The following is a 70,897-nucleotide window of genomic DNA, read 5'->3' on the forward strand; positions in this document are numbered from 1 at the left end:
AAGTAGTGTCAGTGAAATAATGATAATTAAAAATCTAGTGGCACCTTAAAAACATATTCATGTTTTTTATTGTGCACAGTGTATTATTATGCATCCTCAATGGGTAGAGGGAAAGAGGCTCCTATATAAAACATCAGCTATATGGCTTTGAAAATTGCAAGACTTGGACCATAAATCATGAATGTCTGTCACCACTTGTCATAGCACATGTGCATAAATTCTTTTAAATTTCATTAGTGCAGTTTTCTTTCAAGAATTGATCTTATTCTAATCTAACACTAGCACAAGCCACTTGAGAAATTCCAGGGACATAGAAGAGAGGAAACAAATATTACGAGAAGCAGGAGCATCTAAGTCCATTGTCAAAACCAGTAAGGGCTAATAGTAATTGATCCTCACGTAGCAGCAACACTCAAGAAATCCATCCATTGATAAACACTTTGTTGAGAAAGTCACGCTGTGGCTCCAGCAGTGGGTTTTCGTTTCCATTTGCGAAAATGAGCCAGCAATTTATTTCTAATCCAAAAAATGGTGGCAATGGGCTAAACACAATAGTGTCTGCAGTGCTCTCTCAATATGATTTATGGGACAGAATCTCTGTGTATTTCTTTGGCGATAATAAGAAAATACAGCAATAAATCTGGAAATGTCAGGCAATTTTGTTATCACCTTGTTGGAATATCTGAATACATTATCTGAGGAGAAGAGGAGAGAAGAGAGGGAAGGAAAGACAAGGAAAGGAAAGGAGGAAGCATGTTAGACAGAAATCCAACCATCTATTCAGTGGGATGGATGGATGGATGGATGGATGGATGGATGGATGGATGGATGGATGGATGGCAAAATAAGAGTATTGTTTTTCTTGATCTTGATTACCTTTAGATTATTTTATAGACTAAATGAATAATAATTTAATTGAAGAAATAATCAATCTTTAGATTGATAATGAAAAATAACTGCTAATTGCAGCCCAAGATAAATATCTTCTTGTTACTGACGCAAAAGATTTGGTTCACAATAACAGAATCTGTTCTATTGTACTGTATACCATCATATAATTATGTATAATTATTGTGCAATTATATAATTAGGGTTCCTGCTGGAGTGACACGGGATAGAGGCAGAGGGATTCTTGAAGAGGTGCGAGTTTTTATGAGCCTGCCTTCCTATACAGCAGCAATCAGTAATCACTTAGAGTAAATAAAACCCACATGCACAGTCTTGTTCCTGGACATGCTTGTCATTACCGCAAAGGTCATTGAAGCCGCCATCTCCCACACCTCCCCTCTGTCACTCGCTCACTCACACGTACACACACACTTACTTGTACACACAAGGAGGAAAGAGCACACTAGGAAGGAGGTTGGTATGGAGATCACTAGCTCATTTGTCTCTTTATCAGACTGTGTCTCCCTCTCTCCAGAGGAGGTGTCTGTTTGAAGAATGTGCCACGGTTGGGAGGATGAATTTGCATGATGAACTTGGAATTTATTTATTTATTTTCCATCAGGCAGCACCCCACCATTATCCTTGCTCCTAAAACTGATTTCCATTATACTCAGGGCAGCTACAGATTCTTTGTCAGTTAAAGGGAACGTTGCAGATAATGATTGTGCCCCTTAAGCTGTCACACATGGAAAAGCAAAGATTTGTTACACTTCTGCCGACTATTCAAACATAAATTCTCAGTGTAGCTTTGTAAACCATCATAGCTTTAGAGGCAGTACGCATTAGGTTAGCTATCCACTGGCAATATCCATAAAATGTGGAAGAACATCTGAAGAATGTAATATGATGTAGGGGCAGTAAGTGAGTGAGGATACAATCTGATTAGATCGCACTTTGTTCCACTTTGTCGTGGGATAAACGCGTCAAATACTGGCGTCTAAGCTTAACATCTCCTACTTGCTTCATTAAAAATTGATACTGTAGATGGAAGAACATTACTCATAGAGAAATTGTTTTCATGTTCATCTCTGAAGGCCCCTTCAGACCTTGCATGATTGCTATGGAGTTATGAGATCAACAAGGAATTACTTTGTCATAGCAACTGCAACTATAAATTTAGTCTTAAAAAATAATGACAGCAACATTTTGAGGCAATGTCAAAATCAAAGTTGAAACATAAAACACGACATTCGCACACTTAGTTTACAGCAGGGGGAGAATCTGGAATCTTAATCTTAATAATCTACTACTAGGGACATTAAAAGGCCAAAATCGCAGGACCAAAAGAATCCTGTAAAGAACCTCCAAAGATTTTTTCAGTTCTCCTGCAAAAAGGACAAAGTGAAAAATGATGCAGCAGGCTAGTCCATTTCACCAGTAGTTTGTATGGCCATCACATGTTTATATGCATGCTTGACATTGTCGCGATATGTTCCTATTGAGAGGGCAGATGGTGTCCTGGGGATCTCCTCCCAGGTCTGGATCAGGGCATCACTGGACAGTCTGACGTGCAATGTGGGGTCATCAGATGAATCGAAACATAATGTCCCAGAGGTCTTCTGTTGGATTTAGTGCAGGAGAGCATGTGGAACAGTCGATGCTTTCAGTTTCTTCAGACTTCAGGAACTTCCTGCGTACTTTTGCCACATGAGGCATTGTTATGCACCAGGAGGAACCTATAACCCACTACAGGGTCTGCAGAACCCAAGGCAGTCAGGGTGCTGTTGCATAGCCTATAGAGGTCTGTGCGTCCCTCCAGGGATATGCCTTCCCAGACCATCACTGACCCAAACCGGTCATGCTGAATGATGGTACAGGCAACATAATGATCTCTACAGCTTCTCCAGACACGTTCACGTCTGTCACATGTTCAGGGTGAACCTCGTCTCTTTGTAAAAAGCACAGGACACCAGGGGTGAAGAAGCCAATTCTGGTATTCTTTGGCAAATGCCAATCAGGCAAGAAGCAAAAGTCCCATTAGAAGACACCAGGCCCTCAAGCCACCCACATGAAGTGTGTTTCTGATTATTTGGTCAGAGACATTCACAGCAGTGGCCTGCCGGAGGTCATTTTGTATGACTCTGGCAGTGCTCATCCTGTTCCTCCTTGCACAAAAAGTGTAGTTCTTCTGATGGGTTACTGTTACATTTTTAGGTTTATTTTTTATTTAATCCTTACATACTTTTCAGGTCAAATTGTATTATTATTTATTTTAAGTGTAATAACCTTCCAAAAAAAACTAAACTAAACAAAACTTCAAATATTTTAAACTTCTAAAATGAATTAACATACAGTTGTACATGTGCTTGAATTATTTTTTTTTGACTTATTGATGTGCCTTAAACCAAGGCAAATGGTGATTTGGGGGAATTTTGAAACTGTGACACTACCATGCCTGTGTGTATTTTTTAATGAGATAGTAGACAGAGTTCTCACTGCATTTGCCCAGGTTTGTGCAGAGACAGGCACCTGCTGCTCCTTAAGGGACCATGAGGGAACCTCAGAACTGTGAAATAGTAAGGGCCCTTCACATACAGTGTAACAAGGGCATCACTGCACTTTGAAACCCATTATTTCCTGTGGCTTGCGTCAGATATAAAAAGTTTGTCACTGCACAAACACATGCACACCATGATATACGTTTTTTGCAACCAACAGACATGAACTGGACTGGGACTGGACAGATAAAGTACACATAAAGACCACAAGCGGGTGACATAATACCTGAACATGAGATAGGACCGAGAGAACACTAGCACAATGCAAAATTTGGTCAGCTGCGCAGCCTAGCAGCGTAGAACATACCAAATTCTATGTGAATGGTGCCATCAGACTGATCGTACATGGAGTACAAAAGGAGCAGAGGTCATGCAGAGGTGAGAGGTGATCTTGAAATACACAAGTTTTCCACCATATATTATTTAGTCACCTGCAATATGGCTATATAATACAAAATTTAACCACATTTTTTCTAAGATAAGCTGGGGGATGGGATTATACTAGTAAACAAAATAAATACTCCCCTTTGTCTCTGTAAAATGACTTAATAGTTAATCATCCATTCATTGATTGCACATAGGCCATTTATACATTTTTAATCTGCATTTCAAAATTTCATATAGACTTTTATTATAAGGGAATTCTTGTCCCAGATCCAAAATTTTCCCAGACTTTACTGTGAAGGCATGAAATATGAGCAGAATGTAAGGTTGAAGATAAATGAAAAACATTTAATGTCTCCTGAAAAGTTTCAGCTTGTATCTGTCTTGTATATTAGTAGCATGATCCTGCAACGTTAGCAGTGTATCCATTACATGAATCAACATGACATTTGTTCAAGTGTTCTGGTGGGATGAGCCAGAGATGCTGATTGTTTGGGCACTTAATAACGAGCCAATGAGCCATAAATGAAGCAGTAGTGTTGCAAGTGCATAGTGCAAGGATAAGCTGTGAGGAATAAACGTTATTTAAACCTTATGTTGGTGTCATGAAACGCTGTGCGGCAGGCGGGAGTTGGACCCAAAATGCAGGCACTCAGGCACGAGGTTTAAACACAAAGAACTCAGCTTTATTCACTGGCAGGAGAAAGCCGTACAAAGCAAACTAAACCCACAGAGAGACACAGGGAGGTCCACACAGCATGAGGGGCGACGCAACACTGACTCAGAGAAACACAGGGTTTAAATACACTGGGAAGTAACGAGGGGAATGAGACACAGAAGGAGGGCACAGCTGGGAGAAATCAGGACTGACGAGACAAGCAAAGCAGGACGCATTCACATAAGACACGGACCATCAAAGTAAAACAGGAAGTATCACACAGAGACGCAACTTGACACAGTGGAGACAGCAACTAAGAAACACAGAGACATAAACCATAAGGCAGAGGACTCTAAGAACCGAGAGACACAGAGGGGAACTCAAACATGCAGACACAGACTACACAGAACAGAGGGGACACAGAGAAACATGAAGGGATCGAAACTAGAAACCATAGAATAACTCACACAAGTACAATAATACAAACATCACAAGGAACTAAAAGCGCTGGGTCAGGAGACCCAGGACCGTGACAGTACCCCGGCCCCGTAAGGGCTGGCTCCAGACAGCCCAAAACCAGAAAAACAAAACCAAACAGAAAACAACCCAGGGCGGGCGGCGGGGGTCCAGGACAGAGGGCTCGCAACAGAAAACAAAAGCAGAGCACAGCAAACACCGGAGCCCAAGAAAACAGCCCAAACACAGGGCAGTTCAGGGGGCCGACCATGCGGACGGCAACGGCGGCGGGGAAACAGTTCAGGAGGCCGACCGTACAGGAAAGGCAACGGCGGCGGCGAAGGAGACGACGGAGCAGTTCAGGGGGCTGGCCGCGCGGAAGGCAGCGGAAGGCAGGGGGCGGGAGGAGCCGCGGGCAGTCAGGGAGGCAGGCGGCGGCAGAAGCAGTCGGAGCGCAGCGGAAGGCAGGGCGGCGAAGGAGACGACGGAGCAGTTCAGGGGGCCGGCCGCATGGAAAGCGGCGGCGGCTCTTAAGCGTCAAGGCGTACTGGCCGAGTCTCGGTGGGCACAGGACCAGTCGAGGCCGGACCAGACGAGGCTGGCGACGCCGAAGCGGAGGCCGGACCGGAGGCCGGACCAGACGAGGCTGGCGACGCCGAAGCGGAGGCCGGACCAGACGAGGCTGGCGACGCCGAAGCGGAGGCCGGACCAGACGAGGCTGGCGACGCCGAAGCTGATGACGCTGGACCAGGCGACGCCGAAGCTGATGACGCTGGACCAGGCGACGCTGAAGCTGATGACGCTGGACCAGGCGACGCTGAAGCTGATGACGCTGGACCAGGCGACGCTGAAGCTGATGACGCTGAAGCTGGACCAGGCGACGGTGTGGGTGGAGACACGGAGGCTGCAGCTGGCGGCGTCGTGGATGACGCTGGTGGAGCAGCAGGAGGCTGAACAGGCCCCTTGGACCCTCCAGCGGAGACGAGGAGGTGCTGGCTGGGCTCACTGGAACCCCCAGCGGACGAGGTAGATGGCGGCGCGGGAGCCGCGGAGTGCTGGATGAGCTCATCCGAGCTTCCAGCAGGAGCTGATGTAGAGCCAGAGAGAATTGGGACCCCGGGCTCAACGTTAAGCTGGCTAGAAAACTGCACTGCTACGGGGAACTGGGCCAAAGGTTCAGGTGCGAGCTGAGCTGCTGGACACACGGGGACCTGAGCTGCTAATGGTGGTGAAGTAGATGACTGCACGGGAGACTGAACCGAGAGCGTCTGCACTGGCACAGGGGACTGAACTGATGTCTGTAGTAACGGTGGTGGTGAGAGTGGAGTAGGTGGTGGAGTTGATGACTTCACAGGGGAATGAACTAGAGGTAGTAGTGACGGTTGTGGTGCTGGTGGTTGAGTGGATGACTGTGCTAAGGGAGGCTGCACTGGGGACACTGGAGACTGCACTGGGGACACTGGAGACTGCACTGGGGACACTGGAGACTGCACTGGGGACACTGGAGACTGCACTGGGGACACTGGAGACTGCAGGAGACTGCACTAGAGACTGCAGTGACTGTTGTGGTGAGAGTGGAGTTGGTGGTTAAGTAGACGACTGAGCTAAGGTCAACTGAGGAGGTAACTGAGTGGCAGACTGAACTGAGGGAGACTGAAGTGATGGTAGGGGTGAAAACGGAGCTTGTGGTGGAGTTAACGACTGTGCTAGCGGGGACACAGGAGACTCAGCTAGAGCTTCTGGCTGGGCAGCTGAGTGAAAACAAACGGCTCCGGAATAAATAGTCCCAAATCCAGGAAACTCTTGACTATTGTCTCTTTCTTTTACCACAGCTGGTAACTCAGAGGACTCGGGGTCCGGCTGTGGCGATGGATGTCGGCGGCGTGAACGCGGCTTCTTTTTTGATGATGGCTCCGACGGGCCAAGCAGCTCCACGTCCGGCCCTTCAGGCAGGTGGGCAGTAGCAGCTGGGGGATGAAGGTGGAGCTCATTTCGGATTAAATCCTGTTCGAGTGGGTGGAGCGCACTGAGTAGCCAAGGAAGACCAGAGATTAAACGCTGTAGTCTGGTTTCCACAGCACGGCGAAATTCCCTCCCCCTCATGATGCAGGAGTCTTTCCACGGAGTAAATTATGTCCAGACGCAGCTCTTCTGGTGGGTTGGGTGCTGCTGGGTCCATGTCTGGTCGAGTCGTACTGTCATGAAACGCTGTGCAGCAGGCAGGAGTTGGACCAAAAAACACAAAGAACTCAGCTTTATTCACTGGCAGGAGAAAGTCGTAAAAAGCCAACTAAACCCACAGGGAGATCCACACAGCATGAGGGGTGACGCAACACTGACTCAGAGAAACACAGGGTTTAAATACACTGGGAAGTAACGAGGGGAATGAGACACAGAAGGAGGGCACAGCTGGGAGAAATCAGGACTGACGAGACAAGCAAAGCAGGACGCATTCACATAAGACACGGACCATCAAAGTAAAACAGGAAGTATAACACAGAGACACAAACTTTACACAGTGGAGACAGCAACTAAGAAACACAGAGACATAAACCATAAAGCAGAGGACTAAGAACCGAGAGACACAGAGGGGAACTCAAACATGCAGACACAGACTACACAGAACAGAAGGGAGACAGAGAAACATGAAGGGCAAGGGATCGAAACTAGAAACCATAGAATAACTCACACAAGTACAATAATACAAACACCACAAGGAACTAAAAACGCTGGGTCAGGAGACCCAGGACCGTGACAGTTGGAGCAAATTCACAAAAATGTGCAGTCCAAGTGAGCATTAGATAGGGTCTCAAAACTGTAAGCTTAGATAATTTTCCAGATGTTATTAAGATGTCCCCAAGTGGAAAAAGTTGTATCAAGATGGACTTTGATAGTGCAGACTTGCTCCTTAAAGATAAATGAATGTGATAAATAAACAGTAGTTTGCTCACTCTTACATTTTAAATAGAAACTTTGCTCTATGTGGATGTGAGCTGCTGGAGAGTGACATGATATGACACAATGGGGCACACTAGCTTGAGGATTATGAGCTGAAGTCATTTGGTTTCCTTGACAACAATGTAGAATTTTAGCAAATGTGGTGACAGTGTTGGCACCAGAATTTCCTCAACTGGAGTGAGTCAAACTTTTATTTTTTTTTTCGCTTTTTCTTTTGTTTTGCTTTCCTTTAAAGTATGACAAATTTGATTTTTGCATTCTAGAACACCAGTTTATTCAGCTCATTGACTTGTTTACTTCTGCAAACTTTTAATCCTCAAACTAAGGGTGAAGTTGCATGTGCCGCATATGAGAAAACGTGACAGACACACCATTACACCCAAGCACAGTGTCAACATCAACTTTCATCTATTCATCTGAGGACTGACTGTGTTGTTCCTGTAAGCAGCAATAAGCAATTATAAAAAGAATTTCTCAAGGTTGTGAGTCTGTCAAAAAGCAGGTATGCACAAATAAAAAGGAAACTACAGCCTGATCGCATCATTAATGATTAATCCTTTCACATGTGCAATCCATCTGCATGTTTACATTTGCATGTGTATGCATGTCTTTCCTCATCCAAGCAATGTTGGCGTCTCATGAGACCTAATTTATAAAGCATTGGTTTGCAAAAAAATAAATAAATAAAATTCAAAATCCAGATGGCTATTTCTATGCATAAGTTATGGCTTGTAGAATTTACGGGACTTGACATTGTAATGTGTCTTATTCACAAAGTGGAAGTTGATTTGAGAACATGAACACATTTGTGTGTGAACCACATTAGGGCAGGAATATGTATGAGATCAATGTTATTTTCGGTTTGTAGTAAAGTAAAAGGCAGCATAATGTAAATGAGAAAGTACAGCGCTTAAAACCAATACATGAAATACAAACATGAAATTGATTTGGTCTTCCATTAATTACACTATTCTAACATGCATTTTATTGCATGCATTGATTGCATATAACATGCACTGATTTACAGTATCTCTGTGTGGAATAACATCAGTGCTCAATGATTGCTTCTTAGAACAACATTTGGAAAAAATACAGTAAAAAACATTGACACATATGTTAACATAATTCTAATAATTATAATTGACATATACAGTATACCTTTACATATAAATATTACTTACATTCACGAGACACTTTATTAGGTACAGTGTATCTCGCTAGTACGTGCAAGCTTCAGAACTTGCCAGAGAACAGATTCAACAAGGTGCTGGAAACATTCCTTTGAGATTTTGGTCCATATTGACATAATATCATACGGTTGCTGCAGTTTTGTTGGCTGCATATCCATGCAAATCTCCCATTCCATCACATCCCAAAGGTGCTCTGCTGGATCTGTTGACTGTGGAGGCTATTTGAGTGCAGTGAGCTCATTGTAATATTCAGGAAACCAGTAACATTAGTAACGTCTTTCATTCTGCTTGAATCATCCATCAGAAGATGTGTACATTGTGGTCATAAAGATATGAAAATGGTCTGCACCAACACTCAGGAAGGCTGTGGAGTTTAAATTAATTGTACCCAAAGTGTGCCAATAAAATATCCCCCTGACAATTACACCAGCAGCAGCAGCCTCAGCCCCTGATGTAAAGCAGGATAAATCCATGCTTTCCTGTTGTTTACACCAAATTCTCACCCTAGTATTTACTCTCAATTTCTCACTTCTGCCTTCAAAAATTAAAAGTCTTCATACCAGGCAGTCTTCTGGTGTTGTGTTTTTTAGTGAGCCGTTTACTAATTGTAGCCTCAGTCTGGTCTTCCGGTGCTGCACGACACCAGAAACTCTGAAAGACTGACTGACTGAGGTTTGACTGTTCGTGCATTCAGAGATACTATTCTGCATACCTTGGTTGGAATAAGTGGTTATTTAAGTTACTGCTTCTTAGCAGCTTGGAGCAGTCTGGCCAGTCTCCTTTGACCTCTGCCATCAACAAGAGAACTGCTGTTCACTGGATACTTTATCTTTTTCGGGCCATTCTCTGTAAAGCCTAGACATTGCTGTGTGGGAAAATCCCAGTAGATCAGCAGTTTCTGAAATGTCACTTAAATCACCTTTCTTTCCAAATTTTAATGCTCAGTTTGAATTTTAGGAGCTCTGAGGTGCTGTCATGTGTTTGGCTAATTAGATATTTGTAGAATTAAGCTATAATTGTGCTATTCAATAGGTGTACTTACCTAAGTGGCTGCTGAGTGACAGTTAGAGTTCTCACCAAAGTATTAGCGTCATTTCTGCATTGAAGCATCATCACTAAAACCAGAGCAGCAAATATATAATCAAGGTTATGATGTTCACGTGTTTTGTTTGTGTGCGCAGTATAAGAACTAGAAAGACTCCGTCACTTTACTGAAAATTGGTTGCCTGGCAAGAGGTCTTCTTTACCTCAATCACATATGTGGATTATAACTATTCAAGGCCATGGTCTACTCGAATATGTGGACTTGAATGTAAAAGAATATGCTGGTGAAAAGTTTTTGATTTCTTTTTACTTCACCTACTTTATAGCTAATTCCCATTTTATAAGTAAGGTTTATCTTTGTTATAGCACAACTGCTATGAAAGCCTTATAGTGCCCAATTAGAGTTTGTATAATGGCTCTGGAGTTTTATGTTGTGATAGTCTTTCTAATGTCCCTGCAATTTAAAATAAACACAACAACCCAAAGTAAGCAAAAGAAGGTCCTATTTAGATTGCACAAAATGTGACTTCAACTAAAAAGCCAGTACAATAGCTTATGTAAATTATGTACTTTATGCAAATTTGACTTATTGCTGTTCGTGTTCATGGCTGTGGTTTACTACATGGGACCAGAGTAGAAGATAATCTGTCTATTTTTGGAAGTGAGACATGTGCAGAATATCAATTACATCTTATTTATTATTTCTTTGATGCTTCTCACAATTTAATTTACTGTAACAAGTGTGATAAATGCTTATTCTCAGAAATCTATCATTTTATTAATTGTTCAGCTCCTTAGCCATATGCAGGGGGGGAAAAATCCATATATGCTGTAACTAAAGTCTATTGTTGTCTACAGTCTATTGTTACTGCGACTGTTTCCCTTTGTGCGCCATAGCTGTCGCTTTTTTCCCGTTGAACACCTTGTTATCTTGATTGTGTGAACCTGGCCTTAGCTGAAGTCAGCTAAAACAATAATTGGACACAGAGGAAAGTTCCCATTTCTTCCGCCCATGCATTGCACACCTTTCTATTATTTATGTTCCCTTATGTGAGGAATTCCCTTTGATAGAACCAATCAATGAGCACTTTGAACACTTTCTACACTCAGATTGATGGAAAAGACAGTATTGAAAGAGCAAAAGAATAGGCAATCCTAAATTCTGTTTGTGTGAAGGTACCCGCACAAACTAAGGGGATGAAGTCTCCCTGCACTGTGAGACATAGATCTGCTGACTTTGATCCACGCTGACGTTCTTGCAGCCTGCATGTTCTCACTGTGAGGTAATGTTAAAAGATTTCACTTACAGCAGGAGTATCCAGCAGTGTTTCGCTGTAATGCTCAACTATATCTGGATCCACACAAACTATGCATTTTTAAATGGCTTTTTTCCTTTTGTCCCATTTATACATACGGCAGTAACGATCTATAAAAGAAAAATAAAAGTACGACAACAGCCTGTTTCTATGATGATTCAGAAATCCTTGCTTGTTTTGATTAAATCTTGGGTCTGAAAAGCTTTAGTTACTTGAAAGTAATGCTCAGCTCTCAATATTCTGTTATTTGGACTATAGTAACCGAGGATTCAGACTCTCTATAGCCAGTTGTGTGAGTACAGATATCAAAAATTCTCTTTTAATGTCATTTGCAAATAAAACATTCTGTTCGGTTAGTTTTGATTCCCAAGCCTCTGTGTTTCTTTCTTTAAAATATGCTTGAACTGATACAGCCTACCCTTATTGATCATCTCACTAAAGCATTCCCTCTTGTAGCACAGCAAGGACTAGATCTCATGCTTTAAGAAAAGGAATTTAGTTTTAGGCTTATTTTATGTTCCTGGGGCTGAGAAAAGTACTTTCACTGATTGATTCAAAGAGATTTCAGGGTGAAGGCTGCCCATTAACTAAACAAGTAATGGTTTAATGGTACCTGCATTCATCCCCAACATCCCCAGCCTTTACTTAACAATGGCTTTGATAGGAGCCTGTCTTCTTCATTCCACCTGTAATCCAATTACTCTAAGAGGTTTACCTCTAAATACTGCTGCAATGAAACTGAACGTACTCATGGAAATTTCACCTGGAAATTTTTGTCAGTGCGCAAGTTGTTGTCTGAAAGAATTTCATTGAACATGTATGGTGTGTTGGCCCTCCTTGGCTTTTCTGCACAGCCAGAACCTTTAACTTTTCTGCTCACACTGTACGGGTCAATTACCTGGAAACCATGTGGAGCTCAAACTAAAACACCAAGCCCATGGGCACTTTGACAATTCCAATAAGGTTATTCAAACAAGACAGCTGTGTCCAATGTTGACAGAAGCAGAGAAAGGCATTACTTTGTGCTGTTCTAAAGCTGAAATTGCACTGCTGGCTTTAATTGTTCATTTGAATAAATTTCAATTATTTGTGCGTTTGTTGCAGCCTTTAACTGATTTACAAAAAAATCATTTAATCTAATATACAGTGCAGAGTCTTTTGTTACTGACAGTGTACCGCCTTTGAGTGACTTTACTCTTAAAATAAAGATTGCAGATAATTAGGCAGTTTTGAATTTTATGAGGTTTTGAAAATCCTGCTGCAATGAGCCAATAACTGCAAAGCTAATGCATATAGATTGTTACATGCCTATAAAAAAAAATTGCAGAAAAGGCTTTTCTTTATCCCTTTATTTGAATGTGAAACTGAAAGTGTGTTCAAAATGTTCATTATTTCTCACAGCAAAGGAAACTTTTTGCATACACACCATTAAGTATCTTTCCATGAATCACCATGTTACTGTGGCAGTAGGAGCTTGAGTGCCTGACTCATCCTGGTAGCAATGTTTCTGGAAGAACATGCCTCTGTCAAGATCTATCAAGACAAATTTTTCCCGGGCCACGGGCAGACTAAGTGGCCTTCAAAAGACACATTTGAGAAAATGAACAAGGAACCAATTTAGTAAGGAGAAGATAGGAATGCCAGAGCCCAGCCCTGGAGCCAGGTCTGTAGGTGCCACATGTATCTGCCTTTCTGTAGGCCCACCATTGCAGATGAAGTCATAGGGGTCTGGCGCATTGTGTATGATGTGGCAGTGGAAGGCAGAGGCTTTGGCAGTCTGACCCTCAGCAGCTGGCTTGTGAACACATTGGTAACCCTCACAAAAGAGCTGGAGGCAGCAATTGGAGAGAGGGAGGTATGGGCAGCTCTTTTTAGTTTGTTGCCTGCGGCCCAAATAATTGGTAGAAAATGGATGGACTGACGGACAGATGGATGGATGGATGGATGGATGGATGGATGGAAATAATGAAGAAAGGTAGAGGATATCAATTCGTATTCATTGCATCCCCAAATTTTAGCACGGACCTCTGTATGTGAATTGCTATATTTAGCAAAAGGAATAATGAAAAAGCTACTTAGAAAGATGCATGTTTTAAAAAACTGGTGCAATTTTTCACAATAGCACATGTATTTGAACCCCCTGTCCTAGTTTTGCATTGCAGATTTGAACTGTGGACTTTGTGTCTAACACTTTGTATTTCTGAATCACTTAACCTCCCCCCCCCCAAATAAAAATAAAAATAAAAATAAAAATCTCTGAAAAATACAAGCACTGGACAAAAAGGGAGAAACAGCCTTCTTCAAGTGGCCTCCTACCAGCAAACACTGGTCTTAAGTGATGAAACACTTTTCTCTGAAAAAGTAATAGCTCTACAAACCTAATATTGTGCCTTTGCTTTGCATGCTTGTTATAGGTTTCAGACTGCTAAGATACGCATCTGGTTTTTGTCAACCTTTACAACAGTGAAACCTGTTTAGTTAGAGGCATTGTATCTTTATATTATACCCTCTGAATTCTCATTATATTACACAACTGTGATCACGTAGGCCTTCCATTTTTTTTCCTTCCTGTTATGAGAAGTTCTGATACTAGGTGCAGATACTGTATTACAAGATTATGCAGAAACATAGTCCCAAGTGTTATCTCTCCTACTCAGTGTTGTAAAAGTGTTATAAATGTTGTTTTGCCCACATCTCTTAGCACCACATTCTCTTCCCTATGTTTAGAAGCAGATCCAGGAGGACTTCAGGTGGCTTTGCTGTTGTAATCCTCATATTAGTGACACTTCATTTGAGCCCTTCTGACTAATCTCAGGTAGCGGTTACACTTAATGATTCTCCGGTGCCCTCATTCTGCTTAAGTAAATGGGAAAAGGGGAATGAGACAGACAAAGAGGCAGAGACATAGAGAGAGAAAAAAGAAGAGAGACGGTGGTGAGAGTGCTGAAGTCACTTAGCAGGGAAACAGTGCCATCTGTTGATACTCATGGAAACAAAAAAAAGATGCAATGCACCAAAGAAACAAATTAAAGGACAACTTTTATGCATGCACCTGAAACACACTTATCAATTTTTACACAATCACAAAAGAAGCTCATTTATTTTCAGGCCTCTTCTCTGAAAACAAATGCAAGAGAAATGCACAGAAATCACATTCATCAGCTATAATGAAGCAAAGGAAAAGAGCTGCATATGGCAGAATGAAAATGAGTCACCAGTGAATTCTTTTTTAATTGATCAGTCTCTTAGCAAAGCAAAGGGAGAGGGGGAAAGAAAACAAACACTCCAGAAATGTTGATTTGGAACAGACACTTCAGAGAACAGATTAGACTATCTAATTATCATCTTTGCCTTCAGATGACGCCTTTGATGTGAATGTGACTGCAGAGTCTTTCCCTTCACTCTGTAAATAATGAGAATTCTAATTAAGGGATGGAATAATCGCAGGGCTCATGGCCTTGGTTTGCTTGTTATTAGGGCCGCTTAAATCCTGGGGGATGGACAGCGGGCATTTAGAAGGGCAATGTGGAGGGATGTTTGTTGTGTTTTTTCAAGGAATTAACAGTGTTGGCCGATTTACTGGCAGGCAGGCTTTTATGTTGTCAGTAGCTATGGAAAGGACTGTCAATCATTTTAGTTATTGAATAAAAAGGATGTTACTGTAGATTTTCAACAAAGAGATGAGGGCAGTGTTTGCACTGTGACTTGGTTTTAAAAAGGGGGTGACTGGGACTTTGTATTCCTTCTAAGCCCTAGTTCACATGATTAGTATATCTCATTAGTGTGTACTCAAGGATTAGGGCTGTAGAAAAACACAGAAACACCAAAGTTTGCTTGTGGATAAAATGTATTTGTTGTATGCATTTACTGGGAGTCATTATTTAATCCAAAAAGAGTTACGTGCATCATTAACTTTCCTCCGATAGATTGGAATACAGTGCTCATTCAAATCCCAGGATCTGAATTGCTCCAGGTCATTTACACTATAATGAAACCTGACGATGTGGACGTGCAGTCCTGTGCAGGGAAGCTGCCGCAGGTGAGCAATATAAAACAGGTTTCACCTTCATCAACCGATTGCGTACATCATACCATTATTTCCTGCATTTGTAGGTTTTCTGAATTTTATATTTAAGTGTAAAAATGTGTGATTTTCTATCTAGATAAGAATAAATGTGTGTATTTTTAGAGCAGAAATCCAGTTTTTAGTTCAAATTTATTTTTTTTTCACTTTGATGACTTATCAGACTTAGAGAGGGGATTAAGGATATCACTTTTTGCATGAGACAACACAGAAAAACCTGATGTGTTCATATTTTGTTACTGAAATGAAGAGAAAAAAAACAGTGTAAAAGATAAGCAGAGTGAAATTCCATACAGGTATTGTAATGCAGGGCACCCCTTTATTTTTCATCGTACAGGGCAGTCTGATTCAGTAGATTCACTAGCAGACCACAGGTAAAAGTGCTTTGCTGTCATCAGTGTTATGGCATAAGTAACCATGGCAACCGAGAAAATGTCACAGAAGCTTGCTGCAGATGGAAGAAGTTTGCCTTTTAACATGTCTTTTACATTGTGACAGGGTGTATTTTAACCCAAGCCATGATTGTCCTCCTAAATGTAACCGTCCAGTAGTTTTTATGTCCAAACTTAGCCACATTGCTATGAATGCATTTTATTTCATTTCTGCTATAATTTTAAAGTGTTTAATATCACACTTTGAACTGCTTGACTGATACTTTCAATGGAGTAAGGATCTGAATTCTGCTTCTTCCACTACTTGGTGGAATGTCGCATAACCTGCAAGGGAGACGAGTGTGAGTCATATGCATTAAATGAATGAACTAATGACCTGAACTAAATAAATTAACCTTAAATCAATTAACCCTGTGACCTCACTGACCTGTCATGCAATTTAGTATGTACGACATGCAGGAATTTAAATACCTGGAGCTTTTCACCATCTAGTTAATGCTAAAGAATCGTCAGTGCATCAAGAGAAGTCCAACAGGAAAGTGGCTAATTTAGTTTCAGTATGTTGAAATGACACTAATACAAATGGACAGCAAATGTGTAGTATAGTGTTGATGGGGAAAGTTAACTGATCTCAGTAGACTGGCAAACAACAGATTGTTTACTTTCAGAATGAGCCAATAGAGAAATCATTAGTTTCATCCCATGTGTATGTCATATTCCAACTAAATCTGATGCTAAAACATTTTTCCCCATCAGTATTTAAGCCTAATAACTTTGCATAGTGAGACCAGAGTGAATTTGCCTACCTTTTAACTAATTGAGGACTGTTTATTATTATACATATTATAGCAAAAACGTGGACTCGTGTTTTGGAATCCCTTATACCATATTCATGATTTACTTAAAGTTTAATTATGTCAATGACATGTCAAAACTCATATAACAGGTTTTGCAACGTTGCAGAGTTCATTATAAGAATCCCTTAAAGCTACTCCCTGCTTTTTGTTATCTTACCATTTCATTCCACCTTGAAATGCATAACTATGCTTTACTATGCATATGTATAATATAAATCACAGCTCTTGATGAATGAGAATTCATTATGTAAATAACAGTCAGCTATGAAATTTTATTCAAAACAAAGCTATGGTTTTTTTGTCTCCTTTTGATTTCTGTATGTTAAATTAAATGAATAAATTATGTTTCCCCTACAGGATTTGTCAGTATGTTAACACGGATAGTTAATTGGCCAACCAGTAAATCCTGTCAGCTGTACAATATGGAAACATTATGTTTGTAGTAACACCTGTTTGAATTCTTTTGATATTGTCTACCATACTGTGCTGTGTAATGGTTAATTGTAAGATTTACGCACAAGCACACACACAGACAAACACACCTACACACAGTTCATTTTGAAATGAGTTCTGTAACCAATGAGCAGCTGAATGACAGAATGACATTATTAATAGTGTGTTTTCAAACAATAGTGGTGCTTTGATTTTTTTTTTATATAAAAATATATATAACTATAAACATTTGTACAAAAAACGTACAAAAAGGTTAATGTCATCTAAAAGAAGAAAGAAAATACACTTTTGGGAATGATGATGCAGACACCTACATTTTCTGCTTTACTGGGTCTTATCTTTTTCTCATCACATGTATATATATCTTTAATCTACATTTGTTGCCTGAAGCACCTCTCCACATGGCTGCTGGAGTGACAAAATCAATTATTGCAGGTTTAAGTAAAGCAAACTGTGGGCTGCTTCACAGTCCTGGAAGGCATTACTGTTAAAACCACAGAATTCAACAAACCACACCAGAATGTGTTTAATTCAATCCAAACAAGAAAGTGTGAACACACCCAGAAGTCTTTGGCAACTTCATTTACCAAACTGTACAACCATCTGACAGCACCCCAGCCCCCTTACAACCACCTACTTAAAGGCAGACAAAGTGTAGAAAGCATTTTACATCTTGATAAAGGTTTAGTTTAGAGTTTTGATTTTAATTTTTTTTCTTTTTTGCTAATTATTACTAAACCATTTGTTGTTAATGGTTGTTTTATGTATTTTATGAGTTCAAATACAGAAGCTACACTATGTTAACAGTGAAAATAACATCACCACCAAGCTTTTACAAAATTTTGAAAATTTTGCGCACTATGCAAAAAGACATAACACCAGGTTTTCACAACCTATTATTGTGCTGATGTTTTGTTCTGTGGTGGTGGACAACAATTTAGAAATCCACGGCTAAGTATGTGCTCCATGTGTTCATGTGGGCCGAGATGCCAACTAAAACAGGTACCATATATACGCTATCACTCATGTTCTTCAAACAATCAAGTGACAACTCATTCTCCCAGGCAGCTGTCACCTTTGAAGTGGCTGCTCATCAAGAGTGTATGTGTCTTCATGGAGGGAAGATTGTCATTTGCACTGACTTTCCAGCTTATTACTGAGTGGAAAGTCAGTGACACCTGTCAAAATACAGGGTGAGGAGGTGGACATGGTGCAATTCTACAAGTACCTTGGGAAGCTACAACAACAGGCTGGACAGGACTAATAAAAAATTGTACAAGAGGTGGCAGGATATTGTTCTTCAAAACTATCACTTCTATCAGCGGTGGCCAGAATGCAAGGGTCTGTGAGGCAGACAACAGCATAGTGAAGGAAGGAGGTAAGATTTCTAGAAAAAGAAAGCATGTCTCAATGGAAGCTGTGCTGAAACTGTTATATCTGTAATAGCATTTTTGTATAGATTTAACTGAAATTTCCGTGTGTGTGTGTGTGTGTGTGTGTGTGTGTGTGTGTGTGTGTGTGTGTGTGTGTGTGTGTGTGAATATGGTATTTACAGTTATCCCTGCGTATATTATTTAGCTGAGATAAAGAGTACTGTACTGTATATCTCATAAATGCTGAAATATTAAGCAATAAAATATTGGAAATCAGAACAATGTAAATCAGAAAAACATCACAGTGTTTACTAAACGTATACCAAATGTATACTATGTGGATAAAACTGTATTATTGTTATAACTCAATACTTCCAGTAAAATAATTCAGTGCAACCAGCCAAAAATAGTGGGCTGAGGTCTGTGAATGGGGTCACAGACTACACAAAGAAGCATGCTGATGCTCTACTTTATGCTGGGTTATAACTACATGATTTCAGCAGAGAAATATCCCAATATTGATGAAGATGTAGGATGTGTTCACTAAAACTGGGGCACTGGACAACAAAAAATGTAATAGTTAATGACAATCAGTGATGAATCTTGGACTTTGCAACCAAAAGACATGTTGAAAAAAAACATGTTACTCCACAGACAACAAAAATGACACTAAAGGATACACAGTTCATATTGCATTCTTTGTGAGGTCCATGGACAAGTCAGCAGTAATTTCCTCTTTCCTCTCTGTCTCTATGTTTCCCTTTTTTCTTCTCTTCCAAATACAACATTACAGTACACTTCTCTATAATGTTTCTGGGGGGTTTTTTGGACATGGTCAATCTGAAGACTGCAAGACGAGACTGGAAAAAGAATAAACTAAATTGCATCCTCAATAACATTTTACACCCCCTCTACAGTGATATTTTGTGTTTGCTTCAGCACCCCAAGGTGCAACATCAAGGTCTCATGGTGATCATTTTCTCCACCCACCAACAGACTACTTCCTTTCTCTTTAATCTCCACAAACTGCAAAGGTGTTGAAACAGGCAATCTGCACTGATCTAAAATTACCAAATATCCTGGATATTCACAGGAATGTGGTTGAAACAATGGCTGTACAGCCATAAACTGCTGCAATTTTCCTTTGGATTTTTTTCTACATATAGGATATCATCCTCCATATTATGATCATATTTTTACTTTAAACATTTGCCAATGCAGATTTTGCATAATTCCATGTTTTTAAATTCTATGATATCATAACTGAGAGCTTTTGTGAAGGTGACAGTTGGCAATCCTCAAATCTAAGCAAAAATCCAAATGCAAACAGGACAGTCTGTGAAGTTTCCGTCGGCATCTTTGGAACTGGATATTGAGTTTAGTTGTGAACTAGTATGCAGGATCTCAGAGTGTCTGTAGCATCTTATAATATTTTCTTCTGAGAAATGAATCAATTTGAATGTGAAGATGAATGTATTGCGGAAATCAAGTGTGGGTCCCCTTAATAAGTGTCTGTTTTTAACTGTCCTCAAGACTAAACAAAAGTTACGTTTTATGTACTTACCATATAAATATACATACACTAACAGAAGATACATCTCGTTAGTATCAGGATGGATGTCCTGTTGAACTTGATTGAGATTAAGATTTGGATTGAGATCTGGAGTGCAGTGAACTCACTGTAGCATTCAATACACCAGTTCAAGATGATATCAATTTTTTTTATTTTATTTAACCTTTATTTAACCAGGAATGTCCCGTTGAGATCAAAAACCTCTTTTTCAACCTCTTCTTTTTATGTTGGTCATTATCCTTCCGCAAGAAGCCAACACAAGATGGGCATCCTTTGGTCATACAGGGATGCTCAGCAACAATACAAAGGCAGGCTATCATATTGAAACAATGCTTAGTTGGTACTGAGGGGCGCAAAGTGTGCAAAGAAAATATCCCTCCAAAATTATGCCACTATCATCAGATACAAGACAAGATTGATCTGCCCTTTCATGTTGTTTACACCAAATTCTGATGTCTTAATGGATTCACCAAATGTGACGAGTTCTTCTGCTGTAGCCCAGAGGATTCAATGTGTTGTCCATTCAGAAATTCTTGTCTGCATAGTGTTGTTGTTTGAGTCACTGTTGATTTCCTATCAGGTTGAAGAAGTCTGGCCATTCTATTGTAACCTCTTTTTGACTAAAGAACTGCTGCTCACTGGATATTTTCTCTATTTCAGACTATTCTCTGTAAAATGGATACGTGGGAAATCCCACAATTCATTAGTTTCTAACCCTGACTGTCCCATCTAGCATCAACAGCCATGATACGTTCAAAGTTACTTAGACCATCTTTCTTTCTCATTCTGATACTCGATTTGAACTCCAGCAGGGTGTTGTGACCATGTCTACATGCCTAAATGACTTGAGTTGCAGCCATGTAATTGGCTGAATAGAGATTTCCATTAAGTTGAATGGGCACTCCTAATAAAGTGGTTAGTGAGTATATGTGGTTATATCATTTTCTCATGTACAAACTTCTGAATTAAGGCCCTTAAAGTATGGATATTGTCTGTACTCAGTAGATAGGTTTGTATTTCTATATATCAATAAGGTTTCACTTTAAATAAAAGGCACTTATAAATAAAATCCCCTCCACAGTAACAAGTTTAGCCATTTTCACCACTGTCAAGACAAAAGGCGTCATCCAGCAGCTGCCAGCAGTGGCAAACACTAGATTTTACTGTGTTTTCCACAATATCAGATGTTAGGCCTTGGAATGGCAAATTGGGAAATGAACTAAACAGCAGTCGAGAGATTTCTTCAAACAACTGTCATTCAGAAAGATCAAAACTGCAGTGATCCTGTAAGGAGATTGAGTTGTACAACTCCTGTTTGTCAACGCTGTGCAGCTGAAACTGAAAAGCTGTTCAGGGTTTCTGTGAAGTTAGTGTCACTTAATCCAAAGATGTGATCCTGATCTGAGTTAAGAGTTGAGGTTTTTTTCTGCTGGCTCCCAACTTTAGTTTTTGTTTCAAATGAATGACGAGTTAGAGTGAATTAAAATTTACCAGAATTAAACGTAATGTGTCCCCGCCTGAAGTCCGTATGGACTGCCAGACACACAGCTCTAAATTTGGTTTGAAATGCTTCACAGAAACTCCATTTAGTTACACAGGGGAGTAACTTCAGAATGGACACAATTATTCTTGTGCTTTAATAATAATTTTGAATAATACCTGTGCAAACACTATGGCATATACATTTATACATCTTTAGATCTGAGTGTCATTTTTTTACATGTTTATTGGTTATGTATTTTTGTGGATTTTTCATTGCAGTAATTTGAGGAGTCTGTGTTTCATAAAGTTGTGACAGATAAGTTAACAGTGGCACTATAAAATACAGAGCCTGTAATGAAAGAAACTGTCCTTTGAACAAAATAACTTCCAAAGCCGGAGCTAAGGTCCAATTGATTTAAAAGGTAGGCCAGAAATTAATTAAAGCTCGCTGACATCACTAAGGGTCCATAACATTTTTAAAGATGCAATAAGTCATTTTAGCTGGAATTTTTAATCGCATTTTGAAGATGGTGACTACATCCCTGATAGGATTAGCCATCAAACTCTTAAAAGATTCATCCATCTTTCTGTCAGCCATTCTCTAGGACATCAAGACTATGATTGGATAAAAGAGGAAAAAATGTTCCCTGCCCTGTTGTCATTACCAATCCAACACTGGCAGATCTATTTTTACTTCAAGTAATGAGGAAGGAAGTTGGTTAATACTGCCTTGAACCTTCTTGAAAGCCTAGCAGGGGTTTCAGCCTGTTTAAACAGGAAGCAGGGCGTCTAATGGTTTCTTTAATGTGAAGTTTAAATATCTCAGTGAGACCTTTAAAAAAAATTACTGTTGAACAAGTATGGATATTATCCTGTCATTCTTTTCAAAGCTTGAACTTATTTTTATGTGCTTAAGGGAGTGGGCTTGCTTGTGTTCTGATGCTGTTTTGTTGAGTGCACTGAATAAAATTGCTGAAATTCATTGGTTTTAAATGCTGCTCACTTCGAAGATAGCATAAAATTGCTTTTTTTTTATATAAATGTTACTTTAATAGTCATAATAGGGAATCAACAAATTGCACCTATTTTACTACACAGAAATCCTTCATAACATACAAACACTAAAAACAGAAAGCACAACAGTTGCCATAATATCAAGGTTTTTAACAGTCGACAAATTAATATCTTTAATTGCATATTGTTATATCTTTACCCAGTGAGTGGTCTGTCATTTTTGTAATTATATCATCTTTGCATTCTAGCTTTGTAACCAGTGGTATTGGTTCTAGAGTCTTTAATATTTGTCTGAGCTTTTATTAATTCTAGTCCTATTATGGCACCACTGTGTCTTGCACTACCTTACACTCACCTGTAAAGCACATCTAAACATTTGCCACAATTGCAATGGCAATGGGAAATAACTGCAATAAAAGAGGCCTTCCTGCAGGTCTGGAGCCAGGTGTTAGCTGTCCATATACCAGATCATTTGGAATGTCTGTGTAGATTCTCAGCCATCCTGCTCACCCTATCATGTGACCTGCTGAGGTTCTTAGATCCTCATTGCCTCTATTTTCCATGTTTATGCTACGTACTTACCTTGATCTCTTTGTGCCTTCAGTAACCTCGGAACTTAAACAACTCACAACTCTCACCTACCTGTCCTCCTGCCCGCCGTCTTCTCAGGATTACAGGAAAAACCAGGTCAGAACTTCATTCCTTCACCCACCACACGAGCCAAATGCTCTCCACCTGCAAGTAAGTAGCAAATTCAGAAATCAACTTCTCACCAGTTACCACTCTCCCTGCGCTCAGATCCTAACCACACTCTCCCTCTGTTTTAATACCTCAATGTCAGAGATTCCCTGCCACGTACCCTCTCCAAAGAAGTGTTCTACAGTGAGTGCCCTCTCCAAGGTGGAAAACCAGGTGGCTCATCTGGAAGTACTGGGATGCCCAGTCATCAGTGTATCTCTCTCTGCTGCACTGATGTGATCCAAAAAGCAAAGCGAGGCATTTGGCATGAGCTTGTCTGCAGGAGCTGGAGACAGCAAGCTAGTGAAGGCATCCAGCCACCTTAGGGAGTCTATTTTCTATTCAGGTTTACCCCAAAAACCTTTCCTTTTGCCAAAAGGTGTCCACAAGTCATTGGAGCCCTGGCCTTTGGCTGCCTAATGCACCACAGCCACCCAATGATACAGTGTAAATACCAACCCCCGCACGTGGTTTAGCCCACCAGCTGAAGCAGTGTACAAGACTGTACAGGGGATGGATCAGAACCAATGATCCATCCTTCCTAACAAGTAGGGTGTAAAAGAGCCCTTACTATTTGTATCCAGAGCCCCCTATTGTGGTGTAACACCACAATAGGGGGCTCTGGATACAAATAGTATGTAATTACCAAACCCTAACCAAAAAGAGAGCCTTAAAAGACAAACAAACAGCAAATGAACAGGATCAATAACAGTGATGAAAAACTACAGCTGAACGAAGAGGGTTCACCAAGTCTTCATAACATTCACAATATTTCATTCACGATCATGAATCTTTATAGAAAATATAACAGTAATTTGTCCCATCGATGACAAGATATTTTAGTGTGGGCGAAAGTGGTGATAAACTGACTAAGTGATGTTGCCATCCCCACAGCCATGCGCATACATTTCCCCATGATAACTATTTACTTGGCCCGCCACACGCTCCTAATTACATACTTCAGTTTTTGTGCTTTTTTATGGTGTGTGAGGGGGGGAAATCACTAAAGCGAGACTGAGAGACAAACAGAGTGAGACAAACATTATGCATGGTGTCTCCACCCTGCAGGGTAGTAAAGCATATCAAAGGTTGGCTAGACTGCACTGGGCAGCTGCTGTGGCATAAAGATGCGCCACACTGCCAGACACACAGATGTAGAGTAATGAGTCATTGTGTACTGGAATTTTGTCAAAAGCCTGCTTCTCTCTTTTCCTCTCATGTTCTTCATCTCTGTCCTGTCATCTTATGCTTTCTCCTTGTACTGTGTTTATAATTTATTAAACTTAAATTAGATTTTAATGAATGCCCAAAACTGTTTCCATTTTTAAAAAAGTGTAGTGATGTGCCTCACTTCCAGCCATGTGCTTTATAATAAAGTTTAATAAGGTCAGATTACACAAAGCAGTAACAAAGGGCAAAATTTGTAAAGGTCGCAGGCAGGGGTAGAGTGGTCTCAGCATGCAGCTCAGTTGGAGAAAAAGGCAGAATATTAAGGCAGCGATTAATAAAGGTGGAAAAGAACACAATTGCATTCATTCATTTGTGCCTTTTCTTTCCTTCCTCAGAAATTGCTTTGAGATCAAAATCATCTGTCTATTGCTCAAATAAATTAAGCATTTTATCAATTTCATTCATGCATATGTATTGCGCATATTTGCATAATCCATAATTTGGTGAAGCTTTGAGAAACACTCAATATACACTCAGTGTATAAAGTCGACAGGCAGAGAGTGAAATAATGCTGCTTAAAAGTTTGAATGCCCACAACAAAAACATACAGCAAAAGCTCTTTTCACATACCTGTAACACTGGCAGAGTAGATCTGTGATCTCAGTGTAACTTCCTGCTCCCCACACGACGCTGTTGAAAGCTGCATTGGCAATTATAAATAGGAGTTTGGGTGGAAATTCAGGCGGCATATTTGAGCAAGTTCAAATCAATCAGAAGAGTGAACTCTCAGGGATCATGAGATGGATGACCTGGCAGCATCCAGTAAGGAACATTTTGCCATCTTTCAACAGGCTCAACACTTACATGGCAGCATATTAGTAATGACTTGAGGTCTGTTGCTGGCCACAAGAGATGACAGTAAATTTGACTACACAAGCATAGGTGGGGACTCCCTAAAGAGGCTAAAGAGGATACATTCCAATGCTGTTATGCCAAGACTAGCAACGTTTGATCGGATCCTCACAACATCATGGTTAAACCTTCATATGTTTTAACATGAAAAAGGTGGGTTAGAAATCTCATTTAAGCTGCTCAGATCTCTCAAACTAAATGCATTCAAAACAACCATCTTCAAGGTTCACGTTTCACTTCAAAAATTCCAAAAGGGGAAATGTGCCTTGCATCCAGGTCCAGATGTAAACCACAAATGAATCAGCGATCAAGCACGGAGGTTTCTGTCAAGCCATGCAGTTTAGCAACTGACAGAGAGTGAGAGCACCACCTGGCTGTACACAGTGCAGCTGGGTGAACAGGTCGCTGCATACCTTTCAGCTGCAGTTAATTAAATTCACTATATATGTGAGCTATAATTAGATTAATAAATAACACAGATATCAGTCTAATTAGAAAAAAAGGCATAATCATTCTTCCACAGTATTTGTAGGAATTTGTCTTCGCACAGGTGAGAAGGCGGGTCTATCTACTTCATCAGTAACAAGTTAAAAACCATGCTGGTAAGCAAACAGAATCACTAGTGTGACTTAAAAGGGGAGTGAAAACAGGCAACTCCTTCCACTTAAGATTAAGGTTATCACAATGTCTGGTCTCTGCCAGTGGGGCCGGCTTTGAAATCAGCTTTGAAATACATGGAGGAAACTTTAGAAAACTAAGCTAAGATTTGGGGCTGAGTATTAGCGTCTTAATTCTTACTGTTATCATTTGACTCTTCAGATCTGAAGGCATTGGGTTGGAGATGTGATCTAGGTGGAAGAAGGAAAGAAACTTAATGCAGAAAGAAATAATGCTGCAATGTTTTTATCTTTTTGTGGTGCTTTTTAAATGATTAATAATGTAGGAAATGTATCTGTTTCAGTCCCAGTTTTTTGATTATCATATTTTTGTATGTTTTAAATGATTGTATTGAACATTTGACTTTTTTATTAACTTCATTGGACTAATCAATCTAAAGAACTTAAGATGTACAGTGTTTTTAATTTTCTTTCACATTTCATGGAACAATAAGCAACTGATTAAAGGACAATGAAAATAATCCTCAGCTGCAGGCTTACACTTTATAAAATGTCTTTATAGTCACACAAAAAGCTTAATGATGAATGGGATTCTTAGCTTTGCTGTTGTCTCTTTCCGCACACACGCGCCTCTTTCCACTCAACAAGAGCTGTAGTTGGAGTTGCAGCAGGAGTCTGCAGCCAAGCATGTTTCAAACTCAGACAATGCAGTGTGTTATCGCTAGCTACAGTGCCATCCGCTGGCTGTCTGGACTGATGTGTGGGACCGGGATGGCTGGATGTGGAGGAGAGATAGGGCGCTCTGATAGAGCCCAGGGCTAAAAAAGAGCATTATGCGTTACAGTGTTGTCTTAGTTATGCTTCACAGAACTGGATGCGTCTTCGCAAATCGTCCAATTTCAGCTCCCCGATTCCCTCAGTGTCTTCTCTCACCCTGCCAGTTGCCTTATTTAGTAAAACAGACATGTCTGTGCGTACAGGCTTAAATAGTGGAGGTGGTTGCTGTCTCACATCCTAATGGCTGGTCTTGCTTTATTTGAGGTGTCCTTATGAGGAAAGGTCCCAAAGGACTGACTTCTGGAAGAATGTAGGAGTGAGGGGGGTGGGAGGGTTGATTGCTGGTCTGGTTCAAGTGAAGGAAATTTAAAAGTGAGTGATGCAGAAAAGATTTTTAAAGGTCGCAATAAGTCAAAAATGGAAAAGGGAAAGATGAAAAGTGCATTGATTGGATCACTCAGCAAACCATAGAAAGAGTCTGAGAGAGGAAATGGCTGAGAGATCCCAGTTTAATAGTATTCTCTCAGAAAGTGTGAATGACTTTGAGTTATCACCCCTTTTATTGTATCAAAATTGATCACATTATCTCCCATCCATCTCTGTATATTTGTCTCTGCTTAAAGTGGTTGTTCAAAGCACATAATGGACAGATTAGGAGAAAACCTCTGTTCTGGCAACACTCAATATTTTCCCATTAGTGTGGTGGCCACTGGGATTAGACCTTTGCAACACATTAAAGTTGTCAATACTGCTAATATTGTTTTTGGAAGTCCTCCACCTTCTTAGAGCTACAGCTTGTGTAACCAGATCTCTTTGATAAGATCTATCGAACAACCGTGAGAGTGGCAGCAGGAGACCTATAGGTCTTATCTATTAGAGAACGGAAGACTGCGGGATAAAATGGCCAAAGAGTATTTTTCTTCGAAGCAGTTCTCCTCAGACTTTGGGAGATTGTAGAGTCTTGATGCAAACTGTTGTCAAAATGCAATTCAGTAATTAAGAAATGCAAAATATTGCGTGACGATAGCTTGAATTCCTCATATTTGCTGCAAATACACCACGAGAAGGTTCATGTAAAGAGTTTTGTCATTGCGTGTTTTTGTGCAGTTTGAATGAGCCATTCAGCACAGTTTTTTTTAAAACTGTGTATCTTTTTGTAAAATAACAGCAAAATTAGTACAGTAACACAGATGACAGATTGTTCTAAACAAAGGTGTAAAAAAGCACCTGCCTAATAATTTGTAGGTCTGCCAAAACTAAAGCTGCCATGCTGCTAAATCTGTTTAGTCCATCGGGGCATGGATGTCCTAAAGTGCCCTGTGGTATTTGGCACAGACACCCAGTTGGTTGTTGGGTATAGGGCCTCGATGGATTAGCTTGTTCCGGTAAATATCAAAGATGTCTAATCAGATTCTGATCTGGGGAATTTGAAGGCTGGGCTGTTACTTGGGAATCTTTGTTGTGTTTGTTGAGCCACTCTTGAGCCATTTTCGTTGTGCTGCAGGGCACAATATCCTGCCAGGGAGCCCATTGCTGTGAAGGAGTGCAGTTGCTGCAGAAATGTACTCTCAGTGTGCAAAAACGTTTAGGTGGGATGTGTGTGTCAAAGTAACATCCACATGAATGCAAGGACATTGTGTTATTTACATCACTTGTTATAAGTTTACATTATTTTGGCCAATCACTATAAGTGGTGCATTATGTGCAGAAATCATTCAGACAACTTTTACATGTTTCATGTTGCAATATTACTCTTACATCATCCAAATTCACTTTCACCCTCATTATTATGCATTTAATACTCCATAATAACAAAGCATAAAAATTTATTTTTACAGGTTTTATAAAGGCATTCAAAAGGAAAAAACCTGAAGTCATGTTGATATGCCATTTAACTCTGCACTTACTTACTTACTATAGCCTTGAGAGTTCTTGTGGTTGCATGGACTGCCATTGCTTTTAAGTCTATCCAGAGATGTTTGATTAGATTCAGTTTAAGGTCCTCCCTGGGCTCTTTAAGAACAATCACAGAGCTGTCCCTAGGCTACTCCAGTCTGAGGTTTTGCAATTTGGAGCAGGTTTTAATTAAGGAAATATTCCACATTCTTTGTTCAGCTGTCCTCCAAACCAGACCTTTCACTTTTTCTGTGCTGCTAAAAAATCATCCCCATCTCACGATGCACCTACCAGCACCGGGGCAGACGATGAGCAGAGCCCGGTTTTCTCCAGATATTATGCTCAAACAATTCAATATTGGTTTCATCTTAGCAAAGAATCTTGTTTCCTCACAGTCTGCAAGTACTTTGGTTGCTTTATTTGCAAACTCCAAGCGGGATTTCATCTGTTTTTCACCTAGAAGAGGCTTCCATCTGGTCCCTCTGGCTATAAATCCCCACAGTGATGTTAGTCCTTCTAAAGTTTCTTCCATGTCCACACAGGATCTCTGTGTCTCAGGCAGTAATTGTTCAGTTTTGCTTGGTGATCATTCTCTAGGAAGAATTTCATTTTTAACCAAACTTGTGTAGGCTGCTTTGCTCTTAGAAACCTTTAATCTTTTAATATGCTAATGTGATATTTCAGTTTGGGTTTCTTTTCTTATTAAATCATTTGGAAACACTTCTATAATTCAGTCTATATTGTGTGATCACAGTGGATATTATGCATAGATTTCTGGTCTAATTAACAAAAGGCTACAACATAACTTTGTGTGAATGAGAGCACACATCTGTGTGTATTGTAATGGGGTTAAAGTAGCAGAAATGAACAACAAAAACTAGCAATGATGCTTTTTCACCACAAGAGTGCACCATTGTGCTTTCTTATAACAGAACAAGGGCACTACAGCAGGTGTGTGCCCTCACTCTGGTGTTTTGTTGACATTGGAAGATAGAAAAACCTGTCACACAACAAGATCAGCATTACCAAAAAGTCATTTAATAGAATTACTGTATTTGTGTGTACTGTTAAGGAAGGGCTGAACCAAGAATGAGGGAACAGAAAACAATTCCATCAATGCGTTTTGTTTTCTCAGTCTCAGGCTGTCAGGACTGAAGGAAAAGCTTGTAAAATTGGGGACTTTCTGCATCATGGTCTAGTTTGTTGGAGCTGGTTATTAACTGTGAAGCGGTTTGCACTGTCCTGTGTGCAATTTCAGTGGTAAATGAAAACATACACTCCTGCATGTGTGAGAACGTCCTCTTGGTGCGGCAGTGCTGAGGTCATATCCACTGGGATGGCCCGGCCGTGTGCGGACAGGATGAGGAATAGAGCCTTACTTTCTGAGTTAGATAAATACCTCCATCTGCCTTACAAGGCCATTCACCGGGGACAACACAAAGACCAAAATCAGCAATACATAAGCATCAATAATTAAGCAGCCACACACAGAGTGAGACACTGAAGGCTGGGTGGGGTCCTGGATGGTGCTCAGGGTTTAACCTAAATGCTTTTAAACGTCTGCAAAGCTTGTCATAGAGGACAGGATGGAGAAGGGTCCATTTTTTTTTCTTTTCCCTAAATGACAGGGCTATAATGCACCTTAATGCTCTGTCTCATTATTTTTCCTCTCTGCCCTTTGTTATTGTTTCATTTCCATGTGCTGTTGGTTTTCTTAGAGTTCCCTCAGACGACGAGACGTATTAGGTCAAACCTATCCTATGAACAAGTACATCCCGTGACCCAGCCTGGCTCAGCTCACGCCTTATCATTTATTTATGAGAGCCACTATCAGAGCGACGCTGAACACAACAACAGTGATGTCATTGCTTTTATTTCTTTCAGTGCGTTGACTGACTGATACGATTCTTTTGGCCACCGGCTGCAATCGCCTGCAAAGCTGAAACTAAAACCTTTTAAAAGTTTTAAAAACTTGTCAGAAACAATGATTAAAAAAATCTATATTTGTTTCTGCTCTGCAAAGGTTGGAAAGTTTATTTGTTTAGTCATTTCTTTCCAACACACAAGGGGTGTTAGTGTGGTGAGTTCTATATGAGGATTGAGTCTGCAGGCAGTTTTATTTTGGAAGGAAAAGGGGCTTTTGGTGTCATGTTCCTGTGGGGGCTCTGAGGCGAGTAGAGGTCTAGGATTTCTTCCAGTGTCACTTTGTCCTTGTGGAGTATCCATCTCTAGCTCATTTTTTTCTCCTATCTTTTGTACATCTCAATTGCCCAGAAACAGGAATGGCAGTAACTTCAGGGACTGCAATGAAAATGAGTTTGCACCGAGTCCACTGTGTGATTTATGTAAAGGCCACTAGGGGGAGAGGTAGAGCTGACACAGGAGACATGAAAGAAAGTGAAGGGTGAAAACTGGAAATATGAACACCTGAAAAGGAGGAAAGGTGAGAAGGCCCAACTGAGACTGAGAGTTGGAGACAAAAAGGAAGATTTGAAGTGGCAGAAAAGGAATTCAAAGGAGAAATTTGTGAATTATTGTAGAAAATATGGAGGGGGTGGGGGAGGGGGAAGGGGGGGTTAGCGATACAAAAGACCAAAAATTGTTTGGGGTTTTTTTGTGTTTGCATGCCTCAGAGAGTAACCTGTGTTCCTTTCCAGTCATCGTTGGCATTTCGCTCAGCAGTGTATTTCCATTCGAGGGGCATGGAGAGAGCAGTGACCTAAGGGATACCCTGTAATTATCCTCCGTGTCTATGACAGGCCCAGATAATCAGTCTCACTGGGAATACTGGCATACCCCGTGGATGAGTGATTCTGAAAAACCTAATCCTCAATGAAGCGTACTCATAGCTCTCACACTGGCAACTGGAGTGCTCTCACAAGATGCCTTTTTGACACACTCACGGGTCAGTGTGTGTAATCCCTCTCTTATTTTCTTCTGTCTCTGTTTAGATCATGTTATGTAGGATTTCACTGAGTTTCTTTGGTTATACAAGACCCGAGCTGTGGCCAATGGTTGTGCTGTATTCCACCAAATTTTAAAATATATTTTTTGTTGTTGTTGTTGCTTTGCAAAAGGTTTAAATACCATTTTCCCAAAGTAACTTCTCTGTTTAGCTGATGCATGCAGCTATGAGCAAAAACAGCCCTAATGTGCCTCTGGCTCCAACCCAATTATAGCTGTAGCTCTTTTGGAGAACAAAAGTTAACTGATATTGATGTTTAGAATGTATTTTCAATTAGAGCAAATGACATTTCACATCCCAGCAACCCAATGCTCTATCTATTTTTTTTTTTTTTTTTAACAAAATCAACAATGAATATTTGATAGTTTAGGTCTATACGATGAGCAAATAAAACAAATAATAAGATGCTGCATGTCACGATAGTGTTGGGGCTTCAGGTAAAAAGCAGAAAAGTAAAGGTTAACATGCACAGTTACGCTTTGAAGTATGCAAACACACACATCAGGCTCCTCACACACAAACACAATGGTTCAACATCTCATAAATCTTTCAAAGAGGCTTCCGAAAGAAGTCAGTGATTTGGCACAAGCCACAGATGCACACAGAAAACACACAGTTGTGAACACAAATAGCTTTTAAAGACACACTTTCAGTATCAGGTCAAAATGTATGCATGCATACATTTTATGTTCATATGTACATATATAATTTTCTCTATATCTACTCTCATTGTGCAACAGGAGTTCTTTCACCTCCAAAGCATCCTCATTCAGACTTTGAGATTAAATTACACTGTGGATGTATATACTCCAGAAATTCGCACTACTAGCTGTACCTCAGTATCTCATGCAGGAAGAGCAAAGCACGATTCCCACAGGCAGCCTGGGAATCAATTACAATTCTCCTGAGGCAGGGGATTGGCTACTGGGGAATGACAACATGCCAGACAGCCTCACGGTCAGGCTGTCATCATTTGATTCACACATAATCAGCTCCTAATTGTATCACATTGGTCTGCAGGTACATGTAATTTAGAACAGAACATGAATTCACAAGGGCTTTTGGAGGCAGAGCTCTGATAATGAAGGGGATGCCAGTGCTTTTATGTGCTTGGCCCCTGGTAGTCCTGTGCTGGAGACTCGGGATCCAGATTTTTGTGCTTTGACAGTTTGATCGACAGCTGACATGACCGGCTCTGGAGTTGCCAGTCAATACAATAATACTGAAAGTAGCCCCAGTGCAAGTGTCTTCTGCTCAGAAAAAACTTCAAAAGATTTTTTTCCCAATATATAGTATTGCTGTGTTCTGTCAGAGTGATCAACACCATGTTGCAACAGTATCCTCTGGACTGTGGAAGTTTGCAGTTTGGAACTATTCTTCACAAAGTTTACTGGAAGAAAAATTGTGTCGCTGTTTTGCTGCGATATAATATCGGACAACTTAAATTATGAATTATGCGACACTCAGTGTGCTCTTACATTAAAAGAGACGCAATAAATCATCTTAGCCTCACAAGGAAGCAGACGCTTCGGTGTAATACGCCCTCTTTCTTAAAGCATTGTCTAAAGTTAGTCCTGTCCAGCATCCATGACATCAGAGAGAAGGCAGCAGACTCCCCTGAGCATCAAAACACAGACAGACTAAAAAAATAATCATGACTGCTCTATTAATCTACTCTATTATGGCTCTTGATCAATATATATTTTGCTCTTGTTCAACAATAACCATTCATCAAGTCAACCTCATTCTGCAAAGGCTAACCTTTTAAGATGTCAAGAGGAAGAGGGAATTCTGTTTAACATGCAGTTCATCTAAGCAGATAAAGGGGAACAAAGAGGGCACGAAGATCTGTGAACAATATGTAAGACAACATTAGTCACAATACATCATTGCTCTAGAGAGACTTGTGGGCTAAGTGTATAATTTAAGGATATATAATTCATCTTTTCTAGTTTTTTCAAAATAGGTTTGCCAACGTTACATTTTCTCATTACATATTTTGTCAATACAAATAGATAGACTGTTACGCAAAGCCATTTCAGAAATAGTTCTCCCAAAACAACCCAACAGTTTGGATCCAATAAAAGTTTCATGTCTTATGTTGTTACTGTATATTTTGTTGCTGCTGATGCGTTTTCACTTCTAAAATTTAGCCATGAAGAAATAGAAGGGAATCTTAACATGATGTATTTCGGTCAGAATCTATTCCTAAATGCAAAAATCAAATCTGTTCACAGAATTTGAAATAAATCTTTTTGACTTTGCAAAAGTGTTTTCAAGCTATCCTATCAGAATCAAGTTGTGATGAACATGGAAAATCCAGAGCCTTGTAAATCGAAACCCAGAAACCAAAAAAAAAAAAAATGACTGTGTCGACTGTTTATTCAAGTGTTTATCTAAATATTTTTGAACTTTTTTTTTCTTTTTTCTTATTTACTATAAAACTACTTCTTGTCCATCTTTTTCTTTAAATGCATCCGGCACCATGTATCTGTTTGGGTCCTTCAAAGAGATGAAAACTGGAAGTCATTATAGGAAAATAAAAGCAATACATTCTCGGACTCTTATACACTTTCTGGCTCTTAGACTGTGGCTTACAGTATATAAATTCAATACAATTTTCAGGGTTTTACAGCACCCAGAAGGAATATTCACAAACGTGGCAGCATTTCACACATTTGCAGACCTAGCCAATGATAGAAATGCTTTTTGTAAATAACTCTCAATAGTTATAAAACCGACTACTCAATTATGTTTTCCTTTTTCATAAAAACGTATGAACAAAGTGTAAGGAGGGGGTTTGGGGGATGGTGGAACAGGCATTATAAATGTTCTCCTTTCCCAACAAATTCTGAAGAAAAAAGTCAGCAATTTGTTCATTTTGATGACAGTATGGTGTCAATACATGTGGGAATTCCAGTCATTTTCTAATCTGAGTATAAAACGCATTCTGATAAGGGTTTCAGCATTTCTTTTGTAGCCTGCAGCCTTAACCACTTTGCGCATCATAACTCATGATGGAGTCACAGTGGTGAGCAGGATACAGACATGCACCTTGGCTAAAAGGATTTATGACCCTGAGTGACTTTATTCATAAATAACTCTTTTTTTTCTTAAATCATCAAACTATAAAATAGGATTGAAAGCAATTTAAGTCTCTTCTTAGCTGGTTGTAGCCTGCTGCAGCATTAGCTACACAGCTCAACAGAAACAAAGGCCCATATTAAAAAAAGAATCGAGGAAAGGATGTCATCTTTTTAATTTTATTAGCAGCGTTTTTATTCTATCAATTCAGTATTTCAACTATGTTGTGTGAGATTTATTTGTTATCAGCAAAATGCCACACCTTTTTCAGTTTAAGAGCCTTAAAATTGCCTTTAGAAAAAACAGAAGTTTAACATTATTTTAACATCCGAAGAGACACAAACAACCTACAAAACAGGAAGTCAGGGCAGCCAATGGCAGCTCTGAAGCCAAAAGCCACGGCAGCTACAGGTGTATCTCATTCTTTACTGCCTGACTGAGATGGATCTCAGCAATTTCTGGTGCGAGCGTTGCACTAAGTTGAATCTAAATAATTCAAGACCTGGAATGATTCTCAAATTGCTTTTATTTTGAACAGAATACAAAACAGACAATGAAAAAAAAAACCTTTCCTCCCCCTTTGCTGCGGGTGTAGAAAGATTTCCCTGTCAGAAAAAGCCACGGAAAACACCATGTGTTAAATGATTTCATACATCTCTTCTCCATGCTGTTCTATACACTACACACTGTAGATTCAGACTTTCACAGAGTGCAGTGCTATTTTTTTTAAATGGCGCCTTTATTGCAGCTGTTGTATTTTTTTCTCTTTTTTTCTTTTTCAAAGAATGGTGCAGCAGCCTCGACATTAGTCAGCATTTGTACGGTCCATAGCTGCAGCTTCTGAGAAACAAATTTACAAAGCAAGTTGTTTTGCACGCACACACACATCTACAGAACCTCACCACTTAACAACTCTCCCCCTCTGCCTTCTTTCTCCTGTGTTTTTGCAAAGTAAACAAACATCATTTCGAGTGATTCCTCACAATCCATCCTTCTGCCTCTGTAGTGTGTTTGAGCCTGCCTCGCTGTGCTTGTCAGAAGAGCTCCTTTAATCGCTCAGTGCCGGCATGTGATGTTCAAGGCCCACTCCTCCTCCCAGCCTTCTCCTTTCTTTATCTGTCAATCATCAGAGCTTGAAAAAATAAAGCCCCTATGCCTTTATTTCAAGAGGTGCCTGATCAATATCATCAATCCATCCACCTCCCCTGCTCACACCCCCCACATGTTCTTTCTCTTCATCTCTCCCCATCGTTCTCTTCTTTTACTTCACTCCCTCCCTCCCTCCCTCTCTCTCTTTCTCTCTCTCTTATTCTCGCTCTCTCTCACTCTCTCTCTCTCTCGGTTGCTGCAGCTGTATCCATTTCCTCCTGGCAAAAAGGGACTTTATGAATAAATGATACTGAATTGCTGAAGGTTCAGATACTAAATAATGAATTTCACCACCAAAAACACAACAACTTCTCCAATCATAAAATAGCTCTCCCCTTCCATATTGATTGTGCTTGTGCAACCAGATGCAGAGAGCACAGTCTGCATCCGTGCAAGGTAGAAGACCATACAGGGAGAAAATGCATAAAATGATAGGGAGCCACCTGCTTTTTTAGCTATAGATATCTGTTAAGAGAGGCTAACAGATGGGTGCCGATAACGGGTACACTTTCTCTGAGCTCCTCTCGCATCTTTGTCGAAGCACTAAAAGCGGAGTTGGTCTGAGGGAGGTGGAGGAGAGAAGAAAAAAATCTGAAAACTTTCCTTCACGGGACATTTAAAGTAAGTGTGGTCATCTATTCTGTGCAACGGGCGATGGTGTGTTGCTCTGTTTGTGAGAGAGTCTGTGTATGTGTGTGTGTGTGTGTGTGTGTGTGTGCGGGTCTGTATGTGTGTATGCGTGTGTGTGTTTGTTGCGTGGGTTTACGTGTGTGTGTCTGTGTTGGAGCTGGCTTGAAGGAGAAAGAGTATTGGCTGGCGAGGCCATGATTTTTTTTTTTCCTCAGGTCATTGTTGGTTGAGGTGCAGCTGTAATAGTGAGCTGCTTCTCACTGATGAAATAATATTCTGATTAGCGATCACATTGTTTTCCTGCAGTAATAACAGCAATGAGATGGGAAAAACACCTCACAGGGGCAACGGCGTGTAAATGGAAATGTGTCTCTTGGGGTAACGGAGTTATTGTTTAAAAGCTTTTCAAATATTGTGTCCTATTCTCACCTAATATAAACATGCATATAACACATGCTAAGGGAGAGCAATTCAGTTGTAAAGGAATGCATGTGTGCGTGTGTGTGTGTGTGTGCGTGTGTGTGTGTGTGTGCACAAAGGCTAAAAGTGATTAATAAAAGAAAATCTTTGAATATGTTTTTATCGTTTTCTTTCACTGTTACGTTTATTTATTTTGGCTTGAACATAGTGGAAAACAATGAATTTATACATTTATACAATTAATATATTTATGTAATTACATTGTGATAATATTGTTTATGTGTTTTTATCAAGTAATTATGCAGTAACTATGAATCAACACAAATTCTCTTTATATATAATTCCTAACATAATTTAATAAATTATAATATGTTTATATAATAATAATAATTTTATATAAGTCTGTATTTTCACAGTATCCTGCTGTTATTTGGCATTTTTACATACTGATTTATTCCACTCGTCACATTATTCAGAATAATGCATATACTGCTATGTTATACAGTGTGGAGACACATACTAATGCAGCAAGTCATTGTGGCGAGGGATAAATAATTGATATCTCACTGAATATGCAAATGAGAAAGAAGGAGCAAGGGAGAGTCATAGATGATGGCGTGTGGTGTGTTCCCGGTGCACGGAGCTAAACAAAAGGCCCGTGTGATTTCCATCATCCAATTAAGAAATATTACAGCCACCATGTTGGGACTGAAACCGTTTAGAGTTGTTTGGGGTCCTGCTTTTATGCAGCTTTGTGTTGTGCTTTTGGGGGAAGCCTTTGAAGTAATTGTGTTGTGTATTTCCCCAGATAGGATTTTTATTTTTACATGGTGAGATACAGTTTAGCTCAATAGACGATAATTCAGGGAAGAGTGGGAATTTATTTTAATAATGTTGGGTCTATTAGTATGTAACAGATGGATACGGTATTCACAAATGTACAGTTCATTTCAATAGCACGTGTAGTCATCAAGAAAACAGACGTACAGGGTAAAGATTTTTTTTCCCCTCTCTTTCTCTGTGTTTTACGCAGCCACACGTTCACCTCACGTCATATTTCTTTTCCTTGTTTGCATTAGCCTTATAACCTACAGACTCTGGGAGACGAGCGCTTGTGCATCAGGAGCGTAACAACCTTTCAGCCGCAGCTCGGAGAGAAAAATTAAAATTTGATGTTAATCAAGGAGACTGGGAGCTGGAGATGACAGGTGTTTTCTACTCTACTTACCCCAGTCTCTTTCCATTTGGCATCACCACTGAATTTCAACTCAAAGTTGCCCATTTCAGTCCCATCAAATGGAACTTGCCAATCATTCACTTCATGTTTTAGGAGCATTCGTGGTTTGACCAAAGTGCACGACTGTGGCTGTGAATAATTTAAATTAAAAGTCCAGAAAAGTCATAAGAAGAAAAGGCAAGATGCGAATTTTGTGTGTTTCAGTTAAGGAAAGAAACGCAATTCGTTTTAGTCATTTATATATGAGGTAATGATAATTTAAACTATATATATATATATAGAACCATCAAAAAGCAGTTTGTTTCCTATCCATTATTTTTAAAACTATGACACTAACATTAATGCATCAATATGACATGTCAGACTCATAAATCTATCACTACTTGCTTTGGTCTTTTTATCCACTGCACTTCTTACCCTTTTTTTAACATGACTGTGTTTTAGGTTATGCTCTGCCAGCACACACACATACACACACCACAAAAACACACATATGCTCATATCTCCCCCAGGGACTTGGCTCTCAGACGCGAATCACAAGGTTGAGTTGGTCATTATGGAGGTCCTTGACTAGCTCAACGTAAACTTACAATCCCTAACATTGGCTTCCTACATTCCCCAGTGAGTGATACATGGAAACAAGTGTGCATGCATGTGTGCACACATGTGTGCCTGCGCGCGCATGTATTTGTGTGTGCAACAAGGCCAAAAACCAGCCCTTTAAAATCCAAAAATCACCATATCCAGCTAACTACAATACAATATGGCATCAATAAAATTTTCCCACAAACTCCATCATGCTGTAATCTATACGGTCTGAACTTCCTTGTGCATTTGTCAGTGATTCATAACGACTAAATACGAGAGCAGAAAAAAGCTCGGAAAAGATGGATCTTCAATGCATTTTAGGGCCATTTTAAATCTTTTTTCCCTGCTTCCTGGGCAAGATCTGAAAGAGAAAAAAAGATTTCTCCTTCACTCTGTCGAGCCCCTGAATTATTAGGGGCATCAATATCTTTAGCATATTGCCAAGGGCTTCCAGACAGTATCTGCTTTCATTATTAGTGTCAGCTCAATTATAGCTCACACCCAACTGTTTCTCAACATCTAATAGCATCAATCGACAGGGATGGCTGACGAGCTCGCACTCACACACATGCACACACTCGCACACACAACTGATATTCTAACACGTGTGCGTACACGCATCCGCGCCTCACATCCGTCTGCGCGTGCTGTTGCGTTCTGTCATCTTGCTAATGTACGCGGCTGAGAGGAAGCACAGGGCTCATAATGGAGGCCATGTTCTTAGTGGCGATGAGCAGCTGATGCAGCCTGGCCCATTTTCATCAAATATTAATGGCATGGAAAAATACACCCGGACTGAGGCCTCGTCCAAAGCCAAACTGGAGAGGCTGGGGGAAAAGAGCAATGGGGAGAAAGTGCAGTGAGTGTGTTTAGAAGTGCCGTCTGATGGCCATAATTAGGGCTGCTCTAATTAAAAATTCAAAAGCCCCAGTTTATTTGAGCGCATGAATCTTCCACTCACTGCAGCATTTATTCGCCTTTTACAAAGTATTTTATTTTACAACATCAATTGAAGTGGGCTTTCCTCCCTCTGCACTCCATCCTCTGTCTCAAGCTTTCGATTTCTCGCTCACTGCCTCTTGAGTCAGAGAGCTGCTAAAAGAAGAAAAGAGAACATGCTCAGCTCTTCTTCTTTTTTTCAGGAAACTCGTGCAAGGTTATGCAAATGATTGGCAGCCATTAAAAGAAAGGTTAAATGATAAAGACACCAACCAACAGGAACTGGTGATACTGCACTCAGTGAAGGAATGCACTTGATTTCCCTGAGATGTTTTGGATATGAAACCTAAAAATCAGGAGAAATTCTTTTTCTTTTTTTGGCTTTCTTCTCTTTCTTCTCTCTATAAGCACAAAACCATTGCTTTCAGCTCACAGTACAACCTTTGGCACGAACAAAGCCTGTAAAATGTACAGTTTTGGGCATGTGCTTTGTTTGATTATACAAACAGTCACTTCACCTTTTGTGTCAGTATCACAAGGAGAAATGAGCTATGAAGAGCAGTGCAAAAAGAGCAAGGCTTTGTGAAAACACTGACTTCTTTTCTTTTGTGTTTTTTCCTCTATTTACTCCCTGTGCCCTCTATCCTTTCCTCTCTATAACCCTCACTTTGCTATTTATCTCTGTAATCCCTCCGTCTTTTTACACTCCTTTTCCTGTCTTTTCCATATATTCCTTCCTCCTCTCTGCCTCTCTGAGCCATGCGCACACACAAACATGACACACATTTGAGCAGTCTATTCCTCTTTTGAATAACACCTCTTTTATTAGTTTGGGTCTTTTCTCTCTAGCCTGCTTTAAACAGAGAGGGGAGATGGGATTCTAAAGAGCTGCCAGGGGCTCAGTTTGCACAGTGCTTTGATGTCACTGAGATGCTCTGAGAGCAAATGCACACACACACACACACACACACACACACATACATAGAGACGAGACACCTCTACATAACCAGACAGCACTCAACACCCCCCACCCCACCCCATGCACACGCATATAAACATGCATACAGTACAATTGCGCTTGTGGCTGCAGAACCACACATGGATGTTAACATTTTCCTTCCTTTTTCTCTGTTTATTCCCTCTTGTTTTCCTCTTTCTGACCCATGGCAACATTTACTCTTTCATCTGCGCTTTTTCATGAGTAAGGTGTAGCATTTGAAGTAAGCTGGGGTTTGAAAGTAGAGGTCAACCAATTGGTTCAGGGCAGATACCAGATTATTCATATATAAAATGCCTTTATTTATCGTATTGCAACATGAATAATCACTCATCATACAGTAGTTAACTTCATATCACTACATTATATTCATGCACAAGATGGATAACTTTACATCTCTCTGCAACTTCAACTCCCTCATGTGTTGAGAAACACCTTTGAAACATAAAAAACTACAAAGTAAATGCATAGATGCAATAATGAGAAAAAGAACATTTTCATAAGACTACCTGCAGCCTTGTGAAAAACTAAATACACTCCACCATCCATTGACTTGTAAAACAACCTTTAGTAGTAATAACTGAAAGTAATAGTTTGCCGTTTGACTTTTTCAGTCTCTCACATCAGTGTGGAAGAGTTTTGACCTACTCTTCTTTACAGTGTTGTTTCCGTTCATTGAGGTTTACAAGCGTTTGTTTCTGAACAGCTCTTCTAAAGCATCTGAATTGGACTGAGGTCTGGACTCGCTGGGTGACAGCTAGGTGCCCAGGTCCTGTGGCTGCAAAGGAAGCACAAATCGTCACCACTCCACCACCATGCTAGACCAGGGGTGGGGAAACTCCATGCCTCAAGGGCCGGTGTCCTGCAGGTTTTAGATTTCACCCTGGGTCAACACGCCTGAATCAAATGATTAATTCCTCACTAGGCCTCTGGAGAACTTCATGACATGCCGAGGAGGAAATTAGGTATTTAAATCAGGTGTGTTGGATCATGGACACATCTAAAACTTGCAGGATCCTTGAGTCCTGTAATTCCCCACCCCTGTGCTAGACAGTTGGTGGAGTCTTGGTAATCTGTGTTAGCTGTACATCAAATTTGCAATGTGCATCACTTCCAAAGGAGGCTGTATACTGTGTTTTTCACAGGAGTGTATAAAGTCCCCTGAAAACTTTTTTCATATGGCTTTCATAGATATAGTGATCGCTTAGCTAATGCTAGCCAGGTAGATTATAAAGCTGCATCCATAAAGTGTATGAGTGAAATGATACAGATAATCTGTAATCAGTGATAAAAATAGGCTAATAAAACAGTAGATTTTCACTTCTCAAAAACTTCTCGGATGATTATTAAAGGATCACACATGTAGCTTAGTGACTCCAGTTAGCAGAAGTGAGGCCTAGCAGATGTTTAAGCTGCCTCATGTCAATAAAAACAGCTATGCCCATAACCCCAGCACGCAGATAGATTGGTTATAAACCTCCACCCCCGACTAGATTATAAACATGCTTTTTAATGATGTAACACTGGGCATTTTAACATGACAGACTACGGGAATTGACTCACTTTTGGAGCTTGCCACTATAAGGCACTAAAAGGAAGGCAGGCACCGTGGCTTCATTTTTCATTTGGCACTAATTAGCAGGTATGTCGCTCCATGTAGAGCATCTATATAGTCTATGGACTATGCTACCTGAGGTTGCTAGCATCAACCAGTAACATCAACCAGTAACCAATAACTCAGCACTCAGCCTTTCTGTCATCTTAATATGATATCTTCTTGTTCCATAGATAGATAGATAGATAGATAGATAGATAGATAGATAGATAGATAGATAGATAGATAGATAGATAGATAGATAGATAGATAGATAGATAGATAGATAGATAGATAGATAGATAGATAGATAGATAGATAGATAGATAGATAGATAGATAGATAGATAGATAAAATGCTAAATATTGGATTTGATCTTGAGCAAAGTCAGTAATCATTCAATTCACATTTAACAGAAAGGCCTCTAACTGCAGAGACACTTGATAATGTGATAATCATGTAAAAAAAAATAAAGTCTTGGATTTTCTATTGGTGAATAAATTGGCATAACTCAGCTTATATACACAGTGATTCTCATCAGTTATCCTGATAGGTTAAACAGATTCTATTTATCTTCTTACTGAGAGGTCAAGAGCCCTGGGAAATTGAGGGGATAATCAGAAGTAGGGGCATGTCTTCATTATGTCCAAATGAGGTTGGGAGAGATTGGACAAATACCACACATGCGCTATCAGCACTTCATATTCATGACCCTATTAAAGTGGTCTGGAGTCATTTTCAGAGCAAATTTGATCAGACTTACCCTTGGCACTGATGCTGATAAGTGTTATTTGAACTCAAAGAAAATGAAAGAGACTGCAGAAATTAACATGTAAGATAATGTCCTTAAAAGTGATTGACACACCGTGATTACTTTGTAAACTGAGCCTTTATAGCTGTTATTCTTTTGCTTGGTGTTTTACAACTCACAGTGTCTGCCTCATTTGCCTCTAAGTGAGAAGCAGAGCTTTATTTTTTTTTTTTTTTTTTTTTTTTGTGTTTGTTTTTGTTTGTTTTTTTGTGTGTGTGTTTGTGTGTGTGTGTGTGTGTGTGTGTGTGTGTGTTTGTATGGGTCGCAGAGTTTCCAACCAACCTTGACTAACAAGCATATGTTAATTATGGAGAAGATCACAGGCAGGTCATTCAGCCCTCTGCCACTAAAAAGGAGTAAGATACATTACTGGAGGACATATTTAGGGTTTGGAGAGTATAGCACCATCCTACACCACCACCTCTTTCTTATCCCAGCCTCCTTCTTTATGCAACATGTTCCTTTTCTTTTGCTGTTCCTTTAAAAACACCTGGCTTTAAAGTTTTTATTTCACTCTTTATGGCAAGATGTAAGCAGACATACACAAGAAGAACTGTTATATTCCACACCTCGGGTTTTTAAAGTTTCTATCAAAAATATTGATAGAAACTTATATTGATAATATAAAGTATTTCCAATTTGTTCTAATTTGCATATTTGTAGTTTTGGCTATGGTTCTCTTAGTGATGGTACTGTAGTCTGCTAAACAAAGACGTTTTTGACATTTTACAGCACTCCACCCTTGATATACAGAAGAAGCAGAGGCAATATTATTATATCTAAGTCAGCTAAGTCAGGTTTAGTAATGAAAGTGGATTTAGCTGAAAGTGGATTTTAGTCAGTCTGAACAGACTGGCAGGCTGTGTTTAACCCCTTAATTGGGCTGGCAGTTACACTTCTTAAAAACTGTTGGCTGTGCAGGTTGTTTGAAAGGAAGACTCTTTAACCAGTTGACCAAAATGACTTCCAATGTGACAGTGTTGTAGTGTGAGTTCGAACATTTTTGCAATGAGCACAGTTCAGTATGACTAAAGATAATGGTTCTGGTTTTGTGTAACACTAGCATAGAACTGAGTTTTCTTCATTGGGCTACATGTTATATAACCAGGAGTCACAAAAATATTCATTAGTGTTAAAACTGATTTACTATTTCTTTGCAGGGTACTTGATATTACTGTTACCTCTGCTATTGATGGCCCATCCATCCTCTTTCTTCCACTTATCCAACAGGTAGGGTGAAGCCAAATAGCAGTCAGTCAAAGGGTCAGAGGCTGGGTATACCCTGGACAGGCCACCCATCCACTGAAGGATTGACAGAGAGACACCGATAACATTTCAGACTAATGGCCAATTTAGACCAGTTAATCTAACACGTATGTCTTTCGAAGAAAGTCAGAATAACCGACGACAACCAGCATAGAGAAAGGCCCCAACCAACCAGTGGATTTAAACCCAGGACCATATTGTTATGAGGTAATGGTGCTAACCACATACCACTGTGTTCTTGTTATTGGAAGACTGATGGGCAGATATGCATGAAAGTTGTCGAGATTTTACTAGCCCCTGCTTACCAAGTGATGAATATTTGAGTCAGTATTGATCCATATCATGAGTCAGGAATTTTGGGGGAAGGACTTTCCATTGTCACATGTGTCAAAAATGGATAAATTGTTCACGTCTTCAGAAATACGTATCAAATTGAAATGGGGTAAATTGGGGGACATTATTTTGATGTTCTCAAGACAATATCACAAATTTCAGTCTCGCTCTTGTTTTAACATTTGATAAAAAAAACTCTGTAGTCTCCTTCAGTTACATGACTTTTTCTCTGTGTGGTTTTAGAAGAATCCCATTTATGTCTGTAAATTAATTTTATCTTTATCATCTTTGTTTATTCACTTTAATAATAAATTGCTACTGTTGTTTACATTTGAATTAGTTTTTTTTTTACTCTTTGCAAAAACCTTGCAAATCCACGTAGTGACTACAATGTTGCCAGTATGCCCAGTATTGGTAAAATATATTCTTTGACAAACCTTCTGTGAACAGCAGACAAACCCATTGCCTTGCATGCTTCACCCCTCCTTTCTCTACCCATCTATTGCTTCTCACTGACACCCCCTGCTACTTCCTTCCTCCCCCTCTCTCTCCCTCACACAGCCTTCTGCCCTACACCCCTACCTCCTACCCCACCCCCAGGTCTTGCCCCAGAGCACATTGATTTTGCTGTATACCTAATTACTGCTCATAATCTATTCATTTCACCATTGCCAAAGAGGGCAGCAGCTGTCACACAACACACCACCAGGGGACTGGTGCAGGGATACTTGAGCTGGGACCTAGCAGTGAGGGTGAGGATAAAAATTTGGAGAAAAGACAGCAGAGATAACAATCCCTCAATTGCTCAGAAATCATCATGCTGAACATGTTATGCTCAAATTCTCAGAAAAAATGATATAAGTTTTGATGTGTGATGAAGATTTTTTTTTTTTTTTTTTAGTTTCTTTTTTACACCTGCGAGCTGCACTTCATTCCTCTCAGGCTGCCACTGAGTAATAATATGCTGGTGAAGGTAAAGTGTGTTGTTTTGACAGTTAGAAGCAAAGGGGCAAACGCTCAGAGTTCAGTTTTGTTGAATGTGTTTGTTGCATGGAGACTGTTGAGAATTAATAACTCAGAACCAGACGTGCTCTGCCTGTTATTTACAACTTTTTTGTCAAGCACCTGACCATGTCTTTCCATCTTATGTGTATTGTCTAAAATAGAAAATGTACAAGAGTTAGAGTCACGTAGAGATCAGCAAATATTGGTGAGATGAAACCCTGATAACATTTGTATGCTGATTTGTATCATTGCAAATATGAAAGTCTAAGTCAGAGAGGACATTTTCCAGCTTTCATGTATTATAGCTCTGTGATAGACAGATGACCATGTGACAGCTGGGATAGGCTCCACCAAATGAATGGATGGATGGATTATACTATAGTTATTCCTTTGGAATTCTAGTACAAGAAGCTAGTTACATAGACACATAGACACAATTGCAATCTCATTGCCTTTCATATCACTGCTTCAGAATCAAGTCTGCAACCCCTCGTAGTCAGTTGAGGTCTTCAAAGCAACTTTTTATCAGCCTGCAAACAATTTGCCTGAATGAGGTTGTTGGCAATTACATGTACAGTGTGTGATACTGCAGCAATTAACTGTGATGCAAATGCAAATCTTTTTCCATCTAGGTGCACAGAAATTCACATTTCACTACTTACTTTCAGTGCAGCTAGAAAATCTTAGATTTTAAACAGAAGTTCTAAGAAATTTAGAGACTTTTAAACAAAATTATACTCAGCACTCAGCATGCAGCCACTCTTTTATTCAGGCAGCCTTTATATGGGAATATAAAATATGAAAACTCAACAGTCCAGACTGATTCAGATTTATTCAGCGTTTTATCTACTTTCCATATTCCTTACATTGTGTTGTTTGGACAACACACAGAAATGAATTGAGATGAACTCAAAATTTATTTGATTATTCTAGTTTGTTCTTATTAAAAGCCTACTAGAAAGTGGAAATGAAGCAGAAATGTGAAAAGTAGATTTCTACATAATGTAAATATCCTGAAACATTTATCCATTCGTGCACCAGTTTTCTTATCCAGCTTAAAGCTGGTGGGGACTGGAGTCTATACCAGCTGTTATAGGATAATAGACAGGATACACCTAGTATTCTACGCCAGTAGTAAAATTTATTTATTTTTTCTTCACATGGACAATAGACACATTGTTAAGCTAAGCAGACCTTATAAAGGGTGGATTTGCACCCTTTTGTCCATTTGTTTGTCCGAAAACTTGCAAAAGTACCAAGCTTAGCATGTGCAGTGGAAGAGCCCATTAAACTCTGGTGCAGATCTGGATCACTTCCCTTAAAATTTCAAAATAACATATTGTCTTTGGTGGTTCCTGTTTGTCACATGTCTTCATGAACACTATATGTAACAAATTCCCACTTCTCAGCAGGAGGCATTCTGGGAGACATTAGAAATGATTAGAAGAGGAATTTGTTCAGCAAACGAGCACCAAAAATAAACAAAATCACAAAAGAAGTGCAGTGAAGATGTCGAATTTAAATTTGTGTCAATGGGAAGAAACTGAACACATTTCAAAGAGAACAAAGCAAAGCGAGATTTGCATAATCTGTTCAACAGGATTTGTGTTTTAGTTTATTGTCCAATAATATCCAGTTAAACCGAGAGCAGAAATGACTGTGCCACCATTGTTTTCAAAATTCCTCTGCCTTGCTTGCTCTCACACACACTCTCTCTCTGCCAAGTACTTTTGCCTTACATTAAATTAAATATTTATGTCAAAAAAATGGTCCAACATCCACGCTTATATCTCCCTACAGGAGGAATCTTATTGGATTCAGTTATTTTGTGTATATTTTAGCTGCACTGTTACGCCTGAAGATTTTATGACTCAAGATGTGTGCGGTACATGACATGCTCGGTCTGAACATACTCCTCATTCCTGTAGAGAGCTGCTGTATCATACATGTCATGGTGTATAAACCTGTATTATTGAGTGAGGTGCCGCAGAAGTCACAAGGAAACATGGCGACAATACCCAGAGAAAAGCACCTCTCAGCCCGCCCATGGGTAATCAGCATCTGTTTGTTTAATCTGCTTAATCTGCTGGTGAGCTCCACTGGGCGTGCCTAATTAGCAAAATTAATTTGTTAAGACATTAGCGTCGTTAGAGATGGCCAAATGAAGCTGCACTGTTTTATGCAAATCGGGATGTGGATTTGGCTTGCTGTGTTACCTCAATTAGTCCCTTCTTTGATATGTGCCTCTTTTTCTCTCATCCTGTGTCCCTTCTCTTTCCTCCCCTTTCATCTTTCCGTTCTCCTCATTATCACTGTCAGATTTCACTAATCATGAAATACTGCTATTGTATGACAGGGTATGAAGGGGGAGGGGGAGCAAGGCTCTGAAACTGCTAATCATCGCAAAAAAAAAACAAAAACAGTGGATCAGGGTTTTCATTTAGGGCAAACACTCTGGAGCATCTACCACTGTTATCATAAACTCCGCCAGCACTTAGTGGTGTGTGTTTGTGTTTGTGTGACGGGGCAGGCGCACTTCTCTCAGTCAGTTGGATAGGTAATTAGTCCTGTGAACGTCACACCCCTCACAAGCCTGTTTAAGGGTTAATGAGGCCCCAGCAGCTTCCCAGCATGTGTTGAGGGGGTTATGTATGTGGGTCTGGGTTGGTACAGGCCTAGCTTCAATAAGAAACCACCCATAGGACTTCCCTTTGAAGTGTCAGAGGGTCCCCCCTTGTTCCGGGTGGCTCCTGTTTCATTTGTCTGAGTGGCAGCATAAAATATAGATGAGCTGCCAGACAACACAATCTAAGCATCTCTCCACCTAAATACCCCACCCTCACACATCACTCCACCCTCACCCTTGACATTATTCACAGATTAACCGACGCCTCCCCCGTCACCCAGTAATGACCTCCCTTTCTGCTCGCAGCTTTGAAGGGCGACAGTAAAATTAGACACACCAAGCTTTATTTGTGTGTTTTTTTAAGCCTCACCGCGGAAATAAATCAACCTATTGCCACCAGAGGGCTACTTAATGCAAACTATTATATAAGATGTGGGCACAGATAAAGTTTACAATGTGTATCTTCTAGTTTTGCCCTGAGGTGGTGTTTTTGTAATGAGGGGTAATGCAATAGAAATGCGAGTGATACTGCAGCCTTGGGGATTTGTAGCTGTGTACTCCATTGTGGATCAACTGTATTTTATCTTTCTTGGTCCCAGTGGGCTGTCCAGCGGTCCATTTGAACCCCATCTCTAGTGGAGAGAGTGTTCCTGCCAGCTGCTTCCTCGGAAGATAAAGCCCATATAGTTCTGTGGTAAATTAAAACTGTGACAACTGAGAAGGGAATTGTTGAATTTACTAGCAATCACATCAATAATTAAATTTTGCTTTGTTTTTGTTTGTGTTTTGCATTCATCCAAAGCTTAAAATATAGACACTATTTTCTGGTGCTCTCTTATTCAACAGAGGTCACCAACGTAGGTCCCACCGCATGTTTGTTTTGGAAGATTTTTACGCTGGATGCTCGCTCCTGAGTTGCTCCTTGCTTTTATAGATTTTGAGTTTTTATACCCACATTTTCTGTGTCACATCGGTGCTGATGAAATCACAAGTTCAATGTTGTTTATCGGGATCCTTTTTATTTGTTAGCTTATCTACATTTACACTAAGGAAAACAGCAGTTGAAAACCATGGCATGTCCAACATTACTTCAAATTTATGTGCCATAAATTTGCAATCTCACCTTTGAAATGGTTGCGTCACAGACAACTAAGGTGCTGTCTTCAAAGCAACAAGACAGTGATGTGCAAAGAGACAATCTGCAATAAGTTTGAACTGAATGGGATCAAGTTGTAATTACATGCAATCTGTGATAATATGGAGACTTAAAAACATACCACATATCTGTCGTTGTCTGCACCAAATCTGTTTCCATCAAACCACCACAGATTTTCAACACAAATTTGGACATCCCACCACAAATAAAGTAACAACCCTTAATTGTGTTGTAGGAATTTAATCAAAATAAAACCAATTAGCAACCAGTTGAGTCGGGCCCCCTATTGCAACAAGATGCACCAGAGACAAGTTGAGCTTCTTGGTGCAGACTGACTCAGATTGATTGCAAAGTGCTGGCAATTTGTTTGCATTTAAAAAAATTAGACAGCAATTATTTGCAAAGCTTCACCAGCCCAAGTTGAACCACGATTGTTTAGAGACAGGACATGTCCACCTGTGCCTGTCACCTTGTGATTGAAAATAGCTGTCCAGAGGTTGGTCACAGCAACTGCTGGTGTTTGGTCTCCAACAGCAAAACATTAAAAAGGTATTTTTTCCTAGCAACAAAGAGTTTGTCATCCTATTTTTACTCTAGAGCGAAAAACTCACTAGATTCAACTACTCTCTTTGGTTATAAATTATAATGAAAAACATGTTTTTGTTTAACAAAGAAAAGCATAATTAAATGTTTGCATCTCATGCAATAAAATTGTGCATAACATAACAAATCTTAATGCAAATGTTGGCTTGTCTCACTTAATATAATTCCAAACTATAATAAGTCAATAATTGACTTCACATTCTGTCTTTTTTTTCTTTTTTTTTTTGCTCCATAACTCTTCTCCAATCGATGACAAATCAAAAAATCAAACTCAAAAGCTTTTCTGTTATCATTTTTATTAAAAGTTCATTTCACCTGCAAGTTACAGAAGATGTCAGGTTTGTTTATAAATTTAATTTTAGCTGTTCAACTCATACTTTGTCTCTTAAAATTCATAATGCAGACTGGACAGCAGTGTGCAGCTAGAGTCCTGTGATGTTTTTGCTTGTCTTTATTACTGGAGCCTTCATCAATCAAACGAAAGTTGAAGAAGAGCATTAATATATCCAAATGATGACAAACTGCATTAGAGTCACAAGACACCACATTTCATTACAGGCTACAGGGACCTCTAATTTCATTCCAGTCCACTTTGTGGAAATGACAAAATGTTATTATGTTCAGCGGGTGAATCAAACATTACACAGCTACTATTTATTTTCACTTTATTTGCTTATGGGGCATCTGCAGGTAATTGTTTTAAGCTTGAGAGAATCTCGGTACATAATAAATCATCTTTTTTCTCCTCTGATCTCTAGGGAACCTTGATACTGGCCAACTTTAAATGGTTTCCTTGAAACAACTTTTCTGCAGTCAGTGTAAAACTTTCTCATCCCATTTTTTTAGCAGGCTATTAGAGAAGGAGGAAGATTGCCTTGACCCTACATTTGTTCACATGTCGCCTTTAAAAGTGGAAATAGATACCTGTGCATGGCTGGGTGGTCTGATTGTCAATAACGTCTCTTGTAATTACTGCATTCTTTATGTGAAGCTTGAAAATGGTACGGTACGAGATCAAAGACGACATATCGATATTAGAAATTTCAATAGGGCTCCTTGAAAGACAGTGTTCGCTTTTTTTTTCTGTATAACTTATAAAATCTTTTATTAAGGTTAGAGTAAATTTAACTTGCACTCTGGGAATAAAATATTATTATGAAATCGAATTGGAGTTTTTTAGTTGCGTGTTTTCAGAGGAACACAGAATACAAATGAGTCTTGATAAGGTTTGGTTATCGCTCTTTGACAAATGTTCAGGAAATGGAGATAGGCTGTGGCTGCGCATCAGCCTATTGAGCAGCAATTACAAACATGATAACAATTTTCCTGTCTTGCTTGAACTTCAATGAGGGCATAAAAGCTGAGAGGAGGTCCAGGGATGAGCCATAAGGAGGAGGGGAGGGACATTTTTAATCTGGAAATTATTATATCTGGACTACTGACTCTTCAAGCATTATCAGATTGCTTTTCCTGATCATTGCATTCGGTGTATGTTTGATCTCCATGATGAACAGATGATTAGTTTTTCATGAAACCGTTCAAGCAAAACACTCCAATGCAAGCTGTGGCGAGACGCTGTTGATTTAGCTGCTTGAGAGGCAGCAGAGGCCCCCTTTGCCTACCGCACACCAGCCTGAACAGGAAACCACATGGGAGTAGGAAGGGGTCAGGTAGGGTCAAGTCTATGGGTAATGATATATCACCTGCCATATATTTAAGGTTTTGCTAATTCTCCCTTCAATTATGACCATTCCTCTGCCCTGCTGGCCCACGAAGCAATGAGGCGACACATTCAATTTGAGCAGGGATATACATTTTTGGCAGAGAAATGACGCCGTCCAGATTGTGCAAATTACAGGCGGACGGCCCAGATGATCCCTACTACTGACTTGACATTCATGACTTGCTATTCCTTTGACAGATCAATAATAAATAAAAAGGAATGGTGATTTATGAAAGAACAGGAAAGAAATATTTAAGGATTGAATTTCTATGATTATACACACATCCCTGCAATACTGCATTGGAAAAACAGTCAGGAAAATATATGGCTGAATTATAAATATAAGTAATCACTTAAAAATCACTGAGAAAATGCAAATCTTTTGTTAACTGTTCCAAAATTCATTTACAGCACCACTTCAGTCAGATATAAATAATAACTTACTTCAAATGTTCAGTATTTTTTGACGCTAACTCTTTATTTGTTTGCTGACTGACTTGCTTTCATTTAATATTAATCTAATGGGAATGCGACATACATCTATGTCACATGTTGCTCTGCAGCATTTCAAGCCATCTTTTGTTTCATGTGAACATAAATTGAAATGGAAGCACTTGAACTTTCATTATTTTTCCACGTTTCATAGACCAAAAAAATGTGCAGTACCATAATCAGCAGATTGTCAGATAATTCAGTGACTCCAGCATTTCCCAAGACTATATTAGTGGTAAACATTGTTGCATTTTAAACGGTAGAATGTGTTATATTCAAAGGGATTCTAGCGTAATCCAAGAATTCTTAACAAGCACAGTGTTTAATATCTGTTGTGCAATACTTGACTGACGTAAAGGATAAGAATTCGCCTCAGAAAAAACCCCAGAAACACTCGACATCTCAGCGTAATGGAATGACAGCTCGTGTGAGCAGATCGAGGGGGGTGAAAAGAAGGTGAAATGGCTTATTTAACCAACAGAGAGCAAAAAACTGCAGGGGGGGGTTCAGTTCAGTAACTTCATGCTTCCACAAAGCAGAAAGGAGACAGGAAGTTATGTGATCACCCCTTTGCTCTAAACACTGTTGTGTGTGTACAAGGAACACAGAAAGACGGCTGCAGATAAAGGCTTTACATCGCATTCAGGTTTGGAAGGACTGGGTTCTCAGACAGTAAATAACAGTCCTGGGCAGATTTACACTGCGCAACTAGTGAATGTCTTCAGAGCATGTGGTTTTTTTCTCTGTGACGAGGTGGGAGGTTTTATTTAGTCACAGTGGTTATAGCTGTTCCTTTAGCAGCTCTTAGTTCAGCTCTTGTTTAGTAAAAGGGGGGTGCATTAATATTTTCTTTATGACTGTATAATTTGGTCATTTAGTCACCACTTCATTGAAATATTGCGTGAAATCTTAATGCATTATATTTGTATGTTGAAATAAAGTGAAGCGATTTAAGACTTAAGTTTAGTAATGTGGCTTTCACACCCTTTCAGCTTTTTGAGGGTGCTCGGGATGATATTCCTACAAATTGATCGTTTTTTGGTAGTTAGCTGTTAAAGCTAGCTGCTTAGCTAGCTTAGTTTAAAAGGTGCATTCAAATTTCATGACACTTTTTAATGGAATGCTGATTTGGTTTAAAAATAGATTTAAAACAAGATGTAAGCTATTTATTGGTGAGAGCTAAATTCAGTCCATTTCAACCTTAGATTGGTGTAGCTTCTAGTTTTATAAGTGAAACAAATCCAGACATGCTTTAAAACTGCATTCTGTTTTGAGGCCACCAGGGAGGTAATATCTGTAGTTGCAAAAAAGATGTCTGCCTGGATCCCCCGAACACTTTGCTGCTGAACTTGTGCGCTCAGCAGCTACCGACTGGTGTTTGACAGTTCCACAGATGTCGAAGTTCAACAGCAACTCAGAAATTCATCACTTACCTGATCCTATAGTTTGTTACTGCTGCACAAAAGGATTGTTTAGTTCAGTTTAGTTTAGTAACTAAATCTGTGTAAAACAAAATGACTTAAGCAAGGTTGGTATCATAAATCGTGCATATTTTGTGTACTTTAAGAAAGCAGCATGCCTTCAGTGTTCTCTTACAGTTCTCTTGGACAAAATATTATTATTATTATTATTATTATTATTATTATTATTATTATTATTATTATTATTATTATTATTATTATTATTATTATATGTGTCACTGTTACTGGATGCATATCTGGTCTGTACTTAACACAGAACATCCTGTATATGCATATTTGAGTCTGGAGTGTACTTGGTTCTGCCAAAGTGATAAGCTGGAATAATACGCTACTGCTGGATTTAAGTGCCAGCTGTACAAATAAATCTTCAGTGTTGTGGCCTTGAGATTCCTTCAGTAGAGTGGAGTTTTTAAGTTTATCAGCCAAGAAGTAGAATACAAAAAGAATTCTTTCCACAGGTCATACCTGTGGATTTGCAGTTGATTGCATCATTGAAAATAAGAGCAAAGTTTGCCAGCATTTGAAGAGCAAGTAAAAATTATTTATTTTAAGATACTAAATAATATAATATAAATTATATTATATAAATATAATATATATATATAATATATAAGTATATATAATATATATATAAATATAGAAAGATAATAATAAAAAAATTATAACTACAACTACATATATACTATATTATATTATGACTTTTGATCACAATCAATCACATAGTGTAATAATAGGTGACTCACTGAGTCGAATCGGAACAATCGGGATTTTCAGAGAGAGTCCTGGGAACAGCTAAGATACTGCGCAGGACCCTCAAGCTCCCAGGCCTCTGGTAGAGGACCCGAGCTTGAAGGATAAACCGCCCGCAGGGGCGTGCTGGGTGTTTTGTTTTTTTTTATATATATCTAATAACAAGCAGATCCAGATCTATTTTATCAGGCCTCCAGCTGTCAGATAGGGGTTTTTTTGTTAATGATCTTACTATTCCTGTTTATGTGCTGTTTTTCATATGTATAATGTTACCATTATAACTATAAAAGTAAAACTGCTATTTGTTTATAGAAGCACAGCATGTTGTATTGCATTAGAGACAAACGTTTCTTCTTTGTGTCCTTCGGTTGCTCAGCTCTCTCAACGTTGTGTTTTTCATCACCAGCTCTAGTTTACATGAAATAAATGCACTGTTGTTTGAGTGAGAACTGTATTCAAGAGCTTTTTTATAGATATATACAGCATATAGTTTTTACTGGTGATATTTCATCTTTTTGTGAGTCTGGAGGCTCTCCAGCTTGTTGTTTTCATAGGAGCTCTAGCAGGATGAGAAAAAAACTAACAAGCACTTGTCAGTTCTCAGCCATCACACTCTCTGACAAGCAACTGTTGTGGACTTCTCCTCTTATCTTCCCTCTCTCTCACCTTGCAGTCATCTGAGAGAGCACATTTCATTGCATTTGTATGGGTGTATAGTTTTGTGTGTATGTGTGTGTGTGTGTGTGTGTGTGTGTGTGTGTACATGCTTGCCTTGCCATGCATGTGGTTGTGTGTTATATGTGTGTGCTTACATGTGTCAGAAACTCGACATGATCTTGTCTCCGGTGAAGGCCTTGGATCACCCGGCCCTGCTCACTCCAGACCTGACAGTGCAGCTGAACTAATCAATATCTCTCTGCAGTCAAAGGTGGGTTCTGCCATGAGGCCGCAGGGGTGCACTAATTGATGGAAACTCACCGCCGGCTAGCTCCATGCCCTGCGGCGCTGGAAGAAGCAAGCTAGGGCCTTCCACTGAAATGGAAGGGGAAATAGAGGACAGAAAAAGGCCGAGATCATAATCAGGAGAGAGAAAGCTGTTTAGTTTGTGCTACTTTTGTCTGTGTTCTTATGTAGAACAGGGTTACATACATGGAGCATGCTGCTTGTTGGGTGACATATTTTACATTTTTGCAGTTTCATCTCTCTTTCCTTGTCTTCTTGTCAAGGCCAGTGATGTTCAGCATTACAGTGACCTTTCGATATACAGGTATCAAACCTGTGGTGGGATTTCAGTGAATCTATTGGTTGGGTAAGCTTGTCTTTAAAAAAATATTAACCTGTAAGACATAATAAGATAAGTCTTTTTTTTAATTCTTATTTTTATTGTCAGATATCCCTCATTCCTAACTCTTTTTCTGTTTATTTACTAAAAAAAAATGCATTTCTTGTTTCAAAGGAAATAAATAAGTAGATATTTATGACAAAATAATACTTACATTATTTTTTTACTTACTAAATTAATCAACATACTGCAGGTTTCTCGGAGCAATCCTTATGCAAATTTCCTGATGTTATCAACCTTTGCTTCTTAATCGTGTCCCCTCATTTGATCATGTGACTTTGTAGCCACTAAAAAAGATCACATGCAAAAAAGGAAACAAGAAAAAAAAACAACAAGAGTGGCTCATAAGGAAAAAAGATTATTTGAGAAAATGCCCACAAACTTGTTTCTTGTTAAGAATATATTGTTATGGTGCAGACTAAGCACGCCATGATAATTATCATCAATAATTGAGTAAGGGGAAATGGTAGAAAGAGCTGCATTCAGTGCTCGCTAAATGTGCCTGAGAGATGCTGAGATGGACAGTCTGGCTAGCTAGCTAATTTGGCTCCTTTTTATGTGGCACTGAAGATTATCTTTATGTTTCCACCCGCTTAGCTCTGGCTCTTATGAAACCTGGGAAGAGAACGCGTAGTGTTTCCTGTCATTGCCGTTTATCAGTTGTTTGGTGGTACATATTGATCCCGGAGAGCAACAGCACAAATAAAATGTCCTTGATAATATTTGGTTGATAGGTAACTTGCCACAGGTCGTTACAAGGGGGACTCACAAATATTATGTAGGTGGTTTAGATATTTTGCCTGTTTATATTCCAATTAATATTTATTCATTCATTCATTTAGTCAGTCAGTCAAAGAACTCTCACTGACACTTACACCCACACCCATGTTGTAGGCTGTGTCTCCTGAAGCAAACGCTGTAGGATCAAGAGAAAGTTGCTTCATTTTCACGTGTTGAGCTCTGCGTATTATGCTGACGATTACCTTTCTAAAAATCTTGAAACTGAGATAACCTTAATGCAGAGCTAGCTGGAGGGCAGTTGTTGGCAAGAGCTTTCTGCTCCTTTCTTTAAAAGAGGAAGCTTGCCTCTGAAATGGGTCATAGATCGGTTGCAGTCCAATCATGCCCAGGAATTATGTGTTCAGCAAAAAAAAGAAAAAAAAAACTGGAGTCAGACTACAGAGGGAAAACCAACCTTGAAACTTACTGCCTTATTGAACTCAGGCCTCCTAACGAACATGCTTCGCTGCAGTTTATAGAAGAAAATGGAACAAACTGGCTATTATAATTAAAATGCATTAATATTTCTTAATATTCTCCTAATGCTTAGCATTTTACTACCATCCATGCAACCAGTTCATCCAAATTCACAATCTGGATTCGGACATGTGTTTTTAACAGGACACTAGCTGCATGAAAAAAAATAGCTGAGCATCCACAATGCAGCCTGTGTGTAAAGGACCGGTGAGTCTTTCACAACAAAGAAAGTTCAGAGTTAGTATTGGCTGAAAATGATAGGCTGATCCCCCGGGAATAAGGTGCACTTTCCAAAATGTAAATTAGGCCTTCCCTGAGACACACAGGTCTCTTTCTCCCCTGCTGCTCGGAAAGCTTTGCCATTCACCTTTAAACAGCAGAACAATAATCAATGGAGCATTATTAATGCTGAAATCATTCATGTGCTCTCCTGTGGTACCCTGCTGAGTGTAAAGCCACTGAAGTCCTGTAGCTCATATGGATTGCATTGTATACGTTACACACAAAAAACATCATGGCTGCAGATATTGACCTCTATATTTATCTACAAATGATATGATATGTGCAACCTTAAAGATATTTTTTAATAAACCAAATCTTACAGTTTGCACCAATTTGAGATTACCAACAAAGATGTAATCCTCATGAGGCCATTGATAGCTTCCAGTATCATGTTTTCTATTAATCCCTATTGTTTTGGGGGGTACTAGTATCAAGAATTTCAACTTTGAGACCAAAAGAAAAAAAAATCATATATGTACGTCATGTGTGCTTCAATCTTTAATAAGCCATGTTTCCTTGCCGTGTTACACACAGGCTTGTCCTCAGTCCTCTAAGATCCCGGTGTGAATTTTTCATAAACCATGTCTATGCGTCTTGTTCACGAGCTGTCTCAATACACAAAGGTCTATAGCTTCCATGTCCAGTCTGGCTTACGTATTGGACATTAGAAGAGTGCAGGCAGAGCTGCAGCAGAAGGAAGAGGAAGGAACGAGCGATCTCCTTCATTACAGGAGCTAGATATAAATCAAACTAATTATGGCGCCACTACAGTATCGAACCCATGGAGGGGAAATGAAACGATCAGAGTCAGGTCGCAGCTCAACAGAGAGGGAGTTAATGAAAATATTAATTACCTGATGATATATTGGGGATCTGGAGCGCCCCACCCATCCCTGTCTCTCCTGCACTCTCAAGCCCCCTACCACAGAGAGCATTTGTTTTAATTGAGTAATAATAAGGCTGCTACATTTGGCTGAGTCACTTGATTTGAGGGTGTAATTGACCAATAAAGGCCCATGATAGGCAATTATAAATCCAATGTACTGCTAATTACTTAGCAACTCTTAAGTGTCTAACTAACACAGTGAACATTACACTTCAGTGCAGATGGTTATTTTAAAAGTCATAAAGTGAAAGCCCAAGTGAGTTCACAAAGTGAGTTTGATCCACATGGCACGCAGTAAATTAGTCACCTCCATAACTCTCTTCATGTCTGTCACACACACATGCACCACCCACCCAACATTATAGTGTAATCTGCTATTAATATCAGATTTTGGTCTTGTGATCGATTTCCTCTGTGTTTTCATTCTGAATTATTCAGTGGTACACTTTATCTCCTCACCTTTCCCTCTCCCCAGACTGCTGAACCTCTCCCCACCCCCCACCCCCGTCGCTATTTGTCACATTGGTCAATAAGTGGCTGATATTTGGATCCTGACTTTGTGGGCCAAGGTTCCTTCCAGATTCTTGAAGCCTGGATGAGACGCTGCTGGCTCGGGCTGAGGCTTTGGCGGCCGTGGACATCGCCGTGTCCCAGGGCAAGACGCACCCGTTCAAGCCCGACGCCACCTACCACACGATGAGCACGGTGCCATGCTCGTCGACATCCACCGTGCCACTAGCCCACCACCATCATCACCATCACCACCACCACCACCAGAACCTGGAGCCACCGGACATTATGGACCACATCAGCTCGCCGTCTCTCAGCTTAATGTCCAGTGCGCACGACGTGGCGGGCGGCGGAGGTGGCGGTGGCGGCGGAGGTGGCGGTGGTGGGCTCATCTCCACCTCTGCTCACCCGCACTCTCACATGCACGGTTTGGGTCACCTCTCCCACCAAGCTATGAGCATGAACTCACCTCTCACCCACCACGGGCTCTTACCGGGCCATCACGGGGGAGGTCAAGGCGGCCCTGGGCTCACAAACAACGGACTTCCCTCCATTAATGACTCGGACACAGACCCAAGGGAGCTGGAGGCTTTCGCGGAGCGCTTCAAACAGCGGAGGATCAAGCTGGGGGTGACACAGGCGGACGTGGGCAGCGCTTTGGCTAATCTCAAAATCCCCGGCGTTGGATCACTGAGCCAAAGTACAATTTGTCGATTCGAGTCTTTAACTCTCTCCCACAACAACATGATTGCGCTCAAACCCATCCTCCAGGCCTGGCTAGAAGAGGCCGAGGGGGCCCAAAGGGAAAAAATGAGCAAACCTGACATTTTCAACGGAGGAGAAAAGAAACGCAAGAGGACCTCGATAGCAGCCCCAGAAAAGAGGTCTTTGGAGGCTTACTTCGCTGTACAACCTCGACCGTCGTCTGAGAAAATAGCAGCTATAGCTGAAAAGTTGGACCTGAAAAAAAATGTGGTACGAGTGTGGTTTTGTAACCAAAGACAGAAGCAGAAGCGGTTGAAATTTTCCGCGGCTCACTGATGGGCGAGGAAGAGAATAAAAAAAAAAAAAAAAAGTTTGCTGATCAATACGAATGACTCGGGAAGGGACACCGAGACACCATTTTCAGTCTTTTGTCTCCAGCGATTTTACACGCTGGTGCACAATGGACTTTAGATACCCATTTTATGAGGCTTCATATATCCTGTTTATTTTCACGTTATCGGTGAATGTGAAGTATGCAAATAACAGATTACACAAACTTGGCTCAGATGTTACCAGGGAAAAGTTTAGCGACGTCGACATTGCCTTTTAAATAAAAGAAAACAAAAGAAAAAAACTTGTGGAAAGAGGTAATTTGCTCGATACTATAGCGAGTTATTTTCTCCGAATAGGCCTGTTATTTTGAAGTATAGCCATTTACGAATTACCTCACTGATTGTTAAATGTGGTTTGGGTTTGATCTTTTCTGTCGTTGATATAGACTAAGTCATGACTGTTCATTTATTCATCCGTTCATTTATTCTTATTTGGAGGCTGCTACGAACTGAAATTTAGTTGCAAACTTTTTATGGCTATCGGAAAAATAATTATTTTTCAGGCCTGCATGAAATCCTAATTCACGGGAAGTAATTTAGCCTGTGTGGGCTGTCACATCTGCAGATATATTTATTTTGAATTTGCACAAAGGACCCTTTAGGTTTCTAGATCGGCTATGTCGAAATGCGTTTGTATATACAGACATCACTTTATCACTTACCAGAGGTGAGCTCCTGTATTCTGGAAACAAAATTAATAAGGGGGAGGGGGTCTATCTGCACCATTGGCATCACTGGGAAAAGTTTCAGACAGATCAGAGCATGATAGCTCTGTCTACATCATTAAGGAGAGATCGCAATCAATAAAAGGGGTTTTTCGTTCTTTCATGTGTTTCAGTTTGCAGTGCAAACACTCTATGCATTGGAAGAAGAATCACTGCATAGCCTACAGCAGAGTTGTCTACTGCTAGACCTTATTTTGTGGATGGTGTAAGTCACTGTTTAATGCCTGTTTTCACATTGAGATCACCACGTTGTTTGTCGTGTTAACTGTTACGGAAACGTTGTGTAAGTAATATTTTACTTTGTGCACAAAAGTATGTTTACAAAAACTGCGGCGACATGTGCATCATGGAGAAAATGTCCCACTGTCTCCTTCCCTCTTTCACAACTTCTCCACTCTCCTCTGTTGTCCTCTTACTTTCATTGGTACTATTCATCCTGTAAGCCAAATCCAACAGGGAGGTGTGTTCCAGCAATCTTCTAATAAATCAAAGAAAGAAAACTGTGCTTTTCCTGGTTGTGATTCGGCCTGCACGGCACACGATTATCAAGGTTACTGCTGGTGCAATAGTTTAACGCATTACTATGGCCACGTGATAAAGCGTTTGGTATGGTTTTAAATGGCGTAGCTTTATTCTAATCAGCGATATAAAACTCATTATAATGGTTGTATATACATTTGCCTAATTTTAGAGGATAATATTAAAGTTTAAAGTTTAACTTTTGAAAGTTAGATGCGTATAATTTTACATTTTTGCGCCGTTAGTTTCTCTATTATTTATTATTATTATTATTATTATTATTATTATTATATATATATTATATATAAACTATATAAGTTTTACTTAAATGTTTGTTTATTTTTTCTATATTATACTCATAATATTTATTTGGTATAGTAAGTAAATTGCGAGGCTGTATTTTAGTTGTCCTTACCTTTTATTTAAACATCTGAACATAAAATAGGATGAATTAATGAGTAATAGGCTGTTAAAGGAAAAAGTTTTCTTCCTATATTGACACAGGCCCAACAATCAACATTTAATGAAGTTTTAAAGTAGAATAACTGAGCACTGACACCAGAGAGAGCGAGAGAGAGAGAGAGACGATAGAGAGAGAAAGAGGGTGAGAGAGAGAGAATGAGAGAGAATGAGAGAGAGGGAAAAAAGAAAAAGAAAAGTTGATTTTCTTTTTAAAAATGACCACTGTGTGACCTCTACCCCCTCCAAATATTTCTGTTCACTCCTAACTTGCAGATAGGCTATATCAATTTTTTTTTTGTGGGGCTTCACGTTCGGCTGCATTCATAAAGAGGAATTTTTAAGAGCATGTAATGCAATATTAATCGCGATTTGCTGATATAAAATGCAATATTTTCAGACAGCTTTCGGGGGTTTCAGGGGAAGCAGGCGGATGAAGGAAGTCGCTGTTAAATAGCAGAGAAAGCTGCTCTTTATTGCTTTTCTTTAGCTTTTGGCTACACGGACAGAAGACAGCGAATCCTTAACGTAAGTAAAATACTTTTTTGTTGAATTTTTAAGAAATTTTGTTGGTCATTTGTAACTTTTTTTCTTTTTTAAAGATTAGCATAGACGTATGTCATTTTGAATGAAAATATATATATTTTTTCTTCTGCAATTGCTTTTCCATTTAAATTGTAACAGGCCTGCTTCGTGGCGTTCCCCACTGCTAGCCTTATTCCACTACTTCATTCGTTCAATTCTGTAAAACATAATTTTGTAAATCTAATTTAAAAATTGAGGAAAATTGTGCAAAAAATAATAAGAAATTTGTTTTCGTTGTGAGAATATTTTTCCAAACGCTGTTCTTTCGTGATACAGACTTTCTAGGAAAAAAGAAAAGAATGAATGAAATGTAAAAAAAAAAAGAAAAAAAAAGCTATTTGCTCATTAAGTGATATTGCAAATTTCCTGTTAGAGGTTGCCGCTATCACAGAGTCCTTTTTGTTGCATTGTTACGAAATAGTACAGCTGTTATATATATGTATATATATGTGTATATATATATAATATATATATATATGTATATATATATATATATGTATATATATATGTATATATATGTAAATATATATATATATATATAAAGGTGTGTGTGTGTGTGTGTGTGTGTGTGTGTGTGTGTGTGTGTGTGTGTGTGTGTGTGTATTTTAATAATATACTGTATTGCCAGTATGGCTAACAAGTATTCACCACCTTCATACTATCTACTGAGAGTAACGCAACACCGCTGGCACTGAACATACTCCACGCGCAGCACCGCACACGCCACATGGCAATCATTTCAGCACAACGAACAGCTCCGTTGGCGGATTGAAGAGTAATACATTATTGAAAGCCTATATCAAACAGCTCTGGGGTGCTGTCTCTCTGCACAGGGGCTCTGGATGAAGTCGGACTGTCTGCCTGCACAATAGCCTCTAATATGTTAATGGCCGTAGGGGATGCCTGAGGTACCATCCCCAGCTGCCTCGCCTACCATATGTCAGCCCGTTACGACAGAGTCCTCTATTAATCAGGGGGATATTTCATCAGCAACCTCACCGATATTATAACCCTTAAAGTTCTATCAATAGTCGACCGTGCCGGCGCCCGATCATAGGTATCCTTAGTGCCTGGGCCTAAAAGGGCCGTCCTCCTATAATCGTGTCTAGATCGTTTGAGTTACCCCATCCCGTCCCATTTCACTTCAGGTGTCCCGTTTGAGCCTTGTTACAATGAAAAACTAGATTATTATTATTATTATTATTATTATTATTATTATTATTATTATTATTATTATTATTATTATTATGTAACAGTGTTAATCACCGCCTTTCTTTCCTCTTTTGTATTCTTGCATAGGCAGCGATGGATTAATCACGGAGCCTACCAAAGGATCTCATAACTTAATTCCTTCAGGCTTCTAGTCAGGGGAGTAATTAATCTATACCGTGGATGTAAATAAGAGGAAATTGGATTCCTGACAGACGAAATGAGAGACTCTCTGACACCACGTTGGCAAATAATGATTTCACCACACGTTATGGTAACGCAGGCGCTTAGATTTATGAGAGCACGACTTTTTAGTATAGCTCTGAGCGGAGGGGAGTGGGCCTACCCTAATCGTAGCTGTTAGACGCCCAGGTTAAGATGGATTAGATCATTAGAATTACAACACTTCGAGCTGAAAGTTAAAGGAAATGGAAAGCTCTAACATACTGCGTTGGTTAAGCTTTTTTTCCTTCTTCTTTTTTCTTCCCCAATTGGCTTATGCTTTGTTCTTGCTTTGACATTGTTACACCCAATTTATAGAGTTTCTTAAAACAACATCAGTAAAACATATCTAAGATAAGAGCTCCCAAGGAGGGACCCCGCTGATCTAACAATAAGCAAGAAGGAGGCCCTTTTGGACGGAAATGTCAAACCGGGGATGTGGATGCGTAGATCCCCCAGATCTGCACTCATTTCCCACTTATATTTGCTCAGTAATCCGCTGTGGCAGCCCTCCATCGCCCGGGACCTGGTTTGAGAGGCGATGCTGTTGACACAAGGGTATATTTCAATCACAGAGGGTTCAGAGTCAGACGCACAACTTATTTGTCTAATAAATCCGTCATTTAGTAAGAAAAATATTTGATCTTGAGGGGCTGACCTCTTGCCATGTAGCTACTGACAGATAAAAATGGGCAGCCTATGTATGCTTCACGGATATGCAAGTAGGCTGCATAGCATAAAGCGCAATTTAGATTCATATTTGTATGGCGCCCAGATCAAAGCCCCCCCCCCCCCCCCCCCCACACACACACCCACACACACACACTTATTGTGGCATTTGCTCTCAGAAACTAGAGTTGCAAAACGGAAAAGCTTTTTTTATTCAGTGTTGAGGAGAAACGAAAGGTGAACCAGTTAAGAAGTCCAGACACTGACTAATTTTTATTTATTTTTAACATATATTTGTTAAAGTTTTTACAGTTTCATAGTTTCTTATGAATCACGTGCTTATAGCTCTGAAATAAAACATTTAACACACTGAACGTTTGTTTTGATGTAACAAACTATAAAAATAATAGAAACACACACACAAAAACACACAAAAACACACACACACACACACACACACACACACAAGTAAGCTAGATGAAGTTCGCAGTTACAAAGCAGCTTGGACACTGCCAACGATTTGAATTTGGAAGCTATAAAAGTACGATGGCTTCAGTTATAGGGGCATTATAATCAGAACAGCTGGCCTGTGTGGAGTGCCAAATTGTCGTCTTGGTAGTACAGAGCGTCATTAGAAAAGTTTTAGTATTGTTGGACTCAAAGTTGTGAAATAAAAACTCTCAGTAGGGATTTTCATTGTATTCATACACTGTCCAAGTTCACCATGTGTTGGGTTTTTCAAATCAGTCTGCTTGTTTTTCTTTTTGTTTTGTTTTTTGTAACCTAAAATTTTAAAACCCCTTAATTAAACTCTCTGAACAAGCAAACAGGAATCTCAGGCTTTTAAACGGCTTAAAAGAGTCCACACTGCCACTCCTTTCATCATCATGGCTCAAACATTTACTGCTTCTCCCGCTCACTGATCTTAATGGGCACATTTCCACCAATTAGACGGTGTAACAGATGAAACGCCCCGCTGTTATCGTTGACCGGAACAAACAAACAAAACCAAAAAAAAAAAACAAAAAAACCCAACAAAAAACAAAAACAAAATGTACACGTGACTTTAAAATAAATACCTGAAATCACTTAGACAAATGTCAACCCAAACCTTTTGGCACATAACCAAGAAAAGCTCAAGTTAAACCGAGTACCTTGGTACCTATTATAATTTAGAGATTAGCGACGGTAGCCTGTATTCCTTACAGTAAAAATGATCCTTCTGTCATATTTGTGAGCTTTGGTACAACTCCAGATGTTACAAATTACCTGCAGTGATGACTGTGAAACCCAGAGGCATATCCAACAAAAATCTAGCTGACTTTAAATATGGTTTAGCCTCGTAGCTTCTTGGCCCAAGCGTTTGACAGCTATTCTGACAAAGTGCATCACTAAAACATCAAAACACTTGTCAGTGTCTGCATGGTTCGTTGCGGGATTCTTCACCTCGTTCAGAAAGTATTACCACCTAAATGTCACTTTATGCAAAATCTGCCTCACCTAAATGCCATTTATTTCCCAATCCCTGCCTCCCGAGCCGCCATGGCCCCGGGCGGAGTGCTCTTTGAACCCTAGTATTGAACCTATTTTCCTTCTCGTCTTTACCCGCACGTGCAGCAGATAGAAAGTGGGCGGTAAAGAGAGGGGCGCGCGACCGGAAACGAAAGGAGAGCCTGCACGAGCACGGTTGACGTCCTATTGCTTGAGATGCCTCTAAGTGGACAATATTTTAAGCTTTTCGACAGTCATGAATAACAAGCGAAAGGGTTAGGGTTCGCGCTCAGGTCAGGGTTGTGTTCTCCTCTTATAGCATTGAATGACTCTCGAAAAAAAAAGTGCTCTGATGACGCGAAAATCGACGTGGCGTGTTTTAAATATTTCATAATAGACTGCTCGAGTCACGAAAACGTTTTACAAGTTGTCATAACCTGCCATACGGTAAAAATGATAAAATAAAATATAATTTTGCCATTAAAAAATGTTTACCCGTTCCTTTAGCCTATTTGTTTATGGCCAGTAACTTTTGATAAGGTTCTCATGCCCCTCTTGTCTTTAGTCACTAAAAAAAGGCTCATCGTTAAAGTGAAACACAGTTAAATATTCCCGCAATGCAAACATATGTTGCTTTTTTTGACTGACCCAACATCTATCCAACAAAGAGACAAACAGCGTATCGCACTTTTACTCTAAAGGAACATATGGCAAAAAAAAAAAAAAAAAAAAAAAAAAAATCCTAAAAGGTTTTTGAATTCGTTTATTTGTATTTACTGCTTTTATAGAAACATTGTCTTCAGTTTACTCTGAACTTGTAGCCTAAATAGGTTTGAGAAGTGCAACACTTCTTATCGTAATGAAATACACAGAAATGATCCTACTGATTTGTCGCTGACCTTGGTGCTGAACACCACAATAACAACAGGCTTTCTGGAGAAAAATAGCATGTTTTTCTTTTTAGGAATATGCTGAGCTTGAAAAATAAACTGGACACTGATGTCTTCAAAGTAGTCAATTGGCTCACTTCAAACGCCTTCGGGAGATCGTATAATGTGCATCTTCATAAATGTGAGACTATTTGAAGAAATAATTGCTGCGCAGCCGGTTAAAGCCACAAGTTGTTAAAACAGGCTGTCTTTCGAGGAACTAACTCGTCTTCTCAGGGTTCAGCTAAAACTTTTAAACGCTTGAGCTATTTTAGGGTTCATGCATTTACCCTTTACGTTTCCAGTTTCCAATATAAAACAATAATGATATTCTGAATTCTCAATTTTAACTGTCTACTTCCGTTAAAATTGGTGTTCCACAATTTTAACGGAAGTAGACTTCTTTTTAAACTTTGTCCTACATAGATCAAAAATTTTACAGATCTACTTCTTCGAGCATGAGCTGTGAGGGTATTTCATGTTCTTGTGAGTGGCCAGTTCCCCATTGGTAGATATTGAATATCTTCCTCTGTACACATAGACTTCGATAATGAGGAGTGTCGGCCACCGTTTGCCCGCCGCCACGCCATCAAATATTCATCACTGTTGATTAAACAGCCGGCAGCTGCCGATCGGCCGGGTGTCAAATTTGTATCCAGCTACCTCGCTACTCAGCCAGGCTGAATACAATGGATTTGCACTCTGAAATGTTCCACGAAATAATAGTTCACAAAGTGTGTATGTACGCCAAAGTGTGCGTGGGGGAATATCAGTGGCACTCTTAAAATATAGCAGGGCTTAAGCGTTTTTATCCTGACCATCAGCCAGAGCAGAGAGAAAAAAGTGTTTGTGTGTGTGTGTGCGTGTGTGTGTGTGTGTGTGAGAGAGGTTATTGTGAGGCACGTTAAATATTTCATGAGTTGTTAGAGGTTGGAGTAGAGAGGAAAGACTGCCCAGGAAGGCTGGTTCAACTCATTTGCTGAACTCGAACTGGGAAGCATGGAGGGGGAGCAAATGTTGACACACACACACACTCTCACACACACACACAACACACACACACACACACACACACACCACACACACACACCCACACACACACACGAGCACACAACACCACAGAGTCTTTATTGGTTGAATAGGCATCCTCTTGAAAGCCAGTGACAATGTAAATAGGACAATTGCAGTAGTACTAGTAGCACATTTTCAGACAGTCCTTGCTCACGCTTGTCTTTCCTCTGTTTTCTCTGCCTCTAAAGGTGAAAACTCCACTTAGCTGTGCCACTTCAAAGTTCCATGGCTCATTTAGCATCTAACTGACATCTAATTGGATGACTGATGGCAATTTGATTCTCACTTCTCCCATAACAGGAAGAAAAAGCATGATTTTCTTACTTCCAACTGTTTTGACAACACAAAGGTACACATAGATAGATAGATAGATAGATAGATAGATAGATAGATAGATAGAAAAATGTCAGATAACTAATTTTGTAGTAACCTTTGGTACTTTGACTCAGGACTGAGCTCAGGTTCTAATGCTATTATACCTACCACCGAGCTAACCTAGGGCTGGATTCCAATAAACTTACTCAAGGTAAAATGTTTTAATGTGCACAGATGCTTGGTCAGGCCACTAATAGGTATCTGTATTTTTCTGTTTAATACATCTGTGTCATGCGCTGTAGAAGACATTTAATAGAACCATGCAAAAACAGTCAGCATTTGACAGCAAGAGGTAGCGTCTCAGAGAAAGACTGAAAAGACAAAAAGAGAGCTCAGCTTACTGGCCATTGATCGCCTTTCTCTGATCCTATTAGCCTCTTGTTACCCAGACTGGAATATCATCCTCTGGATCCCCTTACTGGAATATCCAACTCATGACACAGTTGTTAGATCAGCACCTCAACCCGAATGTCGCCGATCGACCAGCCGGCAGTGAATAAAAATGAAAAAGGCTGCACCACTGACTAGTGGTCATGTCGCTCAAATGAGAAATCAAGACAGATCTTCTTTAGCAGAGTTTAAACGAATCAAAAGTTTGCAAGTAAAGGTGTTTTTTCTCAATGAAGCATTTCGCCAGGAACTGATAACTTTTTAGCACAAAGTTTCTCCTACAGTCAATAGACTCATCGCTACTACCTTACATCCCCATCACACAATACATTGGGTTGTAATCATCATCAGGCCCAAGAGACAGTCACTGGATGCCTCGAGGATCACATGTAAGTTCCAGCCATTTCTGATACCTTTCATCAATACCACATGTTCTAATATTGATTGTTATGTCCTCAGTGTCCCGACTTCGCACCTTGCAGGTCACACAGTGTGAAATCAGCTCTCCAGTTTGTTACTCCTGAGACCTCATTGGCTCCTCAAAAGACTGACAGCTTTGACAGGTGGAGCTGGAGTCGACTTTGACAAAGTACTGATTAGCCTGTCACTCTGAATGGAGGAAAGCTGCGAACTATGTAAAATTCATTCACTCACTTCCTGCAAGCAGACTGACTGCATTATGTCACTGAGCTAGATAAATAGAGATGACTAATTATGCTTGAGTTATAAGCACCGATCACATTGATGCATCTGTGCAAGAGTTTCACTGCATAGTTTTGCTGGCATTTTAGTAATTATACGCCAGTTTGTTAATTAATGGGGTGTAATTATCTAGTGAATTAACAATGTGGATTATTAGTTTGTCCTACAGTTCTCCATAAAAGCAGAAAATAAATTCAGTTCTTGACTGTTTAAGTTTGTTTTGTTTTACCCATCAGATTTTTATGGGGCTGTATACTTTCATTCACGCAAAATAGCAAAACACAGAAATCTGCATGGCTCATTTATTCATGCCTGCCTGTGTCATAGCATCGCATCTTTTAGGTGCTTTTTAAACATCTGTCTACTGTGGAATGGAAAATTAGCAACACTGGATAACTGTAGCTCATTTACAGCTTTTTTGTCTTTTGATGACTGAATGTTTTACAAATACCTGACAAACCCATAAAACTCTCTCACTTAGTTCAGGTTCTTTACACATGTGTATGTGGTAGGCACATGCGCATACATGAGAACAGTCATTAATAAAAGGATGTGACAGCTCCACACATATAAAAACCACGAAAAAGGCTTACAAGAAGCTTTGTTAAAATGTTTAAATACATTGCTTTGCCAATTAAAGTACATAAAATGCACTAAAATTTATAAAGAAATGTAATTTTTTCCACATGTGGTATGGAACGACCTGTCCAGGGTGTACCCCGCCTCTCGTCCTATGACAGCTGGGATAGGCTCCAGCGCCCCCCGCGACCCTGAAAAGGATAAGCGGAAGCGAATGGATGGATGGATGTGGTATGGAATGTGAAATTATGTCACTGATATTTTTATATTAATGTTTTGTAATTAATCTTAAATTCTTTCTAAATGCCAGCAGGGGGCAACTCTTCTGTAGAAGCCTACGAGAAAATAACTTTACGTCAATTTACTCTATGGTTAATTCAGTGAATACTTTTGCAATAAGGTTAGGGTCTCACCTGAAAGCTTTAAGTCTCATTAATACAACTCAACTATCATTTTGTAAATGATGCTCTTATTAAGAGTTAAAAAAAAAATGCCCATGGCCCTCAGTTTCAAAGTCAGATCACAGATCATGCCACTAAAAACCAAGATGGTGATTTGACAAACATTAGACTTGAGACATTAAATTAGGATACCACAAACCAACTGGCACCGTTTCCATCTTTTGTATACAGTCTATGACATATAGGAGCCAGTTACACCATCGTGGGGCTTACAGCTGACAACTGACAAGTAATAATTGAAAATTGTTCACCTTGTCAAATTTTAATTTAATATAATTAGACGTGTACAAATGAACATTTTAAAAATGTCTAAATTAATTAATCCAAGAAAACAGATGAACTGATCCTAAGATTAGCACGTACCTTAACACATCCTTTATCTCAAACCTGAGCAGACCAGACTACTGTTGATACCACCTCTAATTACCATGATTGACTGTTGTGCAATATTATCCGTCTGGGTACCCCCCCCCCCCCGCCCCCCCCCCCCCCCCCCAA

At 39.7% G+C, this 70,897-nt stretch overlaps 1 protein-coding gene across 1 annotated transcript; it reads left to right on the plus strand.

Moving 5' to 3' along the window:
* Positions 1-6,286: 6,286 nt before the first annotated feature.
* Positions 6,287-59,965, plus strand: LOC121815373 (POU domain, class 4, transcription factor 1-like). The gene is made up of 3 exons (XM_042226093.1): positions 6,287-6,512; positions 6,777-6,897; positions 58,997-59,965. The coding sequence occupies exons 1-3, from the start codon at positions 6,287-6,289 to the stop codon at positions 59,955-59,957; spliced, it is 1,308 nt and encodes a 435-aa protein (XP_042082027.1). The 3' UTR covers positions 59,958-59,965.
* The last annotated feature ends 10,932 nt before the right edge of the window (positions 59,966-70,897 follow it).

This window comes from Haplochromis burtoni, unplaced genomic scaffold (assembly GCF_018398535.1).
Source record: "Haplochromis burtoni strain Fernald_Lab_line unplaced genomic scaffold, NCSU_Asbu1 Contig_195, whole genome shotgun sequence".
NCBI lineage: Eukaryota > Metazoa > Chordata > Actinopteri > Cichliformes > Cichlidae > Haplochromis > Haplochromis burtoni.

Coding starts and splice junctions, on each gene's coding strand:
- LOC121815373 (XM_042226093.1), top strand. CDS start 6,287: ATGACTTCACAGGGGAATGAACTAGAGGTAGTAGTGACGGTTGTGGTG. Junction 6,513..6,776: donor AGACTGCAGTGACTGTTGTG/GTGAGAGTGGAG, acceptor CTTTTACCACAG/CTGGTAACTCAGAGGACTCG. Junction 6,898..58,996: donor ACGTCCGGCCCTTCAGGCAG/GTGGGCAGTAGC, acceptor AGATTCTTGAAG/CCTGGATGAGACGCTGCTGG.